Source organism: Aulonocara sp. 'chitande type north' Nkhata Bay, linkage group LG13 (genome assembly GCF_057382095.1).
Source record: "Aulonocara sp. 'chitande type north' Nkhata Bay isolate Kocher_YH1m ecotype deep benthic linkage group LG13, A_spYH_male_GT1.1, whole genome shotgun sequence".
Taxonomy (NCBI): domain Eukaryota; kingdom Metazoa; phylum Chordata; class Actinopteri; order Cichliformes; family Cichlidae; genus Aulonocara; species Aulonocara sp. 'chitande type north' Nkhata Bay.
The window spans coordinates 15,053,030-15,124,944 of NC_141356.1; the positions used below are offsets into that span (position 1 = coordinate 15,053,030).

General features: G+C 38.8%; 4 protein-coding genes across 8 annotated transcripts in view; all 4 read right to left on the minus strand.

Moving 5' to 3' along the window:
- napba (N-ethylmaleimide-sensitive factor attachment protein, beta a) overlaps positions 1-6,742 on the minus strand; it is a 12,466-nt gene extending 5,724 nt beyond the window's left edge. Inside the window, exons 1-3 of the mRNA XM_086258835.1 lie at positions 6,499-6,742; positions 2,935-3,014; positions 2,241-2,357 (exon numbers count right to left, since the gene is read on the minus strand). Coding sequence (XP_086114961.1) covers positions 2,241-2,357; positions 2,935-3,014; positions 6,499-6,596 — 295 coding nt within the window. The 5' untranslated portion in view covers positions 6,597-6,742. The remainder of the gene's footprint in view (positions 1-2,240; positions 2,358-2,934; positions 3,015-6,498) is intronic.
- A 2,378-nt stretch (positions 6,743-9,120) lies between these two features.
- On the minus strand, positions 9,121-46,880 carry LOC147315867 (1-phosphatidylinositol 4,5-bisphosphate phosphodiesterase beta-1-like). The gene is made up of 32 exons (XM_086258836.1): positions 46,402-46,880; positions 42,046-42,123; positions 40,231-40,299; positions 35,975-36,115; positions 35,801-35,880; positions 35,441-35,494; positions 34,732-34,807; positions 34,181-34,281; positions 32,577-32,740; positions 30,694-30,840; positions 29,450-29,607; positions 28,290-28,372; positions 28,111-28,195; positions 27,828-27,993; positions 26,512-26,567; positions 24,597-24,693; positions 22,937-23,021; positions 22,569-22,693; positions 21,711-21,865; positions 21,435-21,602; positions 21,253-21,352; positions 20,421-20,525; positions 18,124-18,236; positions 17,891-18,041; positions 17,692-17,745; positions 17,045-17,222; positions 16,642-16,774; positions 16,291-16,367; positions 13,588-13,677; positions 13,368-13,425; positions 13,138-13,224; positions 9,121-12,651 (listed from the first exon to the last, which is right to left on the minus strand). Exons 1-32 carry the CDS (start codon positions 46,498-46,500, stop codon positions 12,499-12,501), a joined length of 3,486 nt encoding a protein of 1,161 aa, XP_086114962.1. The 5' UTR covers positions 46,501-46,880; the 3' UTR covers positions 9,121-12,498.
- A 12,357-nt stretch (positions 46,881-59,237) lies between these two features.
- Positions 59,238-68,203, minus strand: crls1 (cardiolipin synthase 1). Its single transcript, XM_086258842.1, has 7 exons — positions 67,604-68,203; positions 62,781-62,918; positions 62,253-62,382; positions 62,093-62,178; positions 61,387-61,455; positions 60,582-60,673; positions 59,238-59,738 (listed from the first exon to the last, which is right to left on the minus strand). Exons 1-7 carry the CDS (start codon positions 68,054-68,056, stop codon positions 59,642-59,644), a joined length of 1,065 nt encoding a protein of 354 aa, XP_086114968.1. The 5' UTR covers positions 68,057-68,203; the 3' UTR covers positions 59,238-59,641.
- A 247-nt stretch (positions 68,204-68,450) lies between these two features.
- Positions 68,451-71,915, minus strand: part of mcm8 (minichromosome maintenance 8 homologous recombination repair factor) — a 14,684-nt gene continuing 11,219 nt past the window's right edge. For all 5 annotated transcript variants that reach the window (XM_086258837.1, XM_086258841.1, XM_086258840.1 and 2 more), the window contains exons 16-21: positions 71,748-71,915; positions 71,455-71,668; positions 71,152-71,361; positions 70,937-71,013; positions 69,864-70,053; positions 68,451-69,246 (exon numbers count right to left, since the gene is read on the minus strand). The exon at positions 71,748-71,915 is cut by the window's right edge and continues 28 nt beyond it. In XM_086258837.1, coding sequence (XP_086114963.1) covers positions 69,154-69,246; positions 69,864-70,053; positions 70,937-71,013; positions 71,152-71,361; positions 71,455-71,668; positions 71,748-71,915 — 952 coding nt within the window. In that variant the 3' untranslated portion in view covers positions 68,451-69,153. The remainder of the gene's footprint in view (positions 69,247-69,863; positions 70,054-70,936; positions 71,014-71,151; positions 71,362-71,454; positions 71,669-71,747) is intronic.

Consider the following 71,915-nt stretch of genomic DNA (forward strand, 5'->3'; position numbering starts at 1 on the left):
ATAATCTCCAATTTCAGTTTCCTCCCTATGTGACTGTTAACCTGATAACCCGCTGTATTTTATTAAGCTCATCACCAGGAAGCAGGAAGTCTGTCACAACACAACCCAGATATTAATTTTCCTAGAGCAAACCAGGGACCCATTTTAATCTTCCAACAATCCCACCCCTGGGCCCAAACCTGTCGGAGAAATGCAGTGATGCAGAGGCTTCCCCTTTCACCGTGTAGCTTTACACTTTTTTGTAGTTGTTCTGAGGAAACTGAGGAAGTGTAAACACAGCACATTCATTTAGCACATCTGTGGAGTCAGCTTTAACCTCTTTAATATCTCAGTTAAAACTGTTGCAATTTGATAAAACTGTTACTGCATTTTGGGGGGAATGGGAAGCAGCAACCACCAGAAACAGGATTTTCCTGCTTTGAACATCTTACATAGAGGCAAAGAAATGAACCAGTGCTGTCAAATAGTAACTGTTTAACCAGTTTTTACATGTATTTTTCTTTACCTAAACACAGCAAACACTATTCTTTTGGTTAAATTGTCAAGAAATTTTATGCATCCTGCCTCATTGAGCTCCATTGTAGAGCCCTTTCAGCTACAGTGTTCAGAGGCTCCTGTTTTTCCTGTTTCTTTAAATTCTTTAAAATCTTCTTTTTACTACTTTAAAAAGTGTTGAATGAATGTTTTTATGGAGCCAGGCTGGTTTAAATGGACCCTGTGCTATGTTTAAACAGCAGAATTTGCTGCCCAATGTTCAGAGAAGCTTTAAACATGTAAACCCACAAACAAGTAAGAAAAAAAGGATAAAGAAGGACAGTAAACAGTTAGGGCAGCTCAGCTAATCCAATCTTAATCTAATTACCATTATGGCTTCCACTGATTATAAAAACAAGCATATCTTGTTGTAATGTCACTGCAATGTCTTTCCATTACAATGATGCACTTTCAACCTTCTCTAAAACTCCAAACTCACTCCTCTGACGGGATGTGGAAAGTTTTTTCTGCATGGGCCACAACAACAGAGCACCGGCATTCATATAATGCTTTTCTAATCTAATCAAATGTTGGTTTCCAGCACAAACGCTACGAAGACTGATTACCACATATTCTACAACCAGCTTAAGAAAATCAGCATAATGAACGTAGATTAAAGTTCTGACACACCCATATTCAGTCCCGTCTGCCTAAGCCTGCTTCTACTGGAACTTTCTTCCATCTAAAAGGGAGTTTTTCCTCCCCACTGTCACCAAGTGTTTGCTCATAGGGGGTCATGTGATTGTTAGGGTTTTCTCTGTATTACTGTAGGGCAGGGCTGCCCAATCCCAGTCCTCGAGAGCTACTATCCTGCAGCTTTTAGATGCATCCCTACTCCAACACAGCTGAATCAAATGGTTTGATTACCTCTTCAGCATGCCATCATGTTTGGCAAAGGCCTGATAACAAGCCATTCATTTGATTCGGGTGTGTGGGAACAAGGATGCATCTAAAAGCTGCAGGACGGTAGCTCTCGAGGACCGGGATTGGGCACCCCTACTGTAGGGTCTTTACCTCACAAACATAAAGCACCTTGAGGCACATTTGGATACTTCTCATTAAACATTTTACTTATGTTGCACTTTGTGAATAAAGGGTGAAGAAATCCAAGAAAATTGACAAATTTGGGTATAATTGTGGCTAGAGGGGGACAGTTTAGATGGTCAGTTTAATTCTAGTGCCTTTTCTGTTGCTCCTCCCTTCTCCACTTGTTAAAGCGACAGGTTTGAAGTACAGAAATCTGAATAAAGCCAGATCAGGAGGTAAATGATAAGAGTCCTTGAACAAAAAAAACAACAACACACTGATTTTATCTCCGGGCTGACATAAATGGATGGTTTTATCTCCTGAACGTCAACAGCACCTATTAAAATTGGATCTCACTCGGCTCATCTCAGAGGAGTGAGTTTGGTCTGATTAAAATCAAGGCAATTATCTGCGTATCAACCAAGCAGCTTCTAGCCAAACATCGGTGCACCACAATGTTGTTCTTACATAACAAAAGTCATGTTTTATGTCAGCAGACCTTTCCGACACAGCCCCAAACAGACCTGTGTCTCCTCTCAGCAACCAACCATCGTCCTGTTATTAGGCAAATGTGTAAATCTGTGGTGCAACACTTAAAGGAGACATAATGCACGGCCTAAATGTAAGTTTGTAGTGGTCACTCAGCCAGATGTGTGTGTCTGTGTGACAGAAGCACTCACCCTGTGGGTCGGCCTTCTTGTAGGCGTTTCCTGCATCGACGAAGCTGGTGGCAGAATCCAGTTTGTTCTGAAGCTGCATGTGGAGCCGAGCGGCCTGACAGAACGCGTTCCCAGCAGCTAAAAACACACACACACGCACACAAACCACACACACACACACACACACACACACACACACACACACACACACACACACACACACACACACACACACACACAGTGTCACATCTTGAATGAGAAAAACTTCATCCAGGTTTCATTTTTTTACTCCTGCTGCATTACACGACCATGCTCACGACTGACTGTGTGGACGGACACACATCAGGCTGCATCAAAACACACATCCAAACAGCTAAATTCTGCACAGCGTGAGCTATTATTGGCACATCTGGCATATGTAGAGCACAGGGTGGCTCCTGCAGACAAAATCTCACTGATCAGTCCATGTTTAAAGATCTCATTGCTGTATGTGGTAACATGATGTTTTCTACAGGCTGTTGAATCATTCATATGTTACTAAAATGCAGAGGGTAAAAGCATTCAGATACATGTGTGTGTCTGCATGTGGGTGTTTGTGTGGGAGTTTATCTTTTTTTTGTAAAGCATTTTTTTTTTACTGTCTAATGAATGTGACGCATGTACTTGTGTGTAGATAGTGTGTTTGTGTGTGTGTAGATAAGTGTGTGTCACCCACCACTCCAGTTCTTTGCCATCTTAAACATATTGGCTGCTCTGGCGTACATTTCGCAGGCGTCCTCCACCTTATGGTTCCCCCTAAAACACACAACAAGGATGCACATAAAAAGCAAAGTCAAACAAAATGTATAATTTCTTTTGTCTGTTTTCATCAACCTCATTTTTGAACCTGACATAAATGTTATTTTTTAATGTAAATTTACTTCAACACTACAAGTTATTACTACAGCTCTTCCAGTTTAAGGACATACGTGCTGAGAGGACAGAAACCCCTCCAGCTGACACACTCTCAAGTCTCAAATCAAATCCTTTTTCTCTTGCATATTGTATTGCTGTGCACACAGATACTTGCTGCACAACTCAAACTATATTTTTCGTTCCTGTTCGATAACCGTGCTCATCTGTGCATCATATTTCTTTCTGGTTTACTACATGAAGCCTGAACTAGATCACAAAGTATTTACGTCACACTCCACAGGACAGAGGACTGGTTTGCATCTAGAAAAAAAGGAGGACAATAAACCAAGCAACCATAAAAACGAGAGAGGCAGGCTGCTAATTTGCTGATTAGATATGGATAAAAGATGCGTATTTCTCTTGCAATGAGAAATGTAATCTGTTAAATGTGATTTAAATAAGGACCATTTCCTCAATTTTGCAAACATTTTTATCTTAAAAAACAACTCAATGATTTATTTTCTGTAAAAAAATGCAAAAACAAATGTGGAAAACAGTGTTAGGGAGCAAAAATGAAAGCGATATCGCACGGTGTTCTTTGCGTGCAAACCACAACAAACAGACAAAGTTAAAACCCAACAAGGATCCTTCTCAAGCTCAATGATAAATAAAAACTGTAGATTTTGTTCAGCATTTGACATTTCGTGGCTTTGCTACTTCCCTCAATATTTATACAAGAGTCTTGAAGAAAATCTTTCACAAAAGATTTCAAATAAAAGGCAAGTAGCTCTAAATCATGAAAAAAAAGAAGGGGCTTTGTTCAGCAACAACATCTGCACCTTTCTGTAGGAAAATAAATGCAGCTTTTAAATTATACATCAACACTAATTAGATGTATGATATGATATGGCATCACAAATCTACAACCTACCTCTGGTCACAAAACAGCCACAGCTTAACTCGTCTCATCTTTCAACGCAGGGGAGAAACTCATCAAATAATCATGGTATAGCTTATTGAGTGACCTAGCTCTCAATTTTAGCACACCAAATAAGTAGCTCTGTGTCAAGTCCTCAGTTTTTTGTCAGCAATGTAATTTTTGACATTTTGTCACTGTACAATACCAAAATGAATTTGAAATGAAGCAATCTGTATGTGTCTGAAGTGTTAGTGCATTAACTATCTAGAAATTGCTCAAATTTTTATATGGTTTCTTCATTTTAATGACTCAAAAACTATTAGGTTCAAAAAGGACTGATGGGTTTAACTGTTACTACATGACAAATCAAACTCAATCAGAGACACTATTCGAGAGGTACATGACACTCAAAGTATCCTGAAGCAGAAACTATGGGAAACTTTTTTAAAAGTAAAGATGGTGCCAGAAAAAAACACATTTTAAAACCTTATTTTGGGAGAGATGAGAAAACTTTGATCTCTGACATGCAGTTTTTAATGTCCTAGTGGTCAATAAAATGAAAGTTAATTAGGATAATGCTTCAAAATATTTGCCAGAAAAAGTGTTTTTATGCATTATCAGGATGATTTGCTTTTAGAAGAGCTTTGTCTCAGTTTATAGTCCAATGAGGTGTGGACACAACTGTTGTAGAGTTAGAAGGAAAATTATTAACACTGTGTCACAATCACTATCTATCTATCTATCTATCTATCTATCTATCTATCTATCTATCTATCTATCTATCTATCTATCTATCTATCTATCTATCTATCTATCCATTCTTTTATAAATATGCATATATAAACAAAGATTTAGGACCTATAATATAACTGTATTTTCTGATACTGTATGCCAGACTTGGTACTCTGGTATTAACCATAAAAGACTATATGGGATTTAGTGTCTGATCGTGGCTACTCCTCCTTATTCTTTCATGGTTATTTAATAATAACCAGTTCTGCTTTGTTGGACAGCCCACTTATTGTTCTGTGTGATCTATTTTATTGGCTTCTAGGTTCATATTACTTGCTTAATCTTATGTTTGATTTTAGTTAATTAGATGTTCCTTAAAAAATGGCTGATCATAAATCATAAAATCCTAAAACCCCATGTTATATCTCTAAATATGCAAGCTGTCAGTTGAATGGACCAAAAATTGAAATATTCAGAGTAGTCCATTAGTTGAAAAAACAAAAAAACCCAAACAAATAAAATTATTATCCGTCTCCGTTGTGTAGTAAGAAAGGTTTTCATTGATCCTGTTCAAAACAACTCAGATGATTTCTCTTTTAAGTTAGTTATATTAAGTTATATTAGCCAGCATTATTTTTCTTTTCTTATTTCTTAAATAACGATAAATTCCTAAAAATCACTTGAAAATACACTTTATGTATAACTTTATAAAACCGACATGACTCTAACAGATACTCAGGACATGCAGATTAATTGATTTTAGAATCTAAACCTTAAAGATAATTAGGGTAAATGCACATGTTCACAGTGTTTCCTTATACCAACCTCAAACATATCTGTTTGAGTTGAAGCTGGCTGCAATCATCTGACCCAAATTTATCAGATTCAGATAGTAAACAGTCAGATTTGGAGAGACTAATCTCAGAGGCCATCGGGTCAGTTTGAATTTGGAGAGGCCTGCTTTGCACAGAATACATGTTTTTCTATTTTTTTTTCTTTATTACACAAAGAGCCCTCAGTTAATAAGTTGCCTCAAGCAAACCGGCTGTTTGTTATCAATGGTTACATCATATCAAAAATGATGGCTAAACATCCGCCCCTCCCACACGCGTGAAATAAGCTAACTCACTCCCATTCCCACACACACACACACACACACACACACACACACACACACACACACACACACACACAGAGCAAATAAAAAACCAAAAAGAAAACCATCCCCCGCAAACACCGCATCACCACCGGCCTGCCTGCGCTGCTCTCCCCGCCTCCCTGCATCTTTGCCTCGGTCTCACGCTTCATCCAAACTCGCTCACCTCCAGCATCCTCAGCATCAGCACCATCCAGAGATGTGCCACATTTACATTTGCCAAGATGCACAATCTGCGGTGCCAGCCAGTGTTTCTGGCATGAAGCCGACTCCATGATTCGTTTATAAACGTTTAAAAAAGGACACAATGTCATAGTGAAAGTTAGGCGCACCCGGTGGGATTTATAAGGAATAAATTAAAGGGTGATGATAAAATACAAAAGCGTGCAATGCAGGCTCATGTGCCGCTCGCTTCTGAGCGTCAGGCGCGTTATTTGTATATCACAGGCTTAATATAGACATAATAAAGCGGCCTGTCCGTGGAGAAGATGGGCCCTGTGTGCAGAGAGCCCCCTCCCCTCCCCACCACCACCACGACGAGCTGGTAAACAGAGGCAGAGAATCAGAGCATCCTTTACCCGAACATCCCTCCGAGGAAGGATCCGGACGCTTTGACCTTCTTGTCGGCTTCAGCCATCAGCTGCATGGCCTCCTTCTCTTTCCCGGAGTTGTCCATGACGAGCTGGGTGTCTGCCGCTGGAGGAGGGACGGGAGGAAAACAGGCCGATGTTCCGCAGTGGATGGAGAAGAGGAGAGCTGAGCAGAGGAGAGGAGAGAGGAGAGAGAGAGACGTCTCTGCTGGTTGCTGAGAGGCTGCAGCTCTTCTTCGACGTCGAGAGTGGAGCGTTAGTTGTGAGTCAATGGCACCATCTGCTGGAAGGAAGCGGAAGTGCAACTAACTGGCGCAAGGTTGAAACTAAACTAAAAACTAAAAAGTTAGGAGAAGTGTGGGTTGACCCCTAGTAATCTAATGGTGCCCAACACCTTTGATGAGCATGAATAGCACCTGTTGAGCAATTAATTATTAGAGTTAATCAAGTAATTACTGAAGGTGTTTATCTGCCTCTAACCTGTTATTTCTTTATGCCAGCATTGTACTTTGTACTCCATACTGTTTTATTTGAAAACTTTACTCTTTATTTTGTGGACTTTAAAACATAAACCTTCTTATACTGCCACTTCATTGGAAAACTGCTCATCAATGCAAATATCTAATTATCCAGTAAATGGCAGAACCTTGGTGTATTTAGATTTGAAAGATTGTAAAGACAACCTGCCGGTGACCTTCAAAGTGAAAATCAGAATAGTGTTAGTTTAGAGACTGATGATTTGCTGGGATTTTCCTGCACAACTACCTCAGGTTTGTAGAGAGTGGTACAAAAAGACAAAATATCCAGCGAGCTTTGCGTGAAAAGGTCTTGTTCATGCCAGCGCAGATTAGCCAGACTGCTTGGAGCTGAAGGCAACAGTAACTCAAATAAACACAACTGAGTTATGTAGAACAGCACCACTCAGTGCACAACATGTTGGACCTTGAAGCAGAAGAATCAGCAGAAAACCACACGGTGTGCTACGTTCCTCAGCTAAGAATACAAACGGAGGATACAGTTACTGCTTATCAAAACTGGAAAAGACAAGATTGTAAAACTGATTCTGATGCAACATTCAGATAGTCACAATGTGGTATAAACAACATTATTCAGGCCGGCGGTAGTGTCATGGTGTGGGGATATTTTCTTGGCACTCGTTGGACACCTTAGTATCAATTTAGCATCATGTAAGCTTCGCAGCTGACTTGACTACTGTTGCTGACCATGTCCATCCTTTTGTGACCAGAGTACCCATCTTCTGATGGCTGCTTCCTACAGGGAAATGTGTCATATCATCTTATACTGTTTTCTTGAACGTGACAATGAGTTAACTGTGCTCAGATGGCCTCCACAGTTACCAGATTTCAATGATAGAGCACTTCTGGGATCTGGTAGAGCAGGAGTGTCTCATCATGAATGTGCAGCTGACAAATCTCCAGCAAGTATGTCATGCCATCCTGTTAACATGGACCAAAAATATCTGAAGTATGCTCGCAGAACCTTTTTTAATCTGCGACATGAAGAATTAAGGCAGTTCTTAAGGCAAAAAGGGGTCCAACACAGTATTAGCAAGATGTACACAATAAAATGGCCATATACTATACTTTATCACTACTGACAAAGCTTAATTAAGCTAAATAATAAATTCATATCGAGCTGTGAGATTAAAAAATTCAGCAATTATGATCCAATAATAAAATATGTTCACAAATGTTCCATTCTGCATATTGAGTATTTCAACTTAAATACTTTAAGGATGATTTTAGGATACAACTGTTGCTCGATTGCTACAGGGAGATTATGACTTTTACTTAAGACAGTAATGTAAAATAAAACAAGTTAAGGGCACCAGTTAAGAGACTATTGTAAATATTTGTGTTCGGTATAGCATTTCAAAAGTTGCAAATTTGGTTAACTGATAAATTTGGCGATAAATGTCTTATTACAGATCTCACAAAATTCAGTGCAACAACAAATATAAAGACACAAACAGCAACAACAACAAAAAAAAGATTTGAATTCTGGTCTGAGTTTAAATTTTATCATTACACCTGCGTTATTGTTCTTGCTCACTAGAGGGCAGCAAAGTCATGCAGAAAACATCTGTCAGAAAATCATCTTATACGGTTAAAAAACAACGCAAATGACATCAGGGCAAATGAAAACATACAAGAGGAAAGTTCTATTGACAAATATGTTGCGTATATTAAGGAAACATAATTAAAAATATTTTCGGAATATATGTTGTGTTTAATTAACAGTTCATGTACGGCTTGATTCAGTTCACTACATGTTTTGTTATTTAGGAAGCAGAAAGGTCATCATAGTCACATTAATCTCCTGTGACAGACTGCCGCTCAGCTCCTCCACTTTCCTCCCCCACACCTTCAGTACGGCGCCCGAAAGCTCACGTTATCCCGGCTGTGCACGCAATTACAGCAACAGCAAAGTTTTGTGAACAGGCACGATTCAGTGGGCTTGCCTTTGACGAGGCTGACAACAGCAATTACCTCCTCTCACACAGTGCCTGAACAGTGCATCTTCTCGCAACACTGTAAGTCTTCAACTGTAATGGTAGAAAAAACATTCCAAGAACACTTTGTTTTTTAGATCAAATATTTAATAGTCTGGTCTTAAAATAGCATTCAATTAACCCAAGAAACAATTCAACTGGTGGAGAAATCTAATACGATAAAGCATGCTCAGTATATGTGCTAAAGCATGAGGCATGTTCAACAACACATTTTTGCAGTAGAACCTCAGCCACTTTGCAAACATGAACATCCTTAATAGACAATTTAGTGAATGATGAGGCACTCTGATGTTAGTGTGAAAAGTTAATGACTGAGTCTCTATATTGCCATGAAGACTGCAAGTGTAAGCTACCTTTATGAGGTCAGGAACAGACAGTGACCCCAGATTGTTCAGCTCAATCATGTGTGGCTTAAATTTGAAGTAAAGGTTCACGGCAAAAAAAAAGTTGTTGAAAGCAGCTGAGGCCTTAGAGGAAAAAAAAACATCATGGAAAATGTTCCAACAAATATTGTTCTGGAAGATCACTATACAAAGAGGAACAAGCTCCAATCATTTTACATTTTTACAGCAAAGTAAAACTTTACAAATTATGCTGTTAAATATCAGGAAAATAGCAACCGATAAATCCATACGTCATCAGAATGAGGACTACGTTATGTACATCTTTCACATTAGAACAAATAAATCATGCAGTGGCAGCAGACTTTCACATTTAACAAAGACGCCTGGCCACCAAATCAGCTCTGCAGCAGCATCTGGGGCAAGTCGAGGGGGTGATTGCTGCAACTACAGTAGTCAGAAAAAATCCAAAATAGGCCGATAATAAAACCTTTGTACTTTATCTTTCAGTGCAAATCCTTCTCACTCGTATAAACATGTCTTCTACTAACAGTCTTTAAAAAAAAAAAAACAATGAAAAAACATATCAGTTTTACATTTCCTTCCAAAATCTCATGAATAAATACACAAAGCAGATAATGATACACACTTACTGGGAACTAGCATAATTTCTGCTAGAATAAAACACAGAGTTCTGCCATTAAAAAATCCTTAAAACAGTTGTGTCAAAATCCTTATTAATGTTCAGATAATGCAGTATATGGATGAGTGATACACACCCACACACATACAAAGAGCTGGATATTAACTTCTTGAAATATAACACATAACAATATGTTTATATAACAGAATCCTGAAACCACAAATATGAAATTAGATGTTTATGCAACTGCATGAGGCAAAGGTTTAGGATAAGAATTACTGACAGAGGACCTACTATGCTCATATTTTTGTTCTTGGGCAAAGCTAAAGTAGCTTTGCACAACTCACAGGTGAAAATAAGCCTTATTTATCTTATACTGGGCACTGTTGAAGCACTGTTGATTCATTCATCATCCTTTAAGACTTCTCTTGCTTTAAGCCTTCTGATTGTCTGGCCTTCCTAACCAAAGGATGGAAAAGCAGTTGGGACTTGCCTGAAACGGAGCGAAGAGTACAAAAAAATTATCTGAAGTCCCATTGTGACCCCTTGCACCTTTGGTCTGTGATTTCCCTACTCACTCCAAGCTTGTACAGAGAGAAAACATCAACCTCTGCTTCAAACTGACCTGAGTTTTGTGTGGATGGTCATTAATTGTAATGTGAGCAGGGTCTCTTTCCAGTTGAAGACTTCACCGTTTCCACTTGTAAAGGCATCTCTTCAGACGAGAAGTGGCAGTGAGAGAATGCTTGTCATTTTCTTTCAAACTACATATGGCTTTAAATTATAAATTCACCTCTCAGTGAGAGACTGTCAAGACTGAATATAATTGTAGCAACTTGAGTCAGTGGAAGGATATTTAAAGGAGAACATTCAGAACAGAACTGAAAATGCAGGACTTAAGCCACTAAAACAACCTTTGCATACTGCTTTAGACCAGTCACCAGATTTGTCTCCCTGCAACAATTATAGAAATGAAAATCAAATTGAAAGATCGCAGTTGTGACACATAAGAGGAGATCCAGCATCTGTCACAGAGGCACAAGTGCAAGAGGACAAAGAGGGACTTCCACTGGGAGATCTAAAAAAAAAAAAGCATCTCTATTAAAAATTGTCCAGATGTGCACCAGAAGATGACTTTTTAAGGGAGATCAGACAAACTTACAGCAGGTAAAGGTTTTTTATATTATGGAGTTATTGTCAGCTCCTTTAAAAAAAATCACACCTCATCTGTATGACAGTAAACAGGGGGAAAAAAATCCTATTTAAAATCAAAAAAAGAAACGGAATGCATTATTATCAGGATGTAGGCAGAAAAAGAAAACATTTGCCTCTCTTGCATTTCCACCACTGAGGTGTCCCTGACAAAATCACCAACATCCCAGCTGCAAAGCTGCTCGGAAGTCAGGCATGTAGCCTGTGGCTATATCAGTGATGCTAGCCAAAAAAAAAAGAAAGAAAAGAAAGCATTTATAATAACAGTGATAAATAAATGTATAAAAAAATACAGCATTAACTGTTGTCATGTATTAACCCCTTAAATTCTAATCTTTCTGTCTTTCTGAATAAAAGAGTTTCATCCAGATTTAGTGAGCAACAGCTTCCAACTGTGAGTTCAGCCAGCCTTGGAGTGGAGATACTTGGGAGAATTGTGAATTGCAAAATGTCTTTTTCTGTCCTTGAGAGATTTAACAAAACCCAGACATTAGTGGTTCTGTTTTAAAAACTCTCAGCTCAAACAAATGCTACAGTGCATTTTATTCTTGCCAGCACCAGACCAAGTGTGCTGATTGTGTTTGTAAAAGCATGGCGCCGAGTGCTCCAGGATGGAATTGTTCTAGCTTTGTAGTTTTTTAAATTTTTTGACATTGTTATAGCAGACTGGACAAGTAAAAAGGGCAAACAGCTGCTTAGAATTTGTTGAAACTCTGTTGAAAACTCTATATTTGTAAAGATTTCTCTCCAATAAGACAGAGCCTGATGTATGTTCAGTGATCTTCAAATGATCGATAGATCGATAGATCGATAGATAGATAGATAGATAGATAGATAGATAGATAGATAGATAGATAGATAGATAGATAGATAGATAGATAGATAGATAGATAGATAGATAGATAGATAGATAGATATGCAGTCATGCAGTACAAACTGTTGAGGTCTAAAATAACAGATGACAGAATAGAAGACTTAATGCAAGACTAAACGGGGTCTGATTAAACACTTGTATTAAACACACAAAGTTCATGCTAGAATGGAATAAAAAATAAATTGTTAAAGCATTCTTCCATTAAAAAGAAGTAACAGTCTATATAAACTTGATTATTTACTCTTTCGCGCCCTCTTCATCAATACTTCTTGTTATCTTTTATTCTCATGCTTTGCATTTCATTGATCTACTCCACGCTGCTTCCATTGATCCAATTGTTCTTGTTCCTCATTCCCCCTTGCTCCTTCATCCTTTTTTCCCCTCTTCAGTCCTCCTCTGAAAGAGCTTCGTGTGGGGTGGAAGGTCGTGACTTGCTGTGGCCTCGAACCTCCAACTTCCTGTCCTGCAGGAAGTCGTGAATCTCTCCAGGCAAACGCTGGAACTTCTCTTGAAACTCTGCCTCCACAGAGCCCTGCAGCTGGAAAACACCACACACATTCGCTTGCTCACTGAGGATAGATTGCTTTTAAAGATTTTTTGTGGCTAAGGTGGGATTACATAACGGCAGATGTAGCGAAATATAACCATGATGAGTCAGGTCCCAGTCAGAAACACCACACAAATTTGTTTAGTTATCTCCTACAGTTGAGACAGATGGGTTGTACATTCAGAAACGCAACCAGCTGTTGTCAGCCGTTTCTGCCAACACTCGAACAGCTCCAATATGGCTGCCAGAGGCCACATTGCATCCTTTAAATGCCCCACGTTGACGTCAGCGCTGCCTCTAAAGTGCGTGGGTGTGGGCAGACAGCAGCACCAGTTTGGAGCCTCGTGTACAAGAAATGTTCTTGCCAAGCAGTGCATTTGAGCATGAAGCTTGCAAAGTGGTCGGTGGCAGATTTCACTGACTTTGGCTAAAAATAAATGAACTTAATTGTGGACAGAAAGAGAAACTTGTATTTACCTTTGGCTTCTGGTCTTGTATCTCCTGCAGGAGATCATTGTGTTGCTCCACCAGCTGCTCGTGGCGCTTTGCCTGAGTCTCCTCAAGCTGAGGATAAACAAACAGACATACAGACAGAGTTGCACTAAATGGAGAGAGTGTTGCAGCCATAACATTTTCATAATTGTCTCTTTGGAATTCACTTTATGGAAAGGCCCATAAAAATTCCTTTAACCTCATCTGCTGCTCACCCTTTTAATGTTCTGGACGACTTCATTGACGTAGGACTTATTGATCTCAATCTTCTCCCTGGGAACATAGAGACAAATGGATTGACATTGATTGGATCTGAGATAAATATTTTTCTCTTCTAATGAGACTAGATCAGTGGATCAGTGCATGAAGCAGATGAGCAAGCTACAGCAGCTAGATAAATAGTGAAATGTGTGTGCATGTGCTTATAGATCATACTCCTCAGCCAGATGTTTCTCTTTGGTCTTTGCTTGGTTGATCTTCTCTGTTCTCCTTCGATCCATCTGCTTCTTCAGCTCTTTTTTCTCCCTATAGAAGCAGAAAGAAAGATTAGGGCAAATGCTTGGTGAAAATCATGGTATCAAGTTTTTAGAAGTGCACTGGGTAAAAGTCTGGCTCATAGTATCTTTTGAAGAACAGCTGAAATAAGATAGGGTACATATAAAGTATCACGTACTTTAAAAAGACATCTTTAGCAAGGCTAAAAATCCAGAGCCATCTTGGTAACTCTTCCTGGCAATTATTTGGGCCGGTATTTGAAGAATTGCCCAGATGATGCCCTCTAATCTGTCCCTTTCTATTGTTAACCTTATTTTAATTGTTACTACAATGTAAAAACTGAAAGCATAGAATTACCACTTGAATCTGATTCAAACTAAAAGCTTTTTTTAATTTATATTTTTTATATAACAGAAGCCATGGTTTTACCATCATGGCTTCTGTTGTGGAATTCACATCTAATTTTTGCTTCCAGTGGAGTTGCTCCCTCTGGGGCCAATAGAAAATGCGGAGGTCAAAACGAGCTTTCATGCCTCACACTGCAGGCTTACTTGTTGCTCCCAGAGTATTCAAAAGTAGAATGGGAGGGAGAGCCTTCATTTTCCCTCCTCAGTGGAACCAGCTTCTAATTTGGATTTGGGAGACAGACACTATCTCTACTTTTAAGATTAGGCTTAATCTTAACTAGATAAATACCTAAGATTAAGCCTTAGCTAATCTTAGGTAGGTTTTCTTTTTTGATAAAGCATATAGTTAGGGCTGGATCAGGAGACCCTGAATCCCCCCTTTGTAATGCTGCAATAGGTGTAGGCTGCTGAGGGATTCCTATGCTGTATTGTGTTTCTTCTTCAGTCACCTTTCTCACTCACTGTGTGTTAATTGACCTCTCTGCATTGAATCATACTTCTTATAAATCTCTGGCTCTCTTCCACAGCATGTCTTTATCCTGTCTTCCTTCTCTCACCCCAACCGGTCGCAGCAGATGGCCCCGCCCCTCCCTGAGCCTGGTTTCTTCCTGTTAAAAGGGAGTTTTTCCTTCCCACTTATAATCTAAAGTGCCTTGAGGCGACTGTTGTTGTAATTGGTGCTGTATAAATAAAACTGAATTGAACTGAATTATTAAATCACCTTCAATTAGCTCTAGGAGCCATTTAAGCATTTCAAGGTAACTGCCTATAATTTTAAGCTGTTAAATGCATGCTTTGTCTGTTTTTCCTTCCACCATTTAATATGATAATACTAGGAGAATCTCTACATTACTTTCAATATAAAAAATTAATAATATTGCAGATCATTAGTTTCATGTTCTACAATATAAATATTTCTCAAAATGCTGGCAGTAGATATATTATGTTGTCATAATTAGGTGTCAAAACAGTGATTATGATTTCATTTGAAAAAGAAAATATGCTTATGTGAAAATGTGCCTGATAAATAAATAAATGACATGTTTTATTTACTGGAATATGCAAATACATCCAAACAGGAACACTTCCAGAAATCAGTGTCTGTGAACACTGTGGATTTGCTGTGCCATCCACAAATGCAGGTTAAAGCTCTATCACACAACGGAGAATCCATATGTGAACATAATCCAGAAATGTTGCTGCCAAAACTCAAACTGGAAACCTGTTTGAGAACAATTTGATATTTTCTTTTGGAAAACATGGAAACTACATCCTTTGGACTAAAGAGGAGTGGAACCATCTGGCTTGTTATCAGCACTCATTTAGAAGTCTGGACTTGGCAGTTTGCACATCTGGAAGGGCACCATCAGTATCAATATACATTCCCATTCAGATGATGCTGTTTTTCAGGGAAAGCCTTGCTGATTTCAGCAAGATAATTCAAATGCAACTATTGTGACAGCCTGGCTTTGTACTGGAAGAATCCGAAGCTGAACTGCAGTCCAGACCTTGCTTTAAAAAATAAGAAAACAGACCATTGTTAAAAAAATGAGGGGATGCTACACAGTAGTAAACACACCCTGTTTTTTTTAGTTGTATTGCTAGGATCAAATTCAAAATTAACTCTTAGCCCCCTGAAAGCCTACTAGTAGTTATCCGTGCAGCTCTTTTCTGAGCCGAGTTGTTTGCATCAGAAGTAGGGAGGACGGTTTCTAGTGGTTGTCAAACCACATCTTTATTCGTATATACTGTTACGACCCGGCTCAAAAGCCGCAACATAAAAAAGGAGACGGATACCAGAGTGTAGGTAAAAAGAGGTTTATCTTAAAATGGACTATCAGGTTGGCTAAAATTGCTGGTGCCACCAAGGCAAAGACTAGTGAGCTCCCTGGGAAGCTTGCCTCAGGTATGCTTTTATCCACACCTGATTAGGTGTGGCCAATTAGCACCAGCTGAACACACTGAGCAGATTCGAGGCTGCAGAGGGACGTAACAATACCGACACATCCAAACTTGTCATTAAGTGTAAAGGGGAGGTTGTCAAATTTTGTCTTTATGGTATAAAGACCATAAAGAATGGCACCATGCCCTGCAAATATCCAACCTGCTGTTGCCTGAAGCAGCTCAGAGGGAATGCTCTGCAAGCTACTGCTGTTATGAAAATAACTCTAACACCATGTGGAATTCCTCTGAGCTTAAAGACCCGTGAGACTTCAGTCACAGATTTTTATCTCACTTGTCACAGATGTCTTTGAGCTTCTTTATCTGGGTGTTGTGACTCTCCTCAGCCAGACTGGTCAGCCGCTCTGTCAGCTGGAGGGAACAAAGACAATGTTTCACACAAATACATTTTACAGACATGCTCAAAACTGAAGGCGCTAACTTAACACAGAGCCTGTCAAACATCATTCTTATTGCTATACCTGGCGGGGAGAGACTTTCTGTCATGCCAATCATAGCGTGATACTTATTAGCAATTTGTCTTTTGGGGAAGATGTTATTATGAGTTTCCCTTGTCAATAATACTTCAATCAAAAGTGAAGAAACTATTTTTTTTGTTTTAAAAGTTCGTTTTGTTAGATTTTACCGTTTTAATGTGTTCTCTCTGCAGATATTTCTGACTATAGTACTGTTCCTGCCTCAGAGCCAGAAGCTGCTGATGCTGCTCTTCTCTCAGCTGCTGCAGACGGTCGTCCTTCTCACTGTCCGAGTTCGAACTCCTGACAAGGGCAAATCGAAGATTTTAAAATGAAACACTTTCCCCTCTCTTTCACAGTAAAATAACAGGTGTTATTTCAATATGATAAGAGAAAAAAATGTTATAATTAAAAAAACACAAACATAACGTGTCTGTGTGCGTCAGAGTTATTACAGCTTTAAAAAGTATAATTATTTTTCTCTTTTTTTTTCATTTTGACTTTGTAATTTTCAATTCAGTTTAGGTTTAGTTAGTTTTATTTCATTCACTATAATAACGTTGGTGTGCGTACCTGTTCTTGCTGCATTGTCTTGCTGTCTTCTTGTACTTATTGTTGAACTCTCGGAGGAGTTCTGACGTTTTCTTCTGGTGTCTCCTCACTAACTCCTTCAGCTCTTTAAACTGGCGTCTCTGCTCCTTCTGGTAAACTTTGGACTGCTGCAGATTCTCCAAAGTGCACACTGGGACATCTGTTACCATATGTGATCACAGATCATACAGTGTATTAGTTTGTGTTAAAACTCCGGAATCACCTTAAAGTACACCACACTTTATAAATAAAATGAATAAATAAATAAACAAAATAAAAAATGATGCCATTCATGTTAATGACTGTGATCATATACTTAGTAGGAATGTATTTCCTGAGATCATAAATCAATAAAGTTAATTTTCCCTGCTTCTATGAAAACAGACTTCTTCTGCAAGCATTTAGAAAAATCACAGGTTTAAGACATGCATGGATTGGCTTCACTTTTCAGACCTAGTCCTAGACTCACCTTTATATAAACATATATAATACACGATATATTTAAGATACACTCAGTGCTAATTTTGCTCTTAATTATTTTTTAAATTTGCTATCATTGAATCACACTTTCAGACCAATCCAGAGAATTAAAATAAGAAATCTTAATGTGTAATTATGTAAATACTGACCTATCAAAACACTTAAAACCAGGTCTTCAGTCTTGGCTGCTGGTTTGGCTGCATCTAAAATGTAGAAAAGAGAAAATCCATACCAAAAAAGTAAATTTAGTATTTGTACATATTACCATTAGAATATCTGCAGTTCACTTTTATCAGTCATTTAATATTTGTATTAGTGTGTGCATCTTCACTTGCAGTTGCTAACTACCTGTCGTGGCTGCCTGTTGATTGGCTGCAGAAGCTTTGGGTGTGGTGGCAATGGGGGTGTGGCCCGGTGGGCCAGAGACCGGGCTAAGCCCGTTTTCTAGTGGAGCTGATTTCAGATCAGTCTTACGCTCTGCACAGCTTTCAGTCTCCTCCTGAAAATCAATACCAAGACCTTTTACAGCCAAACTTTTAGCTCACGAGACAAAGAATGAATAGAATCGAAGCAGGTCTGACCTCAGTCTGCGTGTCCTCCTCGCCATCCTCCAGAGTCAGGGCTGCCAGCTGTTTAGATCTTTGCTCCAGAAGGTTGACATAGCGAATAGGGTTCGATAGAGCCTCGATTACATCTAGAAGAAATATGAACAAACACATACAGAGCTGATGGCATTGCATTGAGGACTATGTGGACATCATGAATATGGTTATGTGTATGTGACCATATCAGTTTGACTAACATGTAGCAATTATTTAAAACAGGAAGAAGTCATAGTTTTTGTGTACACATATGAAGATAAAAATTGAAATGCTAAAACCAAAATCAAGACCAAAATCAAGACCAAAATAAATAAATACATTTTCCACTGAATGCACCAGAAATATTAAAAATACACGCAAACATTTTTAATTTTAATTGGAGGGACATCGGTTGACTGGTTACAGTGGCGTAAGGCAGGCATCCTTTATGTATCAGATTTATTTGACTGTGGGACTAAATGTTTTTTAAGCTTTGATAAAATTGTGGAATTATATAAGTTGCAGCGTAATCAATTCTGGAGATATGTCCAAATACATAGTTCATTATCGAAGTGGCTGGGAACCCCTTTGAGTTGTCCTGTGGACAGCCCTGTGGAAGTCCTGCTCTCAAGATCATCCTTGGGTAAAGGCATCACCGCAAAGATTTATCACTTATTGCAAGAACGGTCAGCTGACCCTCTCCTTAAAATTAAGGGCTACTTGGCCCAGGACATGGCATTGGACATATCTTCAGTTGAATGGGATTCATGTTTTCAAAATGTTAATACTATGTATAAAGAAACAGGCAGTAGATTTATTCAACTTAAGATAATCCATAAGTGGCATCGAACACTGCAACAATTGTATAAATGGAACGTGGTCTCTATGGACAAATGTTGGAGATGTGATGGTCAAAATGCTTTGATTTTACATATCTTATGGAGCTGTTCGGCACTTTGGGATTGGTAGGAAAACATAATGGAGGTAATTTTCAGTGTTTTGAAAAGGAGATTTGGTATCTCACCAAAACTGTCCATACTTGGTATAACCACACAACTTTCTGATGGAGATTTTTCCAGTTATACAAAAAGATGGATGATTCTGGCTCTTACTACGGCCAAATGGGTCCTGCTAAGACATTGGCGGAAAAAGAACCCCCCCCTCCCTATGAAGAGTGGCAAAATGGCAATGGCTAAGTTGGCATCTTACAAAAAAGTGACTTATGGCTTATTAGACAAATTGCATCAATATGATTGTATTTGGTCCCCTTTACAAAATGGTTTTCTGTAACTTGAAGAACAGAGGAGTAATGACAGAGTGGTGGTGTGGGGATTGGTGTGTTTTTTGGGGTTATTTTTTTGTTTGTTTTGTTTTGTTTTTTAAATTATTTATTTATGTATTTATCTTTAAGTTCTGTTATTGAAGTTTAAATGAAATAAAAAAAAATTGTTTATGATAAAAAAATACACGCAAACATGAATTAATTTATAAAAATATTTAACTTTGTATTAATTCCCCTATTTATTTACATCCTTATGTAATTTTCATTTTTTTCACCATTTCTATTTAATAATTTTAGCAATTTACATGGATTTATGTTGATTTTTTGTTACTGTATTTCTTTCCATTTGCCGAATTATGCAAATTATGAGTAAGTGGATGAAGAGCATATGTAATGGGGTCCTTTCTTTCTTTACTGTATCAGAAGAATAGCAGTACTAATGTTTATTTATGTGATTTGTATTTATGTGATGTGATTTGTGATTTTGTCAGTTTTGGTCATTCATTAAACAAACAAACAAACAAAGGCGCCCCACTGCACTCTGGACTTTAAATGCATAAACAATGTTCTGAAAGCTCTTCAGCTGATGATCAAATAAAATATTTTAGCCGTTTAAGACACTTGTGCTCAATCATGTGGGTGAGACATTAAAATGATAAAACCTTTATTCTATTGAGCCAATGAATATGTTCAAGAGATTTACTGCAAGGAGTGGGTTTCTGCTAATGGATGAGCCAAATAGACGCAAAAACAGGAGCCCACTTCGGCCATGATTGGTCACAATATGTCCTGTAGGTGGCACTACAGAGCTTGGGATCCTACATGTGTTGAAAAACTGTCACAACAGTGGATACCTTTCGCTGTAAGCCACCTTGCATAAATAAAGACACTGCCCTTTCCCCCATGTTCTTTTATGTGATGCTTGGTTTTGTTATGAAAACAAAAAACATGAAATAAATCAGTCAGTGTAGATATTTGGTTCTGTGATGCCATTAAACAGTCCAGAAGTTTGTACCAGCAAATGTATCTGGGACATAGTCTTTGACTTCAATGTAGACGAACACAGCTGGCAGAATCAGAGACTGGTTTTTCTCATTCCTCAAGCCGATGTAACGATAACCTGCAGAGTAACAGATGCAACAGTCATCTGGTTCATGTAGACAGATAAATATTTAATGCAATGCACAAAACCCCGGCAATAAAGTTAGTTGGCAGTAAGAAATGCTAAGTGTTTTCAGACCAAGCATGAGTGAAGTCAAACTACACAGAAAAAAACTTATTTAGTTCACATTGTTTGTGCCTCTGCAACCTGATCACACGACATAAAGTCTGAACATAAAAGTCAGGATGCTTCCCGGGAGGTAAGGTAAGTAGAAAAATCAAGAGCCCCAAAATATGGTCAATGACACAAATATCAACGTGTGTATAGTCTCCACAAGCATGAAAAGCCAAAGAAATATTTATGTATGAATCTTTCATGATAGGTGCCATAAAACATCTACACATATAAAAAATGCTGATTTTTATTCTCTGTGACTTTTTATTTTATTATTTTATCATCAGTTCATTTCCTGGGAGTTTGGACAGTTATTGTCTGCTAAGTTTTATGACATATTGCTGTCTTTGTACAAGGAAAACACAATAAACTCCATAAGAAACATGGAGAAGAAAAACTGCAATACAAACTAGTGAACCCATAGAAACTCAAGCACACTCAAAGAAATCTCTAAGAGGTGTAGTTAGTAATAGCAGTCAGCACTAAAGATACAAAAAGGTCAGTATCTGATAGATAAATACTTTAACATTTAACACCAGGGTGAGAATCAAAGGTTGAAATGAATGAATACCTGGCCTAATGGCAGACACCGGAATAATTCGATGACCAATAAACTTCCCTCCTTCTTCAAAGGCAGCAATTCTTAGTGAGGCCAGGGTAGGAAGAATCACCTGTGAAAAGATTTGTCACAGTCACACTGTTAATAGGCTAATTAGTATGCACAGGTAAGACATCCGACTCCCTGTAACGCACCTTTTTGAACACAATCGGCTCTTCGTCCCACACTGGATTGATGGCATTGTTGTTCTGAGACGTTTTGGTCTTCAGAGCTTTCCGCCGAGTGTCTGCAGGGAGTCCGAACATCTCCACCTCCACATACACCCCCACTCTCCGCTCAGTCAGGAACTGGCCTGAAATAACCTGAAACACAGAGGATTCACTTGCATTTGTTTAAACACATACAGGAAGATACTACAAGAGTTATACCAATAGAGACTGTTTAAAAAAAAAAAAGCACTGTGAATATACCTTCACAGAGAGGGTGTTAGCTACAATGCCATCTACTGTGTTTTCCGTAAAAGGGTCAAAGTGTTTGTCCGGGCGCCTCATGAACTCAGGCTTCAACCTGTAGCCGCTCCGACCGTTGTACTCAAACATAAAGAGATTCAGCTGCATGGACAAATCTGCAACAGAAAATTGAAGTTTAGCATCACAAAGGCTTAAAGCACCAGTTTGAGTTTGAGCTGTACAGCTGCACTCTGGTTGTTGCACAAAAGAGCAGCAAAGTGGAATGTGTTATTTTGGGGAATCAGTGGCTTCTGAAGTACATTTTCAGCTGATCTGACTCTAAACAAGGGTAAGTGGTTAACAAATGAGTACATGCAAAGCCTAGATAGCCTTGGAAAGACTATCTCCCTTAATTTAAAATGCACTTAAAAGGGGGGGAAATCTTGAATGCTTTCTTTTACCGAGGCAAAAGCATTATAAGGCAGAGACATGGCACTCAAAAGAAACCTAAATGGGAGAATTCTGCAATTCCAAAAATGGCATTCCCTTTAAAATGTCAATAAGGATATTTCTTCATGACAGTCAACGGTGGCACATAAAAGTCGCAATCTTCCAGTTGAGGTCCAGAACAGTTTCAACTGTGTCAAATGTTTTTCTTGGTTTAATGTGGATTAGCACAGCAATTGTTCAAGATCTCTGTAGGGATGAGTCAGAGATGAACTGTTATGTTCGTGGCTCCATTAATTCAGATTAGTCTTTTAACCTGGAATTGGCCAATGGGCTTTCCATGATAGGATACTTGCTTGTGGGAGGACTTTTATTAAAGGTCCTTGAAGGCACCTTTTACAAAAAAAAAAAGAAAAAGAAAAAATAGTTTACCAATAGTTTGGTAGTTTAGAGCCACCAGTTGACATCCTGCGTTCCAGAAGAGTTGAGGCATAAAATTTGATGAATCCACTCTGGTTCCTTTTGGGTAGATTCGACTCAGCTGAGATTTATTATATCTGGTTAACAGAAGGTTAAGAACCATTATTTCATTAGTGCTAACATATAGATTCATGTAAAATGTATTGTACTGAAACTGCTGGTATAGAAACTGATGAAATGAAAACTTAATCAGAACTTACTGAGTTACAAAGATTTCTGAAGGTTAACAGAAAAAAAGCAAGCAAAAGTGAGAAGTCAATGAAAAATAAAGTGATGGTGCCTTGGTGTGATGTAACTGTGGTAACTGTTGCCAAGGATACTCTACAAACTCCACTGGTGACTTTGTGAGATGCTCCAACGCTTTGGTCTCCACAAAAGACGACATGTGGTAACAGCGGGCTGCCTCTACACAAACACACACAAAAATGAGAACACACGCATTTCTGAGCAATTAGTTTGGTTTCAAACTTCCTGCATCTACAGAAAGTTAACAAATTGAAGGAATTGGATGAACCCATTGGTCTCTATGTGGGGTGGCTCAGTTATTTTGTGGGGGCCACTTTACTGACACGTTTTTGCTCTTTTAGAGGGACATGTCAGTGTAAGTGTCTGAGTAATTACCTTTATCCTACAATTAAAGGTGCCTCTTCCAAGAGGACAAAGTGTTCACTGAATGGTTTGATGAGAATTAATATGATGTAAATCCTGTGCTATGATCTTCACAGTCACCAGATCTTAACCAAACTGATAAATTATGGGAGGACTGAGGTGTTAAGTGTTCAACATGACTGTGTATAGATGCGATTGCAGAGCTTTGCAGATATGAGCTGCAGGTCTGTAGCAACCACAGGGCAGTGTCAAAATATGTGGTACAACCATAAAAATTGCCTACTTTTGCTTATGACTGGCTGGCTATAGTTCACTGAGAGAAAGAAGTCTTGTTTGATTTTTTAAAAAGTTTTTATATTATATTATGGCAATGTTTTTCTCCCTTTGAGGGACTGTTTTCAACAGATTCATCCATGTGTTTTATTACTGGCATCAAGCTACGCACTGGTAGCTCAGTTTTATTCACACAGCAGTTACATTTTATATTGTAAAGAAAAACATCAGTATCTACAAGAAAAGCCTACAATTAGATGGTCCCCTGTGAGCAAGCACCTGGCAACAGTGGGGGGGGGAAAAGTCCTTTTTAACAGGAAGAAACCTGTGGCAGAACCCAGCTCAGGGAGGCGAGAAAAGAGAATAGATAAAATAGAAAGAATGAAAAGAGGAGACAGACAAAGAGAAGAGAAGGAAGAATTCCCACAATCACTCTCTCTGCACAGCCACAGACCCACACGCATAAACAACAACATGGGACAGTGAATCCTGATTTACACAACTCTCTCCACCACCATCGCCTAAACACCAAATGAAGATCTATCTTCTGGGAATTATGTTGTTCCATTCTTCCAGTAGAGTTTCAGAGACTTGAAAGATTCATCCCAACCCTGAAATTTTCTAGACATGTCTTTTGAACGTAAAAACACAGATCTACAACCCAGTTGGATCAGATATTTAGGGGTTTTCAATTTACTAGCTCCCTATGCCAAACTCACAACATGAGCATAGTGCAGGTAACTATGGGCTGGGATCATGTGACCTGCCTATTGAAAGCTCTACTTAGGTTGAATTCCAGCAGTCAAAACACATTTGGCCCTGAATAGCTCCTGCTGTGTGTAAAACATTGACCTGATCCCCTCTTCACACATTATCATCTATTAAAACTGATTAAGTCACTTTGTGTTGAGTTATCCTTTCATTTGTCACCTGACTTTACTTTAGATAACAATTTTAATAAAAAAAAAATCTCTCTTAGTTAATTTCACACCCTATTTCGTGAACACAGTGAAGGCCAAACTTATGCATTATATCATTTATATTGAGTTACAGTGGATATCACTACAAAATAACATATCTATAGTGAGCTTTTCTTACTCTTGGAGGCTTCGAAGGAGTTGAACTTGGTAGGCTGGACGTAGTTAACCAGAGTTGACATTTCCTCTGTTGCCACTGCTTCCCGCTCAGCTGAGCCCTGCAATAAACGACAGAAGGAATAAAGTATAAGCGTCACACATCCAAAGCATAGTTTCAATGAGATGAGACACATCTTTTTCCATAACATCTGGAGGGAACAGCAGCTGTCATTTGAAGCAGACATTTTCATTGTTTGCAGTCCTGCATTTCTCTGCACAGCACTTAGTAACAAAAAGAATGGCAGCAGCAACAGAATCTGACAGCAAACACTAATACCAACACAACAATAAAAATATACAGCAAAATGAAATCCATCGACTTTTTAAACACAAATACACAAACACTTGTGCACACACTCTATGTCCGACCTGCTTTTCATTTCATTTTTTGTTTATTATCCTGCTACTTTTTGTTGTGCTTATTTATTTTTTTCAACCTTTCACTTTCGTCGGTGTAATGAATTCTGTCTTTCTGTCTCAACACCTAACACACTTGTCTGGTCTGTTTGATATCTCTTGCCACATTATGTCTCTTCTACTTTTATTCATTTACAGTCAGCATCATCTGAAACTTAAAGGGGAACTCTGACATCAAATGCATATCAAAGACTGTTTACAGCTCCTGGGGAGTGCTTTAAAACAAAGTGAAAAACACGCACGTTATATAAAACCTCTGGTGGCTCTAAACAGAGTTGCATAAAATCTGATAAATGGCCTTAGGTGATTTCACTCAAGACAGCGAGTTTAAAAGTTAGAAAGAAGGGAGCTTACCAGACCTTTGAAGCCAGCTGATCACTTTTGCTCAAGGCTACATTAGCTTTTGATACATGCAGTGCAATAAATTCCCCAGTAGCAAAGATAGAGGTAGAACAAAGTATATTTAGATGCATATATTTAGATATATGTTATAATCTATAACATATATAGAGGTGTCAAAGCTCCTCATTAATGGTACTAAAGGGTACATTAGGCGTACTAAAACAATATCAAACAGGTGATTTTGTATTTTCTTTTGCAGTGAGGTGCTGTGTGTGCACAGCACGATCTCATCTTCTATAAAAATTAATAATTACTGCAACAAAACTTTTTTGTGATGCCAAAGCTTGGAAGAAAGCACAATTAAAAAGGCTTTTAAATACATATTTAATGCCGTTAAATGGTTTATTTTACTGGAAAGCAGGATGTTTTCCTAAATCTATTTCCTCTGTGCTGTACTTTGTTATAATTTAATGCAGATACACAGAAAGAATAAAGGCTGAGAGAGCAGCACTAAGAACTCATCACAGAGTGGGCATTAACAGCAACAGATATGAATCTGTCTGGGATGAAAGTGGGTTGCAAAAGGGCTTGCAGATATGCAGAAATTGTCGACAGGCTGAAGCAACTTCAGTTGCACTATGATATCGCAATACAATGGCTGGTCAATTGCAGTGATTTTGTGGGAACAACATTAGTATGATGCTCTAGCAAAACCAACATCCTGGTTTCAGACACACTGTATAACCCCCAGTCAGATAAAATGATAGTAAAGTAATGCTACATAAGTGCAGTCACCTTATTAACAAAAACTGTGAAAACAGAGGAAAATGCACGAATGGTACAGATACGGAATAAACCACAAGAACCACTGGAGAGACAACAGAAAAAATAAAGCACAAGCAACAGCAAAAAAAAAAGAAAAAAAAAAAAAAAAAAGCAAGTGTTCACAACAACCCACAACAACAACAATATTCAGGGTTCAGAACAAGATTAACAATGACAATGGCTTAAAGAATAAACAGCAAAACCATGAAAATAAACAGCACTTGTAAACATTAACGAATGGCGACAGCAGTGAGGGTGACCCTCTGTCAGCTCTGTTCGATGTCACCACTGACCTTTTTACCATCATCATCTTCATCATCATCATCTTCCTCACTCTCAGCTTCCATCTCTGTTAAAATTAAACAAGTCTTCATCATCTCTTCATCTCTTTGTCTTTTTTTTTTTCAGATATAAACGGCCAGAATAACACAGTTATTCAGCTGACACAAGAACAGGATTTGCATTCTGCTTTTCAAGCAGAATGCAAATAAAATACCCTCACATAAATACTTCAGTTTAATGAGATGTGTCCTAAAGCTGGTGAAAAGAGCTAGAGACTGTATTCACTGGAGGAAACTTAGCCTGTGAACTGCTAATCAGGTGAGATTGATATAATCATCCAGGAATTATCCATTAACATGACTGTTTGGTAACAATTTAGCATATGCCTGAGAGCAAGGACAACAGATTTTCTCCTGAGCTGTACAATAAAATCTGTGCACAAATAAACTAATAATAGATAATCATGCACAGCATCTGAGAAACACATGACAATGGCAAATTTGTGCACCAAAGAGCAGAATATAAATCAAGCAGATAGTGGAAGGAGTTTAAACAGCCCTGTGCTTTAACTTCTCTGGTGCTGATTATTCAGCCCACTCAGGCAGTCGTTGTCTAAAGGGTCACGGCCACTGTATGAGCATGGACTTCAGTAAAGATGCTGGTCTGATCTTCATTCACGGTTGTGCTCTCAATTACTGTCCTGTTTTCAGAATCTGCATGTCAAACATGTCAATAAGGCTCCCTCATTTCCCTCTGCTCTGCTATTTAATTGCTGAAAAGAGCTTCAGACCTCATCTGGGATGTCCTGCTCATTAAGCATCCCTGATGAGGTGGAGTAGATAATACTTTGGGCCAAAGGATTTTACAAAAAGTCATGATGGAAATTGTGGTTTAAAGAAATGTGCTGTCCTCTGATAGTGACCTTTCAGAAAACTAAACACTACAAAATGATTTGGGGCAGTAATCACATTATTTTTCCTGGGTCTTTAAAACAAATTTCTCAGGGACAGTGCTGAAGCTCCAGCCACTGCGCCTTTTCCCAATGATGCTGATTACCCGATGACTCATGTTTGTGAGGACATACGCCTGCTGAATGTGAAAACACTTTGAAAGACACACAGTGAAAGCGTTTTTTGGACATCTGATGCCCTTAAGTTACAGCCAAAATATGCCTGTGTTTTTAACATTTCTCCAGCCCCGTGCAGCTGTTGAAACCACAGAAGAATTTACTGTCTGTCGTATTTTTTTATACAAAGGCTGTCGCAGTTGAATACATTTCACTTGGATTTCTGGGCTGAAAAAAAGTCCTTTTGTCTTTGTGTCTTACCTCCTGTGTTGTTGCTAGGAGACACTGGTTCATTGCTCTGATTGGCAGGTTGGTCCGTCAGTCTCTTTGTGTCTGTGTTATTGGAAGGTTTGTGGGATTTCTTGTTCTTGATGAGAATTTTGCCCATCAGCTCCTGAGGACTGGGCAGAGGGACACCTGGCTCCAGCTGCAAATACACACAATAGAAGAGAAAAAAAAGACAGAAAAGAGAGAAATTAATTTAAACTGCAGTCTGATCACAAAATAGACACTTTGAACACTTTCACGTGTCAGTATTTCTTACAGGGTATTTGTCCAGAGGGTCAATCAGAAGAGCTTCTCCAAAAATGGATCGACAGTATTCAGCCATTTTAGCCTGCTGCTTCAACCTGATAGATGGGTAAATGGAAAATTACAGATATAAACAAAAAGACCTTATGATTCAATCAGGATATTAAAAAACATAAATAATGAGATTCTCACGAGTCCACGTGGTTTTCAAAAGACAGGATCACAGGGAAGGGTGAGGTCTTGAAGGCGCATTCTGCAATAGCTTCAATCACCTCCTAGAAAATGAAAGACAAAAACACATTGCAAAGTGGCTTGCAGATATTCAGAAACTCAAGGCAGGTTTTTTAGGGAAGACCTTACATATTTAAGTAAGATAGTGTGATGAATCTATTACAACAGCATGGCTTCGTAGTAGAAGAGCCCTGTTAAACTGGCCATCCCACAGTCCAGACCGTGAACGGCTGAAATCATTTGGCACATCATGAAACAAAAATTACAGAGTCAGGACTGTTGAACATCTAGAATCCTATGTGAGACAAAAGTCCAGCAACGGTCTGGACGTGCAGATTACCACTTTATTGAGACATGATTCTGCCTCTTCTTACAATAGTACATTTTGTCAGTTTCATTTGACAAGTTTTCTATGTAGTATTGTGAATAAAATATGGGGTGTCTGCAATGCTATAGTTATTGTGAATTCTTAGGGCCATGATAATCATGCACACCAATAGTACAACAATCCCTCAGAGAAAATGAATGTTTTTAGCCTGCTTTTAAAAGTTAATGGTTGACACATTTGATGTATTCTAGCAAACAGGACCATTCAAAACAAACACAAGTTGGCCTCTTTAACAAGCAGAAGATCTAAGCCAGATGACTAAGAGGTTGCAATTAGCTCTTAAACAGTCCAGAATCATTGCAGATGGCTTGGCATTTTCATTCAGCCACAAAAACAATGTGAGCAATCAAATTCAGAAGGTTTAATCCAAATCTATTTATATTTATATTTCAACAGCACCGAGACAATTATTGTACACGTTACAACATTATACACAAAAAACCCCAATAACTGCCCTATGAGCAAATGCTTGGCGAGAGTGTGGAGAAAAAAAAATCCTTTAAACAGGAAGATGTCCAGCAGAAACTGCTTGAGGGAGGGGCAGCCATCTGCTATGACCGCTTTGGGTGACTGGGAAGCAAAGAGAGAAAAGAAGAGCATATAGACCAAACAACCAAGAGGATTAAGACGAACCTTCTGGAGAGAAAACACAACATTGTACCAAACATTTGCTTAAATGGCTTCCTAAATGTGCACTCTTAACTTGCATGATTTAATTCCCACTTAGACACACCTTAAAGGAGATTTCTGAAGTCATGGTGAATCCATGAGTGATGACAGGTTCCTCCTCAGCAGTCCGTCCTTTCCACACATCCAATTCCACACAGCGGCACCCGGCCAACAGAACTTGCCTGTACATTTCTACTGAGGAGCTCCCGGCCAGCTGGCCCGCTGAAACACAAGGACAAGAACAAATGATGCAAAACAAGGCTATAGATTTAAATACAAAGCTACTTCCTGGAAGTAAGTCTGTGTAGGCTCTCAGTCACTGAGGTCATGGTAGACTTGAGGACTTGAAAAGAAGGAAATTACTTCTTTTTGCTTTGTTAGAATGTTTCATCTCTCATCCAAGAGTCTTCTTTGGTTCTAAAACAACTCATGAAGAGTCCCAGGTATTTAAAACATAGCAGGATTGCCCCTTAGGATGTGATCCCGAAGGTTGTTCGTCCATTTATCGTATGAATAGTCACATAAGCCAAGATGTGAAAGAATGCATGGATTATTAGTGTCACACCTTGTCTCCTTGTGTAATAGATAACCAGTTCCGTCAAATATTTTTTCTAACTGTTGGACAAGCAGGGAGTTTGCATGCTTATAGAAGCAGAAGAAGCAGGAGACACTTGAATCCCACCAGGCCACGATTCCAAGCTCTCTTTTTAGGCCATCTCGTTTTAGACTCAGGTGCAACAGGCCTCAGGTCTGTGCATAATTTTGATGAAACTGAAAAATGTTATGTGCGTGTTAAGTCGTTTTGTGTCCCATATCCTTTATGTCTTCATTAATGCTCAGCCTATTTGGAAAAATCTGGATGAGATCTGCATTTGGCTCATTTACATGCCATTAAAGTGCTTTTGTTGCTGCAAATGCATACTTTTTGTTTAGCAGAGGTATTTTTCTGGGATGTTGTTTAGCTCAGTGTCACTCTGAAAAACTATAATGGCTCTCTTAGTAGAGCTGTGTGTTCCCCCGATACACTGCTTTGTTGGCAGAATTAAACTGTCAACTTGAAGAAGACTTTGGACGTATTTGAGTCGCAACTAATAAAAAAGTTTGGTAATTCACCTTTTCTCCTGTTTGCATCAGTTGTTAATTGAACAGACAAATATTTTATTTTCTTCACGCTCACACATTTAAATCAACTCATTTGTTCTCTCCCAAGAAGTTGCCAATGCCTATCAAAGAGAATGTATTTGGATCAGACCGGTGATGGAAAGTAATGGATTTATTGCTGAGCTTTTAGGACTTGTGCATGCGTACCTGTCAGGTAGGTATTATGCGATGAGTTGATGAAATAGTGAGATATTGGGAAGCTCATGTCTTCAGACTGATCCAGCTTTTCTGGTGGAATGACTCCATTCTCATCACTAGACAGATAACTGGAGAACGCCTGGAGGGAGATCTTGCCTAAAAATATTGTTCACACAAACACAAAAGACAAAAAGTGAGAACCCTATTCCAACAAAAATCAGTTCAGGACAATAAAAACTGGTCACTTTGACTCTTACTTCATTTAGGCGTGATCAAGACAATCTAATGAAGTTGCGAAAGTGAATTTGAAAGTGCCGTAGAGTTTGGTGGCACACAGGCTGGTATTTCAGAAGCTGCTACTCTTTTTTCCCACACAACCATCTCTAGTATTTACAGACAGAAAAGGAGAAAATAGCCAGTGAGCGTCAGCCCTCTATGAAAAAAAAATGCTTTGTACATGCCAGAGGTCAAAGGAGAATGACCAGACTGCTTTGAGCTGAAAGGAAAACAGCAGAACTCAAATAACAGCTCGATACAACTACGGTACATCTCTGAATGCACAACATGTTGAACCTTGAAGCACATTGGCTACTGCAACAGAAAACCACACCACATCAAAAAAACAGGAAAGGATGCTACAGTTCATACAGGCTCACCAAAAGTGGACAACAGAATATTGGAAAAACTTTGCCAGGTCTGGGAAGTCTCAATTTCTACTGTAATATTCCGATGATTGGGTTTGGAAAAAAAAAACATTAAAAGATGGAATCATCCTGCTTTGTATCAACAGCTGCTGTCGGTGGTGTAATTGCGTGTGGGATATTTTCTTGGCACACTTTAATCCCGTTACTACTAAGTTATCAACATTTAAATGCCAGACGAGTTTTGTTGCTGAACATGTCCATCCCTTTATGACCACAATGTGTCCATCTTCTGATAGCTCACAAAGCTCTAATCATCTCAAACTGGTTTCGCCAACAAGACAATGAGTTTACTGTAATCAAGTGGCCTCACATCTGACCTCCCTTGCTGCCTTTTTATTGAGAGACAGTTCACACAAAAAACATCAGAACAAAGCCACGCCCACATGGTTCTAAGACAAGGCATTGTATGTATATGTGTGAACTTCTGTAAGAATGTGTGTGTGTGTGTGTGTGTGTGTGTGTGTGTGCTAAATGTTAGCGTCATAGCATCATTGTCATACTCATTAAACCCCTTTAGTGACTTGTCACCATCCTAGAATAAAGCTTCAGGTTTTTCCTTTTTAATTTCTCAACCCTCCTCTATAATGAATTTTTAATTTCTGATAAGGAAATATAATATAATACGAACATAATCATTTTATTTCTTAGATAGCAGCACTGTTATCTTATGGGTGAAAAACAATCTGTAGTTTATGTTTGATGCAAAGTAGACACCTAAATTTCTTCTAGTAGGATCTACACAAATTACAGAGTAAGTATATAGGTGGGTTAGAAAGGTATTTTTGGATCAACTTGTGTGGGTTTTTATTTTTAACCTCCTAAGACCCGGACTCTTCCATAGCATGCATTTTTAATTTCTCTTTGATATTTGAGCATATTGGGGCCCGATGAATGTAAAAAGAAAGAATTACCAGATTTTTTTTTTACCTTATTTTCGTTTTTATGAAAAATAAGAGCCACATATGAGGATATTTGTTTAAAATTTTGATAGAACAGTAGCAGTATAATGTCCTCGTAAGTGGATATCAGGCTCTTGTAGAGCAAAATTGAGTATTTTGGTCTAAATAACCCAAAATGTGATGTCCACATATGTGGACGCCAGGTCCTAGGAGGTTAAAGTAAAAAAAAAAAACAACAACAAACAAACACATAAAACCTCCAGCAAAATCTGCTTGTCTAAGTGTGTACCTTGCTTTAGTTGTGTCTGGTCATGTTGATACCTCTCCATCGCAGTGTGCGTCTGTGCAGGACGAAGAGGTGGGTAGAGGATTTCATTGAGCCTTGGGTCTCTCTGCTTATTGTTGATGAACTCTGTCATCTGATCGACTGACAGCATCCTATCATTGGCTCCTCTGCAGAGCAGAGAAGAGTCAGGTTGAAAGTCAGAGCATTAGAGGATAAACCTTCTCAGAAATTTGTATGCTGTTTGGGTATTTTTGTGGAACCACTGCTGGAGTGCTGCTTAACCTCATACTCTTGAAAAACAGTTTTTAAAATGGGAAGAGTGCTATTGTATTGGTTTTATCAATTGATTAAATCAATTAAGTTAAATCAATTTGCAAGGGTTTAGAACGTTTGTAGAAACTGGAATACGTCAACATGTTTTTATGTGTGATGAGAAACCACTAGAACAAATGTACAAGTGGTATGCTGCATAAATCTGCCAGTTTTCACATTGTACAGATTTATCTACTGCTTTCCAATGCTAGAAAAAAAAAACAGATACAGAGAATTACTACTACAAGTACAAGTGTAGTACAAGTACTACAAAAATTATAGCTAAACATTTAAATTATTTTATTATTATCATCCTTTATTGATTCCAGTTTCTTCGATGCAGAAATGCCCTGTGATAATATTTGAGAACAACTAGATGATACGCTTCTTTTTTTTAAAATATCAAGTTGTCATTCTAAGTGTGAAGATACGATGTGAAATTTCAGATTGGGCCCATCTCACAGTGGTTCAGGTCTCAGTCACACAGACCTAGAGACCTGTTGGCACTTATCTAGCAACCACCAGTCATGCGGGAAAAGTGTGTATTCTGTGACTAGTAAGCGAGTGGTTGCTGGAGGTTCCTGACAGTCTCGTGCATAACAAACTGGTAGTAAAGAGGTATATGATGAAGCACTGAAAAGCTCCTTGTGATTGCTGTGGTCATTACTAGGCTACAAGTAGTTTGCATAGATGTTTGCAGTTTCACTGTAGCTCAGAGAGAAAAAGGTAGAATGTCTATTTTGCAGAATAGACATTTATTTTCCTAGTGATCAGTGGTCGCCAGGGGGTTGTTGACTGGTCTTAATGAGGTCTTAATCATCATATATTTCCAACTGCATATCAACTTGAAATAAAAAGAAATTGTGACGTATTGTCTTGTTGTTCAAGTAATTAATACAAATAGATTTAGATTTAGACACCTTTCTGGTTCTAGGGACACAATTACATTAAAAAAAACTCCAGGATCAGGATTTAGATCGGCTTCAGAAAGCTAATTACTTCTAACAAACTGGTCCAGTTGCATAACATCGTTGGAAGAGGGGATAGATTAGTTTTAAGAATATGATTACTGCTGCAAAGCTAAAGATCAACCAGTTTGTTCAATCCCTGTCTGTCTGTACAAGTGGGACAGGCGATGAATCACGATTTTTCTGATATCAAAAAAATTGGCCTGAAGCAAATAACAACTTTTCATTTTGTAGAGTAGCTTCTTCATCTTTAATACATCTTTTAGCAGAGTAGAGGTCAGTAGCTGCAGCAAGAGCTCCAGCTCAAGTTATTTTTTGTTTACTTACTGCAGTTTGAAGATGTTCCCAAGCTCAGGACGAGGGCACAGACTATCCAAGAAGTTCCGGTAAACTTCAAGTGTTAAGTCTTCCAGTTTGATGCTGTCACCCTGTCAAATACAAAGAACATGGGCATTAATTATTGATAATGCCAACTGCAAAATATAGTTCAAAACCCTTTTTAAAATGCAACTTTTCCTCCAACATGTCTTCTTCAAAAACAATCTTTCTGTGCTCACAGGAATATTCAATGTGTGATTCATGTAAAATCAACACCACTTTGTTTTGAATTGGAAGTGGCTGCTTGAAAACTTGATGACCCAGATATCTGAGCTTATTTCACCCATCCATGCACTATGAGTCATTCTGGACAAAACCAACAGACAAAAGCTTCAACAGAAAACAGAAAACTGAGAAGAAAGAATAAAGAGAAAAAGAGAGAAAAAAACTAAATACTTTGTGAGTCTAATATGTAGTTATCCATGAAAAGAGAACAGCTTTTCATGTGTGTCTTTCATTCCCTGCCACCTATAATAATCCAAACTAACTGAAGTATTTACCCGTCCATAGGGCAGTTTGCAGCTCTCCAGGGCATTCTCGACTCTTTTTCTGTCCGATGAAAACAGCCGAACAATACTGAAACAGACAGTGGTGCAACAATATTATGATCATTCCACCAACCCAAAACTCATTTTTTTACTTTCCGTAAGAACCTCTACATATTCTTCTCTCCAACTAATGGGCCGACATTTACGGTGCTAATCCTCCATAACGGTTCTTGAAATGCAACTATTCCCCGTGTACGCAATTTCACTTTGGCAAATCTCACCCTCTTCACTTGAGCCCAAAGCTTCGACTGTGCAAACTGTCAAACCGTGCGGGCTTTCTTAAAACTCTACTCCCTCGGCTTCTTAGATATCAGCTGACCTTAATTCGGCTCTCAGTTTGCTTCTAAAATACAGCTTCCTGTCATAACTGTATTATCCATCTCATGCTCTGGCAGTGGTTGATTACCAGGTCAGTGCTGAATTAAGCACCTTCATGAATCCTGTCCCTGTTTTTGCTTCCCCAAGTGCACATGGAATTAAGTTTATTTTTGGAAGCAAGGGACAGGAAAGAGCAAAGTTACAGTTTGTGCGTGTCTCTGAAGATTTCTTCAGGCTAATTCCTCACGTTCCCAACCATATACTGTAACATGTGCCTCAAAGCAAATGCTTGGGTAAAACCACTGAGTGAGGCTTGGGGACCTAATAATCATCAGGAACTCACTTCTTGACAGGAATTCTCCCCTCTGCATTCGGCTGAAGAGTTAACTTGATGTACCTGAAGCAGAAAAATTAGAGGGTGTCAGTTTCAAAGGGTGAAGTAGCAAAAGTGGTCGGGCAAATGGGTCAATGGTGTGTGTGAATGAAGCATTTTGTAAAACCATTAAGATTAAAAGATGTGCAGAAAATAGGTTTCAAAAAGGTGTCAGGAAGCAGCAGGGATGATTAAGTTTATCACAAAAGACTCAGTATTTTTTTTATTAACCTCCAAACTCCACAAATCCACATCTGTGCTTCCCTTTAAGCCATATACTGTTTAATAAAACAAACAAGTGCGTGCAGTGATGAATGTGTGCGTACTCACGCTTTCAGCAGACTCTGGTCTCGGTTGAGATTGTGGCTCAGCAGGTTGGAAGACAGAGAAAACAGTTCCTCACACCACACCTACAAAAAAACGAAACACAAAAACAGTCACACACTGCATCATCATTATCATCACAATTAGTCATGGTCACGGTCGCTTTAATGAGCTCAGCACCTTGGCTTCGTCCTCCTGCGAAGCGATGAAGTTAAGCTGGTTGACGTTTACAAGGTCTGAAGCCGTAACCACGGTAACCATGCGGTTCTCCAGCCTACCAACCAGGTTTCCCACATCGAGCAGCTCCCGCAGCTTAGCCTCCTATTGGATGACACAGAGTGAAAGCTGTCAGTGGAATCAGAGCCACGAGGGAGGCATGCACTGTAGAGAGGAGACGGATGAAAGTGAAGGGACCTGGAGGGATGCGGGGACGGCTGAGACCATTTGAGGCAGTTTATTTGCATCTATTTTTACCCAGTGTGACATGTTGTTTGCAACATACAGTGTGTTATATGTGTAAAGAGAGTGCAGGCTGAACTTGATAGTAAATCAGGCGATCAAACAGAGAAAGATGTTTTTGTGGAAAGTAAGGAAATAAAAATTATTTAATGTTTGTCACCTTCCTCAAGAGGGGCTCCACATTTTCTCCAGTTTTTCTGACTGAAGAGGGTCTCATCATCGCTCATGCAAGTCTTGAGTTTCCACTTATTTTTTTATTTTCTAGTAAAATGGGAAATAGGCACAGCGACTCATTGAAACTTGTGCAAATATACAGGGAGTGCAGAATTATTAGGCAAATGAGTATTTTGTCCACATCATCCTCTTCATGCATGTTGTCTTACTCCAAGCTTTATAGGCTCGAAAGCCTACTACCAATTAAGCATATTAGGTGATGTGCATCTCTGTAATGAGAAGAGGTGTGGTCTAATGACATCAACACCCTATATCAGGTGTGCATAATTATTAGGCAACGTCCTTTCCTTTGGCAAAACGGGTCAAAAGAAGGACTTGACAGGCTCAGAAAAGTCAAAAATAGTGAGATATCTTGCAGAGGGATGCAGCAGTCTCAAAATTGCAAAGCTTCTGAAGTGTGATCATCGAACAATCAAGCGTTTCATTCAAAATAGTCAACAGGGTCGCAAGAAGCGTGTGGAAAAACCAAGGCGCAAAATAACTGCCCATGAACTGAGAAAAGTCGAGCGTGCAGCTGCCAAGATGCCACTTGCCACCAGTTTGGCCATATTTCAGAGCTGCAACATCACTGGAGTGCCCAAAAGCACAAGGTGTGCAATACTCAGAGACATGGCCAAGGTAAGAAAGGCTGAAAGACGACCACCACTGAACAAGACACACAAGCTGAAACGTCAAGACTGGGCCAAGAAATATCTCAAGACTGGTTTTTCTAAGGTTTTATGGACTGATGAAATGAGAGTGAGTCTTGATGGGCCAGATGGATGGGCCCGTGGCTGGATTGGTAAAGGGCAGAGAGCTCCAGTCCGACTCAGACGCCAGCAAGGTGGAGGTGGAGTACTGGTTTGGGCTGGTATCATCAAAGATGAGCTTGTGGGGCCTTTTCGGGTTGAGGATGGAGTCAAGCTCAACTCCCAGTCCTACTGCCAGTTTCTGGAAGACACCTTCTTCAAGCAGTGGTACAGGAAGAAGTCTGCATCCTTCAAGAAAAACATGATTTTCATGCAGGACAATGCTCCATCACACGCGTCCAAGTACTCCACAGCGTGGCTGGCAAGAAAGGGTATAAGAGAAGAAAAACTAATGACATGGCCTCCTTGTTCACCTGATCTGAACCCCATTGAGAACCTGTGGTCCATCATCAAATGTGAGATTTACAAGGAGGGAAAACAGTACACCTCTCTGAACAGTGTCTGGGAGGCTGTGGTTGCTGCTGCACGCAATGTTGATGGTGAACAGATCAAAACACTGACAGAATCCATGGATGGCAGACTTTTGAGTGTCCTTGCAAAGAAAGGTGGCTATATTGGTCGCTGATTTGTTTTTGTTTTGTTTTTGAATGTCAGAAATGTATATTTGTGAATGTGGAGATGTTATATTGGTGTCACTGGTAAAAATAAATAATTGAAATGGGTATATATTTGTTTTTTGTTGCCTAATAATTATGCACAGTAATAGTCACCTGCACACACAGATATCCCCCTAAAATAGCTAAAACTAAAAACAAACTAAAAACTACTTCCAAAAACATTCAGCTTTGATATTAATGAGTTTTTTGGGTTCATTGAGAACATGGTTGTTGTTCAATAATAAAATTATTCCTGAAAAATACAACTTGCCTAATAATTCTGCACTCTCTGTATATGGAAATACAGTATATAAGGGAAAATCAGAGTCTGTACAATTCTAACAAGGCTGAAAGCCAACACTGGGTATACACAGCAACCTCTATTCTTCAGCGCAGCCTGAATTCTCCTAGGCAAGCTTTCAAGTAGTCTTCAGGAATAGTTCTCCGGGCTTCTTGAGGGAGATTCCTCTTGTTCCAGTCAAGATGATACACGGTGTTTCAATAATGTTGAGGTGCGGGCTCTGGAGAGGCCATTCCTACTATATGCCATCTTACTGATAGTGTTATGTTGTATGTTTTTCTGTCTAAGACTGAAAGTGTGTTTGTGAACACTGCTGCCAGATGCTTTTTAGATGCTACTGTCTGGTTTGTGACTGAAATGCAGTCCCAGGACATGATGGATTCTCCACTGGTTCCATGATCCTCTTGGGGAAACTCCCATAGGGCTTAAAATCTGGGACTCTCCACCAGTTACTCTTAGAACTGAAGAAGCTTCTCTGATGAGAGGTGAAACATCTTCAAGGAAACTTAAAGAAGTCCAGACACTTTTCTTTCCAAGCTCCTTAGACTACCATGACCTGGGTGACTGAGAACCTTCACAGACATTTCAAATTTGGTTTGTGTAATTTGGCACATCTCAGACTTTTCTCCTGGTTCCTTTCTTTGGTTTTTTCTTGACAGCCACCCTTCAATTAATACTATTTCTATGAGACTTTGGGGAACCAATCAACTGTCAGGTGTCAAGTCTTCTACATTTTTATTTTAATTTCTTAAGGACAATACTTTCAGATACTGTTTATCTGTTGTAAATAGTTTTTTGACCTGACGTTTTTTCTTTTGCCCTCCATTTGTTCACTTTCCTCAAATATTTTACGGATACACTATGTACACCAGTCAATAGCTGGAGAATTATTGCTCAAGACCATTTTAAAAAGTACTAAAAAGTCTGGTGCCTTGGAAGCAAAATGTAAGAAATGAGAGGCCAGTTTGGGAGATCAGTATAGTCTTGCATTCTGTTAGTACCATGGTCTGGTGGGTTAAACGTTATGCTTAAATAGTGCTGCCGCATGTGTAGATTTCAGGAAAGTTGAGTTTACATGTCTACCAGTGATTTAAAGCACATCATTCACATTTCCTTAAAGAAGTTTGTTGCCTGATGGCAAAGAGGTCCTGGGTTCAAATCCATCAACCAGACTGGTGCTTTTCTGTGTGCCTGTGTGGGTTCTCTCTGGGTATTCTGGCACCCCACTACATGCATTTTAGGTTAACTGAATCAACATTGCTTGTAGGCTTCAAAGTAATTGTGAATGGTTGTCTGTCTCTTAGCCCTGATGGCAGGTGATCTGCCCAGTGTGTGTATGCCACGAGGTGATGGCACACCAGCCATGTCTCCTTTTGCGTACTTATTGAGGAAAGATGTGAAATCACTGATTTTTAAAAAAAGGTTTTCCAGGGGTTCGGTTTGTTAAATGTTTTTGCGTTTTCCTTTTGTTGCTTCGGTTTAATGTTCAATCTTGTGATTATTCCGTTAAATTCCCTCCTCACATGGTGGCACATCATTTTCAGGATGACAAAGTAAAAGCAGGGGTAGAGGAGGACCAGAGGGAGGAGATTATTAGAGACTTATGAGGCAGTCACAGTAACAATCAAGGATTAAAATCATTAAGAAACCCAGTCAGGCAAATATTATGGCTGCCCTCGAACAAAATACATCAGATGCTTTGCTATTTATGAAAGCAAAGCACAAGTCTTCTATTGAAGTAGGAAGCAAAGCAATAAATATAACATAAACGATAGTAGGTAACAGAAATAAAATCTAAAGTACTTCATGGTAGTACAGAAAGAAAAAAGAGGCAATAAAAAACATCAACTTATTATTAAAGCACGAATGCCGTAATGTCAGCTACAAAAAGTAATGCAAACGTTAAGTCAAATATTAAAAATTTCATGAATAAAACATCACATTCTGCTGCATAAGAGGAGCAACTGTTAGGTGAGAGGTCACTGGCTACAGAGATGCAGTAGGAGGATTGAAAATTGCAATGCAGGAAGGACACAGCATACATTTCACACGTGCAGAGTCAAGTAGAGGTGAATATAAGCAGAGAGATGACAGTACCTTGGGTGTTTTCGTGCTTCTGCCTGTTCTGACATCTTTTACCAGGGTCAGGTCCAACAGCTCTGTGTCCTAATGAAAACACACCCACACATAGAGCACACACACACTCACGCAGTCAGCTGTTATCTGGGAGCTAAAGGCCTCCTGCTGTTTCCTGTTAAGGATTTAAGCCGACCTGGAAAGAAAGTGTGCATGTATGTATGTGTGTGCAATGGTATGCTGTCTTATATGCTTGCTTTTTTCATACCTTTTAAAGGTATCCACCCAGCCTTTGACTATACATTGTATCTCTACAGTTCTTGTGTATGAATACATAACCTTAACATTGGCAAGCCTCTTGATTAACAAAGCTAAAAAAAATAAAATAAATTTCAACATTCTTGGAATTGTGTGTAAAAAAATAAAAACAGCTAATTCCTGAATAGCACACAGTTTGTGCTTCTCATGTATTTTCATACTTTCAGGTGACAAAGCTAACCCCTGGGTTTTTGAACGTCTGGGTGGCCACTTATGATCGCAAGGCGATTGCACAAGTCACCTGATGGGAAGCAATCTGTCTCCAAATAATCACGGTCCAACTCAGACTGACTCACTCTCAAACAGGTTGGGGAGGCTTTGCAAGTAATTGATGTCTAATTTATGAACACTGACAGTTTGCCAATGTGTTGCAACCAATCTGAATCAGTCTGTGCTGCTGAGTGCAACTTGTCTGCTGTTCATGTCTTTGCAGCAGCTGACTCGACTCAGCTGGTTGACAAACTAGCTGTATTTTGGTTATATCCTGAAATAAAAGCTGGAATGCTGAGTGTTTATGCCATTCTGCAGTTAAATCACCATCTTGCAGCAACTACCTCATTATTTGTGGAGGCCTTTATTAATATTTGTTTCAAATCTATGTGGTTCTGATTTGACTGACTTTGAATGTAAGTATTTACTGTACTTTTCTGTTTAATGCAAATTTCTCTGTATGTAGATGGCAACAGAGTTGCTATTTTCACTGCTTTATCACAATAAATCATCATATTATCACAAAAAGTTTGCATGTAATTACCAACCTGTTGCTATTTAACTGTAAGCTAACTCAGACTGATATCTGACCAAGTCAGTGTAACTATCATTTGAAGACAGGAACTGGCTGTGAGTGGTCACAAACTTCAAAGCAACCATTTCAAAGGTAAGAAAACTGTAAAATCATTACACATGGTGGGAATCATTTTGGCTCTGCTATGATCTCCAACTGCAGCATTTAGTATATCTTTTTCTCTGCATTCCAAAAACATAACTGGTTATTGTTAGCACAGTGAACCTGAATGTTGTAAATATGTATGCAGTTTCTGTAGTAGATAAAGGTCACAGACAAGATTATGTGGAAGCAAGATATTTAGCATCTTATAGCAAAACATAACATAGCATAGCAAAAACAGATCAGACTAACAGCTAGACTGTATTGGTTATATTTTTGTGTATAAAAAAATAATAAAATTGCTTCACAGGTGCACAAAAAATGATTCAGACAACATTTAATCAAACTTAAAATGGAAAATTAATTTAAAAAACCAATCTTCATTAGCAAATTAATTTAGTCAAATGTGCATAAAATAAGAAGGTAATGAAACATTTAATGATTCATCTTTGATTCAGAATCTAGTCTGAAAAAAGTTCCAGTTTTAATGACTGAAATACTGAATATTGATGAGTCACCAAATCAATTAATGTCACTTTTTGAGGTTTCAAGCTTAATTTGTTCCTCATCGTTTAATATCTACAGCCAGTCTAAGAGAATTATATCTAAGACAGCTGATTTTTGTGCTTAACCTTGTTTTGGTCGGTCCAGTAGAGGTAAAATCCATGTGGATCCACATGCAGAGTCACTGGAGTGACAGTGGACAAATCCTAGGGAGACAGGTGGAGAGAATGAAAATAACCGTAAAACATCATAAAAACTCAAGCGAAAAATCATTTACGTAGCTAATGCACTCATAAAAATGTTCTACTTTCTACTTGGTAGGGCGAGAAAATTATGTAAGAATACACTTGTCTGTGGTGGCATGAAGTGATAGTGATTCATACTGTAAGTGTCCAGAATCTTATTTTACTACTCACTACAGCGTGACCTCTTTTAACCAGGGAACACTAAGCGATTTCATTTTCATGTTACAGAAGTTCTTTTCAGCTGTCATAACACTAACTATCTATCCATATTAACCCACCATGATAGTTCCTAATTGGCTCTAGGTGGATTCAGACAGAGCAGCTCTTCTGATGTTTTGCTGTTTGAAAAGTCATAGCATTTTATACACAGCAGGTGTCTCAGAGGACCGGTTTCTGTGGCTAATTACTGGTTAAAAATAAAAGCACCTTGAAGCCTGGTGTAAATATCTGGTATTGAATGGACAAAAATAATACTTACTAAGTATTTTTTATATGGGGTTAAGCAGTTTGAATCCCCCAAATTATTTGATAAACTGATGTTTTGAAGCTTGCAGCCAAATTGAATATGCTTCAAGGGAGTGCAAAGATTTGTGACTATGTAAAGCTTTGAATCTATACAGTTTAGTAAAAGTTTAATCAGAGTGGTTTCAGTTGCTTTTCTGCAAAACAGAGATAGGGTTGGAGTGACTTTATTACAGGTACTGATGGAATCTTTTAACAGTTTCAGTTGCCATGAATCAAACAAAAAGGTTCAAAAGATTTAATGTGACAGATCAAAAATAAGTTAATAATCAAAAATAAAGCAACTTAAGCTGTACAAAATCAATAATAACAGCAAAAAAGTCTAAATATCGAACAACACAAACATGCCAGTGACGCCAGAAGAAGACAGCATAGCATCAAAAATTAAAGCTGAAATTTGTCATTTTTGCAAAGTTGGTGAAGCAAACTTAAGACTTCTTTATAAAGTTGATTAACCTGCAGCTTTTGTAACCGGGGAGCTGTGACTTATAGTTATAGTTACAACAAGACAATTCAACCAAAAGGTTTTAGACATCATATCATATTGACAGTATATGTTAAATTGAATCCAATATTTTTGCTGGTTCAGTAATAGGAGATTCAATGAAATAATGAAGGCTACTAAAGGATTATTGTATAATAAAATAATAATAATATTGTTAAGTTGACTAATGCTGTTAAAGATTATAGTTGTAACATTGGTTGCTTTCGACCTCTCGAGTTATAAATATCAACATGTCAGAAATGAGAGAGATGGGAAACTTTGCTGCTTAAATAAATATACCACCAAACTGCATGTCATTAATGTATGATCTGAGCAGAGTGAAGCATGATACCATGCAGCTCAACTCATCTGCTTAAACTAGCTCACCGGCTTTGCTTCTTCCTATTCCATACCAGCACGGATTGGACTGATTTCTCTCCACTTTCAAATCTTTTGTTCTCATTGTCCTAGAACACTGAATCTTCCTAAAAGGGCACACACAAACAAAGACTATGGCATGCCAGTGCCTTCTCATCCCGGGGCTTGTAATGCTACATTTTACTGGATGCCTCCATGCTATGCGTAATGTGTCCTTTGTTGTTGGTACCTTGACACGGACTTGAAAACAATCTTGTCTGAGGCACAGGAATAAGATGTTCCAATACAATTTAATGTTACATCTAATTAATATAGTGCTGTCCACCTTCTTATAAGCTAAACCTTAATTGATTTGATGCTCAAACCCAACAGCTGTATTATCTGTGTGCAGAACAAGAGCAGGGAGGTGTGAAACAGTGACAGTTTCCCACTTCCAGCATGAATCTTTTGCATCTTTCACAGCTGCACACAGTAGTGAAGGCTTTAGCCTAACAAGGTTCTGGACTCAGTTACTGTGAATTGATATCAGTTTTGTACTTCTACAAAACTGCTCAAACTGTTTTGTTAATATGTAAAAATTATTAACAGGAACAGAGATCTATTTAGGTATTAGTTAAATGAAAACCATAAAAAATGCCTGGCACATAGGTTAATTGGGCTGCTGCTTTATACTATACACTGCCAGAAAACCAGTACATGGTTAGGGTTAGGAAAAGAGTATAGGTAAAACACACCCACTTGAAAAAAGTAGCTCATACTATTGACATGTGGGCTAACTTGCGTATAATCGACCCATACACCCGCATGAAATGATGCCCCAGGGACAACTGGAAAGGTTAATGTAGTTTGGCAGCTTGTAGCCATGACAGGCAAAATATCCGTTAGCAAAGTAAAAGGGTATAGGCTACTGAAATAAACTAATCCCCTCTTTGAGGAAAGCAGCTGAAATCAATACCAACAGAAGCTAAGGGCACTGATGACCAATTCAGATTCCTTTATTGTCATTCAGTCAATACATCACAAGTGCATTGCTGAACAAACTTACAAGCACAGAAAAATCACAATAAAACAGAACCAGGTTTAAAAAATCTGTCTATTAACCACTGAATAATGGACAAAAAAAATTAAATAATATGAAAAGGTATGAAATATATTTTAGGGATACAAATGCAAAAAAGAGCCTGGAATATCCACTAGTGGCCAAAAGTCCACCACAAGGAAGGAATACCACCTAATAAACCAACTATTATCACCTATCACAGTAACTAAATACAGTAACTGAACAACACTAAATTAGTCACTGAATTCTAAAATTTCCCATATTTCTTCAGAATCTTTAGAAAAGAACATATGTTCTCCTCATACGTAAAAAGCTGTGAATTGTGAGTGAGAATAATGGAATTTATTGATTTAAGATTTAAGCTGGACTATTCCAGATGTCACAGGGAGAAAAGAAAGGTATCCTCGTCAGTTCTATCATTATAACTTGTCTTTAGTCCCAGCTCAGAATGTTGCACCTTAATTTAATGGTGCAAAATTATATACAGGGGTACACAATAATTTAAATAATTAATTGTTTGCATGCATGGAAAATGACTAGCATTAAAACTCTTACTAAGGCTCTTACTAAGACGGTTTGTCTGTCACACATCAGCATCTGCTTTTCATGTGGCACAATTGCTAACCTCGGCAACACTATATTTCTATGGTACTTCTTTTTCTCTTTGTTTTCCTGATCGTACACAAACTGTTTCATAATGCTAGTCAATAAAATCTGGCAAAGCTATACCTCTTACCTGCTGTGCTATAATTAATATAGCTATTCAAAAGGGCATATATTTAACCCTTGGAGGGACTTTTTACTCCATCCCTATTTCTCAGAAGGCACAGGAACCAGCTTGAGCTCAGTCCTCTAAACATTAGATGTCCATACTTATAAAGTTCTTCACATTCTTTTGCAGGATTTTTGTTTTCTTGAAAGTGTTAACACAGCCTACATTTGGAAGAAGAAAAACCAGAAGAAGAAGAAGCTCAGAAGCTGGTTAACTAGCTCCCTGGTTGTCACCTGTTGCCATAGCAACTGATTCTATTTTTCATAAAGCCCGGCTCTACATGTTTGAGAGATTCAAATATCAAAACACACACACACACGCACGCACGCACGCACGCACGCACGCACACACGCACACACACACACACACACACACACACAAGTTTAAGCTATTGTGAATGGATTCAGCTCTGCATTGGATTAGTTCTTAAGTACTTCTCCATAAGTATGATCCATGACATTATAAAGCTCAAGGCAGTGATAATAAACACACACACACACACACCTGATCTGTTTAGGTGCTGGTAACCATGTCAGTTACCATGGCAACCGGACAGCATTTTTTTTTCCTCCTCATTGTCAGCGCTCTGTACTTCAGCATACCAACACACACACATGCACACAGAGGAACACACACAGCTCTGCAAATACCTTGTGTTTGACTGTGCTCATGAAGGGCACAGGAGTAAGTATGTGTGGGCTTTATACACACACAGTACATGAATACTGGTGGATAGAAGACTGATCAGAAACACATTTCAGACACACACCTACATACACACACACACTATCTGCCTCACTGGTAAGATCCACAGGTACTTACTGCCAAAGCTCAATCAGCAAATGAATAGTAAACACATCTGACAACATGGCACATTTCCTCCTCTTCCTCCTCAATTTCTCACGCTCCACATTAATTCAGCTAGTTTCAATTCTTTGACCGTTTCCTCAGCCTCCTTATTTTTTTCAAGTAGTAGAATTAAATAAAACTATTTGCTTGTGCTTGAGGAAAATCAGTCCTTACCTCATCCCATTTAATGAAGTTGCTTCCGTTCCTCAGCGTGTGAGAGACGGAAGGAGGTTGGAGTTTCAACGCGTGGACCCCCGGCTGAGCACTCGCCATGGCTTCACACACACATTAACCCTCACTTTCTCTCTCTCACACACATGCACGGACTAGAGATGCTCAGATGCAGGAATGCTGCATGTCAGTCATGTCCGAGCTGAGAACTCCTCAGAAGTCAGGCATAGATGCTCAGCTGCAGCAGCATCCTCTCCTCTTCTGAAGAAGAGTCTTGTATTTTGTATTTTGTCTTTGCTTTATCTTTGTTCACTCTTAATTTTTTTTATTTGAGCCCTTCTTCTCTTTCTCCTTTCTTTCTGCTCTGTGCCTCTGTTCTCACACCTCTTTTTTCTTATTCTTCCCTCCTCTCTTCTTTCTCCCTCCCTCTTCTTGTCTCCCCCTCTCTCTGTTGGTGCTGCATCTCACAGAGAGACAGACTGAAACAGATGCCTTCGTGGGAGACAGGATATGTGTGTGTGTGTATGTGTGTGTGCATGCACTGCCTCCACAATTTGACTCATCGGCGACATGCGCACAACGGCAGCTTCCCACAGATGGGGGAGGGGTAAGAGAGGGAGAGCCGGAGCGACAGGGAGAGCGAGGGAGATAGAAAGAAAGAAAGAGAGTGGGAGAGATGGAGAGAAATGAGGAGAGAAGAAGAGGAAGGAGGGAGAAAGAAGAGGAGAGAGAGAATAAAGAGCTAGAGGGAGAAAAGAAAAAGAGAGTGGGCGTTTTAGTGGAGGGTGAATCAAACCAAACCAGGATTATAGTCAAATGAGGCCAGTTTTGAATACACACTATATTAACAGCTATATTATGTGCTTCCTATACCAAAGGCATTAAATCTATTATAACAGCCTCTGCTCGTATGGGTAGGTTCGTCATCATGCTGTGAAGCTACGGTGCAGGGATTTGAACATCAGTCAGGTTTGGTGCTGATACTGTGTCATGAGGCTTTTACTTAGACTTTTTACTTAGGTTTGGTTGAAGATTTGGCGACGTGCTGGTAACGAGTCAGCTTGTTTACAGCCAGCTTTAAATTTTTGGTTTCTTTTGTTAGTTTGATTACTCAACTGCTTAAATTTTATTCAGGCTTACACAACAGAAAAGAGTAGGAGTAGGATCAGCCCTCCCGAGCTATGATCCCCCCCCCCTCCCCCCAAGCGCCACCCCACCAAAGACATTGAAGTACAGTACTGTTCATCTTACAGTCCACATTGGATGAGAGCACAGATCAGTACCAATGGGAATGTAACTGAGTACATTTACTTCAGTGCTTGTACTAGTATTGTGCTTAATATACTTATTGCACTTGCTACTAATTGCACATACTTATTAGTATTGCTGTAGTTACTTGGGTATTTTTCAGATTCATTGGATCATTTTAGATAAAGCTATAGTGCTATACATAGCTAATTAAAAACATCAACAGCTGTAACATTAAATATATACACACATCAATAAACTGCTAATTTTAATCCAATAATATCATAAATAGGATTCTGAGTGAACTATTAGCTACTTAAGTAGAATTATAATTTGTACATAACTGAAAAAGTAAAAAGTCTAAATACTTTTTTCCACTTTGCTTTAACAAATCTAATAAAAACAGGGTTGCAGATGAGCTTTATAATTTTAGTGTGTACACCAGTTTTCTACACATACACCCACCCCCTCTGCATTCTGGGTTCAAGCATATCACCCCATTTAAAAATTGCATATCTTTTAAATGTAGTCTTCGGTATAAACAAACATTTCCAATGTGATTTATAGAATTTTAAAAATTACATTTTACACATTTAATACATTTAATACAAGCCAGCTTTGTGCTCAGGGGAACGGTGAAGGTAAAAGCAGAAACAGAAATCCCCAAGCTGTTGTCACGAAGCTGGGAAAAGCTATATTATATCACTGTGTGCTGTAGAATTTAGGTTTTCCTTAACAGAGACCATAGGATTGTGGCCAAAACAGTTAAGCAGCAAAAGTATCTAGAATGTAGGAGTTTCCACAGACACAAAATACACAGCATTACTTTCTTTGTATTTTTATGGCTGTGATTTTTATGTTTACAAACACAGCTAATTATAACAGAGGAAGAAAGAGAGTGGGCGAGATGGTGAATGTTGAATAACTGAATATTGGATGATATGAAGGAAAAAACAGAACAATTGAAGACAAACAAGCACAAATCACCGACAATGCGTTCCTTCCTCTAAATGCAAAATCTGAAATTGGCAGGTTTGATGCAGTCAAAAAATAATTACCAAAGTGTTAGTGGGAGTGTAATCATTCAGTGGAACAAGAAGCCTATAAGGACATTTAAGGACATAACCTTGTGAATGTCTGCAATATCTGCTCCTGCGTGCTGTGTTTAACAATAAGCGGTAGATCTAAATCCAGTTCTGTTTTCTGAAAAGCAATCTCAATAAAACATGTCACTAAGTGCTTACAGAGAGGGACACAAAAGAGATACATAAATACAATAAAATGCTCATAAAAATGCATCTCCGGTGATTTCACTGGGAAAGCGGTGGCACAAAAAGGTGAGCTCACACATTTATGTGTCTTTGGAGGGATGAAAAAAATAATTATTCACACAGTGTGCTATTGGAACCATTTTACAATAAGTAGCTGCGTACAGTGCTTACTCTGAGGATTGATTTCCCATTTCAGTAAGAAACAAACAAAAATAATAAAAAGGAGAAGAATGTTATCCCTGATGCTCTATAACTTACAATTCTTATTTTAGGCAGAGCGATTTGGCTGTCGTTTTTATTGCAGAATTAATAAATAAATTAACTTCCACCATATTAATATGGATCCAAGAATCTCCCAGATGGAAACTGGGTAAATAAAACCAAAACTAAACAACACAGTACGTATGGTTAAATATCATGTATCTAAATAAGTTTTTGATGAATTGATCACATAGACTGTATGTAAAAGATGGCTATGGCTTTATTAGTTTTGAAATGTGAATCAGTCATATGTAACTACAAAACAGCTATAGAGCAACAAAACTAAAAGCATTCAGAATAGTTTGTGTGTTGTATCTGTAAACTGTATATAAAAGAGTTAAGGCTTTGGCTTTGCTTTTCTCTTCTCCAAGGAAAGAGAAAAGTGACCCCAATAAAGTGACTTAAACCTGCATTATTTGTAATTGCCAGCAGGGGGCAACAACTCTGGTGGCAAGAAGGAGACTGAATGTATGCGAGTCTGTGGGAAAATGACTCTATTTCTCCCTTACTTTATAACCTTGATAAACACTTCTTAATGGGTTTATAATCTCAGTCCCTAGCTTCAGGTATTTTTCAGATCATTTTAAGGTATTTTAAGGTATTTTTCAGATCAAATAGAGAAAAGAAAGGAGTATAAAATAAGGTGGACCTTCTGATCTGAGTAAATCACTTCCACTTAAACGTTTTTTGTGCCCTAGATTGTCAGTCAGATCTACCCCTCACTTGCAATAGCCATGTTCAAAGCAACAAGATGCTGACGACATCATATTTTAATGACATTCATATTTTGAGATTGTTGTAGTATTTTCAAGTGTCATTAATGACGTGGATTTAAGATAGCAAGACAGGGAACACTGCCCACCCATTGCTGTTTACCTTAACACATGTACCTCCTATGCACACTTATATATGAAAATATTTATTTCCATATGCCATTACATAAGTCACAAAAACACAGAGCTTGTTGCAATGCAGCAGTGTGACCCCATAACCTCCACAGGGTCTTACACACTCATGATATGCACTATTTCAGGGCCCACTTTACCAGCTATGCAGCCTCCTACACACTCACACTTCAGTGCATGAAAAGACACGTGCAGAGACTCATGTTGCCATGATACTGTGTGATACTGTTCGTCAGCACCAGAGCCAAAATTATCTGTAAATATACAAAATTAACATTTTGTTGACAAGCTTGGCTGAAAAAACAAAAACATGACTGTATTGAAACGATGAGCTACATAAATTTAACATGAATTTAACTTTTACCAAAAATGCCATTTAGTCTTGTTTAGTGAAAAGAAAAGATGTGAGAGAACACATCTGAAGTCTGTGCTCGCTCATCAAATATCTAAGCAAGGCATTTTTGAACACACAGACACCGAGCTCTAAGAGCCGACAGATTTTTAGATGAAATCAAAACCAACACTGATGAAAATGAGGATTAAAGAGGCATTGTGTAACTATATTTGAGCCAGCAGCAGAAATGTCTGAAATGGTTAAAGCATCTATCTTTGTGGCTTTACCTACGAAATTTAACCTCAAAGTTAAAGTTTGTTAAAATCTTCCTTCGAGATTCAGAATAACCAAATAATCTAAATGCGTTGACATTAAAAGGCAGAAAATTATATCAACATGACAAGAATTCTATATACTGATTGAAGTTAATTTACAGTGGAGACTGACCAGGACAATCATGCAGAGAATTGCAGCCTAAGAAGAGAGTTATGCACATCTGCATATATTAAGGCAACTTTTCACACTTGAGCACAGCAGATGATATAGATAGATAAATATGGCCAATTGCTCATCAAATAACCTTTTCACTTATGTCCCAGGGACAATGTTTTTAACAAGTATTAGCTGATGAGAGTGTCTATGTTTGTCAAGATGCCATAAATGATTATTTTGACTCTCCAGTTTCCTCTCTGAACCTTTTTGTGGAAACTAGCTCTGATGTCTGCAATAATATATGCTTGTTGTTTAAAATAAAAGACACACTTACAAATAATGTGGATGTATCTGTATATTTTAGCAGCTTTGCAGTAAAATCTTCTGGCTTCTTGAGCTCTGAGATGTGACAAAAAACAGCAGGAAAAGAAATTGAAATAAGTCAAAAGTGCAAAAGAGCAGGTAGGTTTTGCACTATGGTGAGATGACACAGAGCAACTGAGAAACTCCCACAGCCAGGTTCTGAGTTTTTGTCACGGATGGCTTCAGTTCAGAATCTTCCTGTTAAATTTTCATATAGCGAGTGCAGCGAACACAGACTGTAATCGGTAGCTAAGTGCTGCCTTTTAGTAGCATTTCTGGGGGTGCAGAGTTCTCCAGTGAATTTCTTTTCTGCATTTATAATTCAAGCAACATGAAACACGTTGCAAGTCTTTGAGGATTAGATAAAAAAAAAAAAACACATAAAAAAACTAAGACCCATTTAAATTATAAAATTATGATCAACTGAAGTTTTTGGCAGTTTTAAAAATGTCTGTTAAAAACAGACTTGTCTGTTAAAACAGGTTTTTATTAGAATTTACAATGACAGGCAGGAACATCAAACCCACTCTCTGATATTGTTTAGTTCCCTCTTATGGCTACAAAACACTCGTTCCCGAATGGCTTCTACAACACCCCTGATGATGTCTTGTCACAATAAGATCTTGGCAGCAATGTATTCCTTCTTTATTAGATTCTTGATTAGATTCAGATATGGGAAACGAGGTGTCCAAAATCAAGCTGAAATCTTTGTTTTGTCTCTCAAACCGTTCTTGAACCATTTCTGGAGGGTGGCAGGGTGTATTTTCCTGTTGAAAATTGGCCCTTTCAATCAGGGAATACCGTTGCCAGGCTTAAGTAGGGGGTTATGTTTGAAACTAACACCTACTTCAATGCTTCTCAGCAAAACATTGCTCTGAGCTTCACGCCACCTCCACAGGCTTGCCTTGTTCTCACAGTGTATCCTGCTGCCACGTCTTCCCAGGTAATTGCACATGTTGCTGCCAACATAAAAGAAAAGGAGATACATTAAACCAGGTCCCCCCAGTTCATCTTCTGCCAAACCATGTGCCTACTGTAGACCCCTTCAGGGATGAACAGGCATCAGCAGGAGCAAAGCCCTTCTAGAAGAAAATCAGAATGAATGTGGGCAGTTTTCTGATATACCCTATACACCAAAGTGGGCTATAAAAATATTCCATACACCATTATATTACAGTACCAGCACCTGCCTGAACCACTGATAGGATGGATCCATGCTTTGATGTTATTTAAGTCAAATTCTGACACTTTCGAATGTTGCAATAGAATTTTTCCCCTAACATTTTTCCAGTCTTTGTGAATACTAGTCTCAGTGTCAGTCCTTCAGTTCAAGGTTCAACGTATTGTGCATTCAGACATGTTCTGCACACCTGTAGCAAGTGGTTATTTGAGTTTCTGTTGCCTATCAGGCTGAAGCAGTCTGGCCATTCTCCTCTGTCCTCTGACATCAACAAAGTCTTTTCACCCAAAAAGCTGCCACTCACTGGATATTTTCTTTAGATTAGTAGTTTCTAAATGCTCTAGCACAAAAAATCACACCATGTTCAAAATCACTTAATTTCCCATTCTGTTGCTCTGAATTTCAGCAGGTCATCTTCACCACATCCACATAATTTATTTAGCTGCTGCAATGTGAATGGCTGATATCTAATTAGTTAACAAGCAGTTAACAAAGTAGCCAGTGAGTCTGTTGTTCCCATTTTAGCCACAGACTGGCTCTTGATTTTCCCATAGATTTCTATTCTAGATTCTTTACTTTTCATATCTCCACCTTATATAGTATATCTACAATGGCTACAGCTCCAGAAAGCTGCAGTTCAAATTTGTTGTGACACTTTTATCTTAAGCAACATCAAGAGTTTCAGTAATATGTGCTGCAGAAGCGCTTCAGTGAGTCATGCCCCCCCCCTTCATTGGATCACTTCTGCATACCAGGAACACCTGATAAGACTTGACATTCTGAAGATGTCCAAGCCACTAAAATAGACAACACAGCTGCTCACAGCCTTACTTTTGCCCATTTTTCTTAATCCCAACACATCAAATCTGAAGCAAATTGCTGTGCTAAATGCAGTCCATCATGCCATAAGATAACCTTAAGATAAGATAAGATAAGATAACCTTTATTAGTCCCACACGTGGGAAATTTGTTAGGTGCTATTTGTAACAAGATAATCAATGTTACTCATGCCACCTGTCAATGGTTATAATGTCGTGGCTGATCGGCGTATTACACTCAGTCACCCACTCGTGCAAAATGTGTCCTGCCTCAGTGTCCAGATAGAAGGAAACATTGCTTACAGAATACAAAGCCATTTCAAAACAGAGACTGCTCAGAGTTTCTGGTAATGGGACTCCTTGTTATGCACCAGAATCCCTCTGCAGAAACAAAAGTAGCAAACAGATAATAATGATGCAAACACTTTTTTGTTGTTGTCTGGATTTCTAATACTGAGTCACATTTTACTGTATCTGGCTCACAGGTTATTAAAAAATTATTAAGTATACATAAAAACCTTTGTTAAAATAACATTTTAGAGTAATACTTTTAAATTAAATTTTCCACTATGAAGGACAATTACAGTGCTACGGTATTGAAATTCTTTCCTTTTGAATCCTAAATGCTACAGTTTGTATACTATGCTGTCTTACTAAATGTGTTCTTTGCCCTTGCCCAGATCTTTTATAACCAAATGATGGCCAAAAACTACAGAAAAAAGGCAGCGATTATGAATTTAAGAACATTTCTTTCCTTCAAGAAATTGCTTGTACTTTGCTGCGCACCGCATTATCAACAGGAATCTCAAATCATAAACGCTGTACAAAAACACACAACTTAAGACACTCCTACTGCCCACACACTGGCACTCACACAGACACAAGTGCACATGTGCACACACATCAACAGACAGATGCATTAACACACACACATTTGCACACACCCCAATCTTCACCAGCAGATCTCCGTGCTGGGAGCTTATATAAGGGAGAGTGGGAGGCTGAGAGCTATTTCAGGACCAGAAAAGATGTAAGTGTGCAGGAGCATGTGTGTTTGTGTGTGTGCGGAGCTATAGTACCCATATGGATTTGTGTTGGTACGGCTTTGTGAGTGTAGGCCTGGTGTAAGCACTATAAGGACTCTGATTCAGTGGGTTTCATAAGCAGTCAAGTTTGAAGTGAAGTTTGGCTCAGAACCTCTGACAGCTCAAAGTCTCTGTGCCTACGACGTGTCCAGTCACACCACGGAGCTTCATGAACACACACACTTGAAAGGCAGCACTCCCACGGAGCTGTGCAACTGGAAAATGCCTGTTTACTTGTCGTAGCCACAGACAAATCAAGTGCACCCGGATGTTGTGGCAGCCACATCCTTGCCTTCGCAGCTCTGATAAGAGCCTTTTGAAAACCTTTTAATTGCAGTCTTCTCCCTGAAAATCCTCTCTAAATTGCCTCAAGTCTCTAAAAAGGATTATAAAAGAGTCTGTTCACAACTTTGTACTTAAGAAAGAGTGCCAGCAAAACTGACTGCAACATGTTCTGTGGATTATACAGAATAACGGGAAACACATTGCTGCCGTCTTGTAACTGTAATTATTTATGGCCGTGAGCGCCACAAATTAAATGCAGTTCAACTGAACCTGATCCAGTGAAACGATATGACTACCGTGAGAAAATATGTTCATGCTGGCAGAGTGGTTACGGGGACGGACTGTGATGTCAGCAGTTCAGTCCACCACATTGCTCCAGACTGAAATGTCTTGTCAGATTTTGCATGGACTCGCATGAAATTTCACACAAGCACAGAAACAGGCTCAGGAATGGCAACAACCATGGTGTCAGACTCTTCAGAGGATGCTGTTGATAACCTACACAGCAAAGGCCAGATAGTACACACAGGTGGTGGCTTGTGTCAAAAAACACTGAAGTGGAATAGCAGTGACCAGGGAGGAGTGGTGTCAAATACAATCTTCTACTTAATTACTGTTAGCCATTTGAAAGGAGACTTATTCAATTCAGAGTACATCTTCATACCACATGTCCTTGGATTTTATTAGAGCTGCTTTAATAAAACAAGGCTATTTAGTTCCTCTCCCTGGAACACCCTGCCCTCTGTTTATGCCCCCAAGTTTTTCCTTGCATGGTGTAAATTATTTTAATTCTTTAAAAAAAATCAATTACAGGATTAAAGTTGAATTTTACTTTAATAAAAGTAAAGTGCTTTCTCTTTGACAGTCCTATTCACTCAGCTAGTTTCATCCCTGTCCTACAGTTTGAAAAGCAGTGCTTTAAGCCTACTAGTTTCTAATTGGCTTCACCTTAAAAACAAAATGACCAGATAGGCAATGGTTGGGGCTTCTATGCTCACAACCACAGATGTGTGACCAATATGTAGCTATTAGGGATATTTTCTCTCGCTAATATCATATATCAATAGTTGAAAAAATACTAGAAAATCAGCATCTAGCGGAGTCTGAATCCTATGTTTTTGACTCAGAGGACAAAAACTGACCTGATCATGTGAAACTTTAGCCATGTTTAATATGAGCATCCACCACTATAACATTACCTGACAGACAAATGTAAAAGCAAAGCAGGCAAAACAAGATTTCAAAGACATGTCTGTATAGGATATGTCTGTATAAGTTCTCAGTCATCCAGGTCATGGTAGTCTAAGGAGCTTGGAAAGAAAGCAACTGGATTTCTTTAAATTTCCTAAAGATGTTACATTTACACTGAAAAAAATAAAGGTCACTCTTTTGAGGATGCCAGTGTTCACATTTTGGATCGAGAGCACAGATGGTTTGAAAGAGCAGCAAAAGAGGGGCTGTGAATGACCGTCATTGAACAGAGGGTGGCTTATGACAGCAGCTGTCAGTCACCTACAGAGCAGTCCTGAGATCCCTTTGCAGGCACCTCAACCCCCACTCAACTCATGCAAAGTCTCACAGTGGTTTTACCCACAACCTCTAGTAGTAATGACTCATGCCTTTCTTCACAGCTTGGCTCATGGGATGGGATGATTAATAGTGGGTCACCGGCCCTCCTCCACTTGGGTTTAAATACCTAGACTCGGCACGATTTGGTTTATGTATGTATCCATCCATTTCACCAGTTTTGAAACTAATCTAATAAAATCATCAGGAAACAAGGAGTCTCTGTTGAGATGTTGTTGGGCAGAGCTAAAGCTTTCTTTAGCTCTGGAGGACAGAGGATACCTCTCACTTCTCACTTGATGCAGGGCTGACTGAAACAGTGAGCGGTAGCCGCAGGGCCGTGCTGACACAAGCATACAGATCCAAAGTTTGTCCTTGTTAGTGTGATTCAGCCTGTCTGTGGGTTTTGGAGAGCTGGGCTGTGAAGTGTGAAGGCACATTTGGCTTTTTTCGCCTCCATCACTAAATCATCTGTATGAGTGTTGGAGGGATTCTTTAACTGGTTTTTCCAGCAGGTTTTGAACCTGGCTTCACTAAGCATGGATAGTCCCAGGTGACAGTTTCTCAAATGTGTCCTGTTAAGTTTTGAAGAACAGGTTTGTTTTGGCATCAACTAAAAGATGAGCAGTAAGGAGAAAATGAGAGTGGCACCAGGTAGAAAATAAAGAAAATAACACACCATTCCTAACTAGCAATCACCGTCAGGTTCTGCTCTATTGTTTAGAAAACTGAGTAATCTGGTTAATCTAACATAATTTACATAATTTAACATATTTCTACTTTTAGCTGACCCTCTTTTCTCTTGAGTCTCACAGTGGAAAAGTCTGTCTGTTACACTAGAGCTCATAGCTGTAGTGCAACAAACTGTGCAGCAGTTTCTACTTTTGCTATAGAAAAAAATTGTTTATTTTTTGTCCTTCCATTTTTTAAATCCTTTCTGTGACTTTAAACAATTCCTGTTTAAAGTCACTAGTTAAGGAATATGACTTTAAACAGGAATTGTTAAATATATAACATATAAACACCTAAATTGTCAACTTATTTTTGAACCTTATCTTAAATCCTTTAATTATAAATGCTTATCTGTTCAAATAATCACATCACTGTACAGTTGATTGCTGAGGTCTTTAAATATTTATTGACTGCACATTAATGATACAAACAAGGCCTCTACTGACACTAATGTAAAATCACCGTCGGCGTTTCTTTGCCATTTCTCCATCTAGTGGCTGAGAAAGGCCTTACAGTGGCTTACTTAAACTATTCTCGTTCAAGGTGAATGAGTTCAGTAGCCAGACTAAAGTTTTGTTTATTAGTGGTGTCAGCCATTGTATATAAAGAAAAATAATCCCCACTGTGTGTTTTCTTTATATAATTTGGTTTGTGTTCTTGCAGAAGATGACCTCCTGATAGTTCTTAAATAATCTCATTATTTTCACTTTATTTAAAAACTTGTTTTTGCATAAAATGTAAATGGAAGATCCTTTACTCAAAGCCAGAAAATACAAATCCGTGAATTCTACTTTAATAAGTGAGAAAGTCATTTTCTGAGACAAGAGCACTGATTTCTTTGTAAGTGTGTCTAGACAAGAAGATTAATTGCAACAGACCAGGAGTCATTTAGACTCCAGTAACCATGAATGAATGAGATGGAAGAATTTGAAGGGATAAGAGATGGATTTCCAAAGGGAAGATCATATTTGAAAAAGAGAAAGAAAGAAAGACAGACAGACAAGCCTTGGGTAAAAGCACTAAATAATTGCTGGATGGAAGATTTTGCCTTTTAACCTGAGAAATGTTTTAAAGGCATCTCGGAGGTGCTGTTATACTGAGAATAAATCCTGAAGACAGTTTTCATCTTTAGCTCTTTGTAATCTAAATTCTGACTCACTTTACTGACAGAACCATCACCGTGTAAATAACAGCTGTCAATATCTGTCAGTCACGATGACACGCATCTCACTGAAGTCCATCACAGAGGGCTTGAAGGTGTGTTTTCCCCATCTTTAATCTCAAAGGCATAACTAATTAAAGCTTCTCCCAAACACTATATGAAAAGACTGTGGGGCACCAAACAACTTCCAAATTATACTGTACACATCCAATTAGTCTTATCAAATATAGACTTTGGGGGAAAAAAATATAAAGCAGCAGAACTTCTTTAAGCAGTGTTTTAATAAGCGTAGGTATCAATTTGTTCTCGGTGACGGATGTCTCATATTAAAATGGGATCGTTTAAATTTATTCACTGAAGATATAATGAGGAGACATCCTACTCAAGGCCATGAAAACAACTTGCAAAAGCCTGGCAGTCATCAGCACATGCTCGGCGAGGAAGCTGCATTACCCAAGTGGTGCAGAAAATTGCTGGGAAATAAATGGTGGAGATGAAAAGGTTATGCTTTCTCGTTTCCCCTCATCACACTAGTTTTCTTCTTGAGGGAAAAAAATGCACAGTGGAGTAAGATACGACCGCCTGAGGAGTTCATCCGCAATGGCTCGCGTTCTCCCCGGGCCTCTGCATAACCTCTGGCTTATCAGGCATATTGATCCCAAGACTGGAAGCACTTGAAAACAGCACTGCAGTTGTTGTGGTTTTTAATGATACACATACATAAAAGCAAAGGAAATGTGTGCAATCAGTCCCTATTATTTATTTTCTTGTCTACAATACATGAGGAAAATAATAAAATGGGATCCTCACCTTTCCCAAAGCTGAGGTGTTTTGTTCTCACAACAGCTGATAATTTGAAGGTTTGGATTAATAGCAGCAATTTAAAAGTTGATGCTTATTAATTATTCAAGTAATAATAGGATCATTGACTCCACATTCCTTAATAAGGATACTAATCTGCAGCTTGGCATTGGCCTTGACAAATTTAAGCTCAAAGCAGCACTAAATGAATCAGGACTGAGAATCTGCTGGGCCTGTGGAGCCCAGCTAGGATGTCATTTCACCGCGCACCCAAATTTTAATCCCCCGATTGTTGGTTTTAAATAGATCAGCTGTCACATGTGTCCCATAAGATTACCCCTCCCTGAGGAAAAAAAAAAATCCCCTGCATCCGAAAGATTCTCGTGGACAAACACGAAAGCAGATTTCCTTTTTAATCATAAATCACAGTTGTGTAAAAATGACAATCATGTGACAATAATTAGGTTCACATTGCAACCCCTTGATTGAAAACCTAAGAAAAAATAAACAGAAGCTCTTGTTTCGTGTTGTGGGTGGACGGTCTATATTTGCGTTTGCTGTTTTTATCCTGTCTCTGAATGCTGTCTGCAGGCTCCACTGCTGTTAGGCGTTTCTGTAGTGTTGCAGTAAACCATCTGCGGCCTCAGTTGGTTTCCATGTGTCATTTCCATGGTGACATGTGTATGGTTGTCACATCCACTTGGTCTTAGAGCTCCTGGCGATCGTCCATCCGTCTGTCCATCCTTTTACTGGGGCTCAGTGTCTCTGGGGCGACTGCTTTTGTTCTGCTTTCGGTGCGTTTATGACGGTGATCTGGTGTTCAACACCTGAACAGTCTTGCGGCCGTAGTGCCAGTAGCTATAACCTGATGCAGTTGTAGTCACTGCTGTAATATACCTGCAACATGATAAATGACATGTGCTGTAATACACACCAAACTTTGCACTTAAAAATTATTTGACCAAATACTTTCAAAGTTAGAAAAAAGATGAAGGAGAGGTAAATCATTTTTATATTAATATTAAAAGAATAATAGAATTTGTTATCTTATTGTGGTGAGGAATGAATTAATCTCCAGTTTGTTATAAACATTAAATGTGTTGAATTTGAAAGTGTGACTATGCTGCCCCCAGTGGTCTTATGAAGAAAGACACATTGGCTAAAGAAAGAGTATGATGAGCTTTAACTGTAATTTACCCTCATTCATTTCTTAACCTGTTGTTTAACTTAAAACTCGATTTAATTGGAAAAATTTATTATAACTGTATATACTATCTTTAGATATTCGATATAGTCTGTTTAATCAACCACAGCAAACAAAAGCATTTAAGATTTGTCTTACAACTCTAAAATCTAACTAAATAAAAGCCCATAGTTTCATATCAGTAATCCAAACTGTAAGGCTTGTAAATCAATTACGATGCTCAGTTCAACAGTCCACTGAAGTAGATTTGTAAAAATGTAGGTTACTATGGCACAACATGTTTGTCATTGGTCTGATTTCTACTCAAGCTCACTCTGAGGTGCGGACTGAAATGAGTCAGTACACTTAACCTGAACAACGTGCTGCAACAAACAGCATTTATGTGCTTGACTGAGATGAGACCATTTGCATCCATTGTACAATTTTTTTTTTTTTTTTGGTTGTACCACCAGACTGAAAGGAAAAGGACATTTTGGATATGAAAGCTAAGTGGATGAAACTGCGATTGCATAAATAATGTGGAGCGTGTGGTTTACCATAAGCACTGCAGCAGGATGCTGTCTGTATACTGGAAGACCGGAGCGGCCAAAGAAGCTGCAACCAGACAGAGCTGAATGGCCGTGTTAATCTATTGAAAAAGAACATGAATCATGAATAAAATAAAAGTCAGAAAAGAAAGATGAAGGCATGATAGAATTTTGCACATATTTGAAATGAAATTATGCTAGTATTTCAGACTGTTTAAAGGCTATTTGTGGATTCAAACATAGAATGAATCAGTGTCAGGTGTATTTAAGAGAAGTTACATATTTTACATAGGCTGCAGTAATAAACCATATAACTTGAGAATGTTGGCTGAAGTTATGAATATTAAACCCTGGATAAATAAACTGTGCAAAAGTGGGAAATACTGAAGCACAGGTCTTTTAAACAAAAATGAAACAATTTTTTAATTATCTGGGTGTTGATAGGGTGAGGACACAACAGGCACAAACTAGCTTTGTTCATATCCTCATCACATTGAATGTCTACCTCAAAAACATCCAATGTTTACAGAGTTTAACTGACATCCAATTTGACGCCAAGCATGAGGAAATGTGCCGATGCAAGATGCACAACAGGCTGTGTAAAGGTGCTGATGAGTAGCCTAAAGGCATTAATCATTTATTGTTTAGTAACTTTTGCTTATTGAGTGTAAAGATTAGTAAACTCTGTAAAACTACATCAGCGGTGCTCCTAACACGTGTAGAGGTAAAACTACATTACAAACACTTCATGGTGAAAGGTCTTCTACAGTTTTTCCAATCGGTAAAGAGCAGAGTGCATGGTTGTACATCTCACCTTGCTGATGAGTGTGGGCTTGAGCTGGGCAGTAGTATAGCAGGGGTTAAAAAACTTGGTGAGGGTCACCTGCAGAAATAAGAGGAGGAAACTGTAGATTCAGTATTACAGACACTCACAATGCAGTCCAGAATCACTGTGGCCCCAAAATAGTAAAGAGCAGTTAAGATTTACTTTAGCAATATTCATCATGTTTTTGGTAGAAGACAACATAAATTGTTATATAGATTTATTTATTCATGTTTTTCAACTTACAAATCAATACATATTTTCTATTCTTACATAATATCTGAGTAATCAAAGTAAACCTCTGTTTACTGCACTATAAACCTCTTAAAGTATGCTTAAAAAGAACAAAGAAACCAAAATAAATATATACAAAATAAAATATTATTGTTTGAACGTAAATATACTCAGCAAGCGCGCTGCCTTGACAGAGGGTTGCACTCTCGAAGTGCTTCCTTTCAATTAAAATGCATTATAAATACAGGGATGGATGGGTATAAATAATATAATTACTAAAATCAACTGTGCCATTTTTGGCAGTGAGGACTACATTGCAAGCACCCTCTGCTGCACCCACAGTTTAGCTGCAGCAAACTTCTGTACAGTGCACATGAAAATATCTTGAAATTTGAGTGTCTACATGGCATTTAAATAGAAGATCCTCAGTTAAAGTTTAGTTTTTTAGAATGATATGTCTCACCGGTGGAGGTACCGTCTTGTATCTGACCCAGAAGACAGCAGCTATCAAACCAATGTCTCTGAAAATCACTAGAGCTGTCAGTGGAGCTGAAACAGAAGTCCACAGTTAAAAATCTTATATCTTATATCCTTGTTTGAGACAAATACACTGAGTATTATACCTGGTATAAGTTCAGCATAGGTGAGACTGACATATAAAATACTGATGAGAATCTTGTCAGCCAGTGGGTCGAGAGCACTGCCCAGTGCCGACTTTTGAGTGGGCCACGTTCTGGCAATGTAACCATCCAACTGAGTAAGAGAGAATGAGACAGAAAAATGAATAAATAAAGATGTAAATTCATTGTGGTACAAGTTTCTAAGCTGAGCTAAGTAAGACAACTAAAAGGTTCGGGGCAGATCAGAATGCAGTGAGTCCCAATTTAAAAGCCTAATTAACTTTATTTGCATCTCATGCATCTTGATCTTGACTTGATACACAAATAGTAAATATTTCAACTACCACGTTTTTAAAAATATTTTTACAGGTGCATCATTGACATGTGTTAAATGTCCAAAACTGTTTGCAATCCTCAGAAGCTGAAAATGAGTTTACAAGATTTCCTTGTACAGGTATGCAACTCCAGACTGGAACCACACACCTGTGCAGGAAGTGCTTTAGTGTAAATGTCCGTTTATGTGTAGATTACCAGGTCAGTAGCTCCGGCCAGCGCAAACAGAGCCAAACTGAGGTGAAATTTCTGCTGGATGATCAGATGACCAAGGAATGGAGCCAGCAAAATCCGACACACACATAACAGGTTGGGGATTGTCCATGGATTCTCATACTGAAGAAAAAAAATAAGTAAATATTACGACAGAGTTTACAGCTAGAGCTATTAAGAAAAAAAAAATCATCACAGAACTTGCTTCAGATCAGTCAGCCTAAATCTTTTCTAGCAGCTGTTCTCAGTAATGTGTGCAATATATATCGATTCTGCATTGGCCTTATAAACAAATAAGATGACATTTACCAATGGCAGGAATTTATATTTTCTCTAATGACTCAAATCAATTTTATGTTGGCAAATGCAATAGTTAGCTTTAAAACAGTTTTTTAAATAATGATTTATTTGTTTCCCTTATGAGTAGAGGACCTACAACAGGATACAAGATGGTGACAGTTAAATAAAAATAAGAGACTCCATTTTTTATCAGGTCCAAGGAATATGAACGTGTACCAATGTGACTTATCACTACGATTCATCTAAAACAGTAGGGGAGAAAATAGTTGGTGATATTGTTGTTCTACAGTCACAGAACTTAAATTTTCCTAGAGGACAAAAAAACCCAATAGTGACCAAGTAAAGCTCGATTTAAGACTGCAGGAGATCTACTTCATAACTGAAAACTCCTTTTATCCCTACACCACAACCTTCCACACCATTCAAGTCACAGTGGTATTTAGTAATTAAAAGCTTATGTTAAGCTGGGTCATATGGCGGTTAACACTGCTGTGTCATAGGACGAAGGTTCTGGGTTTAAATCCAGTCTGCAGAGTTTATGTGTGGAGTTTGCATGTTGTTTGTCTGCATGGGATTTCTCCAGGTACTCTGGCTTCAAAAACGTTGTTCATTGGTGATTCTATAAACTGGCTCTAGGTGTGAGTATCAATGGTTAACATTCTTTTTGTGTTATCCCCGCAACAATCTTGTGACCATAAACCTCTATGACCGCTGACATGGGCTCCAGCCCACCGCAACAAGTGGAAGAAAATGGACTGATGGGTATTTTAAACATGCCATTTTTATGTACAGGAAAAACTATTTACTTGTGGACTTGTATTCATTAAACCTAATAAGGCTGTTTTACGAGGAAACGTACTGTAAAAAATCTTGACATTTAAACCTCTGGGTTCACAGAGTCCATTGGGCCAGTAAATGACCCAGGGTTTGGGATAGCTCACAAACACAAAAATCCAGTTTCTCTTTTCTGGAACAAAGCCCAGTGCTCCCTCTCAGAGGTGGGACCAAGTCATTGTTTTGCAAGTCTCAAGTAAGTCTCAAGTCTTTATCCTCAAGTCTCAAGTCAAGTCTCAAGTAATGTCAGGCAAGTCAGAGTCGAGTCTCAAGTCACTGGTGTAAAAGTCCGAGTCAAGTCTCAAGTCTGAAACTTTGAATTTCAAGTCCTTTCGAGTCTTTAAAAAAAAAAAAAAAAAAAAAAAAAAAGCATGTTGCAGTTATGCTAAATGTAAATATTAGACCATGTAATTTTAAAATCTGTGTTTTTCTCAACACATGACAAAATAGTGAACTTAGAAAATATACACAAATTGTAAAATTGCACCTCTTTAAAATGCAGCTCAATTAAACCTAGCTCCAAGAATAATTTTCACCGACGGTTCTGAGATAAGCTGCATGTTATTCTTGGATGCGGTTGTAGGACCAGCTTTAAAATCGCATGACAAAAATATCATACATATTAAAAAAAACTGCATCACCAACGTAGCCTGGACAACATTTGCTAGTTAGATGAAGTCAGCTATCTCATCTTAGCATATTTATATGCATATTTATTAGTGATGTGCGATACCACTGATTTCCATTCCGATCCGATACCAAGTAATATTCAGGGTGGTATCGACGATACTGATCCGATACCGATACTTTGTACAAAACGGATTTTATTTATTGTATCTCAAATTATAGCGTCATAATGATTACAGGACATCAGAATACCTTCTTCTTATCACTTAATAATGCAGAGTTCATCATATAGAAATAAAAAAACTAAAGTTGTGTGCTATTTGAACACCTTGCCTGCCTGGAGGACTAAAGGACTCCGTGAGAGACTCTCACCCTAGCAGCACCTGTCCCTCTCCTCCTCTTCAGTTCGCCTCAACATACGCTCGTCATATTTTGTGATATGATTTACTCTGAGGTGTTTGACAAGGTTAGTGATGTTGCCACAACCATACATGCCAACCCTCCCGATTTTTCCGGGAGAATCCCACCTTTCTCCAGATTTTCCACCCGGACAACAAAGTTGAAAAACCATATCGCAGAATTCATAGCGCGGCCCAGCCAATTCCAGTTTCCAACAATGACGGCAGCGACTTAGTTTTAATATCACTCTTATTTCTCTTTCTGGGTCGCAAAAAAACTTTTAACATATTTTCAGGTGAGAATGTAGCTGTGTAAACTTCAAATATCTGAGCCGACCGACACATCGTCTTCAAACCCCCGCGGTCTTTCACCACTCGGGTTAAACATGATGTACAAGTCACTTTGATAACTTAAAAATGTTCTTGTTTGGCTTTTTCAGTGTTTTATTTGTTCGTGAGTAAATCGGTTTGGCTGAGATTAAAGTTATTAGATTAGATCAAATTAAATTTAACTTTATTAATCCCTCGGGAGGGTTCCTCCGGGGTTTTCACACAGCTGAATAAACGTCAAACAGAAAACTGATTAAACAGAAGAGTTTACGTCAGTGTCCGGTTATATTTTAGACAGCAAGGAGCAGACGGCAGAGTTTCACTCCACCGAGGGAGCTCGTGACGTACTACCCGGCTTTCTTTAGACCGCGAAGGCCGGTCCTCAGGTGGAAGCAGCCTCTGAATTTGGACACCCCCGCTGTTTCCGGGCCGGCCAATAATAACGGTGACATTTAACGTATTTTATCCGATAAATAAACCCTGTAAAATATATTTATCCGCCCAAACAGCCCTTTTGAATGTCTCCCTAATTCTGAGGTCTCAAGGTTGGCAAGTATGGCCACAACACCTCACTTTTTTTGCCACATTTATTGCAAACCACGGCTCAGCTGTTTGTGGAGGTAAAATACATCCGCACAATTACGCTCAGCCATTGTTGTGAGTGCGCACGCCAAGGGGCTGCGAGACATTTATACAGCCGTATTTCGCACATGACTATGAAAGGCGGAAGAGGAAGTAGTTCCTTTGAATGTAGGCAATCCGAATGTTATAGTTTCTTTCCACTGTGTTCCTGTTAATGATAAACTACAAATTTACTCTAAATTACTAAAATATCGATATTTTAATGTGAGAATCGATTCTAGAACATAAATGATTGGTATCGGAGGAATCGATATTTCAGGATCGATCCGCACATCACTAATATTTATAATCATACGGTTCTTGGAGTGAGTGCATACACTCATGAAGTTTAGTAACTTCAGGTCACTGCAACAAGCCCAGGTACAGTTTACCGCCGGATGGGTGCAGGACCTTGAAATGCACCGTGTAGAACGAAAGACCATCGTACATATCATAAGTTTACCAGTCTCACAAATTGTCGTCATAAATACACATTCCTTAACCGTTTATTAATAGGACCTTTGAGCTCAACGGTAATTAATTAGTAGTGGAAATAATTTCTGGTAGCATCACAGAAATGTAGCAGTGACAATAATATTGTATGCTGTAATCGTACTGGGCAATTAGTGATACAAAACAACTGTTTTATCCTGTGAATAAAAGTATATGTTTTTGTCAATGTACCATAATAACAGAAGCGAAACGCAATATTGTGTCAGGACAATTCACTATTTATGCACAATAAATAAAGGAGCATAGCGCGACAATTTCTGTTCAGCGCCAGACTTGCTTGTAACCTATATCACCAATTATGTTAAGAAAAATGACGCATTAACTACAACAGCAGACTGACCTTTGTGTAAATGCTTGGAGCAGACTAACCTGTGAGCTGGAGTGTTCTGGGACGTTATATTTGGTCTTAGAATGGCTGCAATCCAGGACACCCGTCGCCTCTTTGTTACTTCGGAAACATGGCTGAACAATTTCTCTTCAACGACGTAATCCGATAACAACCGATCTCTTTACCCGTCGGCTTCCCGTGGCTGTCATGCGACCGGCTATTGCAGTTAATAATACAACAGCTTCTTGACATTTTTGTGTTTCTTTTTATCGCTGTATAACTGATTTTAATTGAAAGCCTAGTACCGCTTGCCACGAGTTCCCAGAATCCTTTGCGGTTCTACCCGTGAATGACGTCACATTTTCAATCTCTATATAATATGCGTGTTCAATTTTATATTTGGGGTAAAATATCAAGTCTTTTCAAGTAAACCGGTTCAAGTCCAATTCAAGTCCCAAGTCATTGGTGTAAAAGTCCAAGTCAAGTCACAAGTCTTAGAACATTTTTTCAAGTCAAGTCTAAAGTCATAAAATTAATGACTCGAGTCTGACTCGAGTCCAAGTCATGTGACTCGAGTCCACACCTCTGCTCCCTCTTCAGTGGAAAATTACCCACAAAGCTCTTCTAGTGTGACCAATGATTACACTATTGTAAATTCTACTTAAGCAACTGTGTGTTTCTTCATGTTTTGGTCATGTTATGGTCATTGTTCCTTTTAAAAGTATAAACCATTGCACCGTTTTGGCCAGCAACTGATGAACACACATGAGTTACACTTTATTAATTGTTGTACAACATGCATCTACGGTGCCTACCCCCTTCTGTGAAGTTCATACTCCTGTCACCTCTGTACTCACCAGCTCTTTGAACTTGAACAGTCCGTGTCCCGGTACCGTGCCGGCGTCACCCCTCTCCTCTCCGGTAGAACTGTCCGGCTTCTCGTCGGTCTTTCCACTGCACAGTCCTCGAGCGCTCGGGGACAGCAGAGAACGGAAACTGGCCGCATACCGCTCGTGACCTCCCTGGGTCATGGGTATAGGTCCTTGCACGTGCCATGGAGTCTGCTTTCCCTGCTGGAGGACCCCACTCCAACACGCGACACGGCTGTCTGTCCCTTTGAGTCTCGCGAGGTACGAGCCGCTCACCTGAGGTCGTTTCAACCTAGCGAACTCCGTGACAGGTGTGTATCTGAGCCGCCATGATACGGGCTCCAGTAGGCACACGGGCGCACTCCGCGCGGACACCAGACAACGAACGTTTGTGTTGCGGCACAGCGGTGCAGAAATCCCCCGAAAACACAGCGTCATCATCTTCACGAGACTTACGTTACCGACCTGCTGGCCTCGTGCCGTTTCCCCGCGAGTTCATCGTGAAGTTAAAGACCCTGATGGTCAGAGCCGACGGGTACCCTCATCGAGCCAGCAGGCTGCCATGTTGCCGTAAATCGATACGGTACATGATGTCGTAAAACTTACTTTCCTTCAGCGTTTTTAATTTAAAAAGAGAGTCGCTTATTTAAATAAGTGGTGTATCAAGAGATAGAAAAATCAGATAATAGTCGGAATTGTCGTTAATAAATTGTAACAATTTCTTAAATAATAAGTAAATATTTAGCGTATTAGTCTTTTGAATTACAAATTAAAAGCATTTTCACTACCTCCCTTTTTGTAAAAACAAAACAAAAAACAACAACAAACAAAAGGCTGATTGTTCCACATCATTTAATAAAGTGCACCGCAGAGAGACAGAACGTAACCATGAACGTATGTTTAAGACAAAAATGAAAAGCAAATACTATACATCCAACAGGACACCCAATACTGAAGTCAATCTTTCAGAAAAATAAGAAATTTTATAATACAAGGGCAGCTTATTATGACACTATTATGGGTTGACGGGGTTATATTCGTGCCTTCTCTAAAATATAACCACAGACAAGCTTACATAAACATCATATACATATTATGTTCATTCTTCTGAAGTATTCTTTAAGTATTTGTAGAAAAAAATGGTAAGTAATCAGTTTTCTTTCATATTCAGTTTAGACAAAGTTGTGTAACTTAAAGGCAAAATTTGCAACTTTGCTTAAACTAAGGGTTGCCTGGTTCTGAAAATCTATCTTTATCTGGATTATGAATGAAATGTTAAGACAATATATCAATCTCAAGTCTAACATTTCTCTGGTTAGTGGGATATTGTCTTTACAAGAAGCTGTGGTAGCGGTAAAGATCAAGTTTCAGTATTTCCTTTTTTTTTTTTCAGCCTTGTTTTTGTTGTTCGTGGTTTTTTCTATCTCTTCTAATGGTCAAACTGCAGTCTCCATTTCTTTTGCTTTTTACAGAACATGGTCCAATGATCGACCTTTTGATAAAGTCTGCAGGTTTGAGCCTGTGAAAGCTGTAAGAAGTTAGATTGTTTGCAGTTGGTACAGCTTGGGCCCTTTCTTCAGCAGAAAACCTTGTTCATTCAGGGAACTCAAAAGGCCTTCGAAATCCATCACCTAGAAAGAATTAATGATTGACTTAATATAATTAAGAATTATACATTTAATGCAATTGAGCATATCGTTTTCATTCATGTTTAAGTATGAAATCACTAAGGTTTGTGGTGAGGAGGGGGAAGCCAACCTGTGTATAGTTACAAAAGGCAAAATATAAAGGTTTTGGAAAATCTTCTCTATATTAGGTACAAAGCTTTGTGTAAAAATCAAAAGTATTGTACACAATATCTGACCGATTTCAGTCAGTAAGGCACCATTAAAGATGTGCTGTGTTTGATAAAACATTTAGAGTTGGAGTTTTATTTCATTTTGGGATAATCAAGAGTTCTAACCCTTGCTGATGTGGTCTACATATTGGCTAAAGCAGTGTCTGTATATCTTTAAATCTTCCACATGCTTTTCTAATGTTTGTTTTTGCATTTTTATTCACAAAGAGCTTAAACAAGTCGATACCTTTTTCCTATTTTCCTTTAATAAAGTTTTTGTATCATGATGACATCCAAAGTAATTGCTCACAAATGGTGAGAGAACACTATTAATGTTTGTGTCTTTGCTTTATACTGTAAATCAGACACAGTATTTTTATTATTTATTATTTTATATTTCAGTGCTTTCACCTTAACGTTCACTCTGTCGGCAATGGATCGAAGCGTCTGTACGTCGAACTGCTTCTGACCGGTCCTCTGAGCGTGCTGGTGCAGTGCATTGACCAGTCGTTTTGCAGCACTGCGCTGACTCATACCAGACCCGAGCTGAGAGCGCTCAAAGTCCAGATTGCCGAGACCATCTGAATACGTGTTGGCCAGACTGAAAAACAAGACCCACAAAACGAAGGAGAGAGAAATTTACATGCAGGTGTGAGCAATTCAGACGTATTAATATTGTGAATATTATTTAACAAAAATATTAACACTTATCATCTTAGAGTTGGCTTTGGCCTATCATACTGTGCACATTATTACTAGTATGTATTTTCTGTGATATTAAAGTGTTGTATACCGTATCCCTGCAATAGCAACACCATGTATTTATGTTCCTCAGTGAAACAAGTCCAAGCATGTCTGACTGTAAGAGCTGTTTCAGTCTTCTATTACAATTTAGTTCCTAGAAAGGGAGCTACTTCAACAACCTCCAACAAAGCACAGTACTTTGCAAAATATGCAAGAAAACTGGTGGAAACAACAAATGTGTTTGAGGCAAAAACACCATTGAGAACAACCAGACTGCAAAGGAGGAGGAGCAGCTGGCGATGTGGAACTCAAGAGCAAACAGATGACTCAACTGAGCATTGCTAGCTCCGCTCCACATGACACTATTATGGATGGAGAGGGTTACATTAGTCCAATATTGTCCATATGACAATAAGCAAATGGTGGATGCAAATTACTGATGCAGTAACATGGTGGAAAGGCTTGGCTTTAATCAGCTAGTTAACAAGCACAAACCACGACATAAGAGGTACAAGTGTTGAGCAATGATTTTTATTTTTACTTTTATGCTTAGAGCCCTCACAACTATTGCGCTATAATGGTGTTGCTCCTGGCACCTTGGAGCAATTGATCAATACTTCAAATGAGGTAATGTGTCATCAAAGGCAGCAGCTAACTGAAAGGACAGAAAATGCATTTCATTTTCCTACATTTATAAATGCTATTGCCTACAAGCTGTGAGCATCGATTGTTCGGCTTACCTGTGTTTCATGATCTCAACAACATCCTCAGCATCACTCTTAGTGGCTGTTTCTCTCAGCTCCAACTTGACTCTTGCCTACACAAAAACAGCTACCATGAGACACCAGCAGGAAACTGATCCCTTCTGTTCCCCAAAACTGTATTTTTACTTTGTGTATTCATCCATCACATTTTGCCAGGTGTGTTGAGAGAATGCACCGCTATCCAAACCTACCTCAGTTAGTCTAATTAATGACTCCAGCTGTCGTGTGGTGATTGGTGTGGCATCAGTAGGGTTTGCCTGAGCTCTCAGTGACAGGTAGAACTCCTGAAGGATTTGTGCTGCTTCAGGAGAGAGTTTGGGACGGACATACTGACGAGCGTAGCTGATGTACTTTCTTAAAAGGCACGTTGGAATGGGGTCTATACTTTCACCTGCAGGGATCTAGAAAAATATACACTTAATGCCTGAAAACAATTGCTTTTTTGTGATATCATTGTGATCCGTGTGCGCTGAGAGCAGACAGCGCATCTTTACCTGCAAACGTTCGGACAGTGGCATGTCAGAGTGCTCTAATAGGATTGAGGTCTGTAATTCAGTGTTATTTCTGGTAACTGTGGCACTGCTGGTTCTGCCTCTCCCGGACCTATTCGCCATGACATGCTCCGACAGCTGGCGGTCATGTGACTCGTCTGGGATGTCCAGGAGCAGGAAAACAACATCAAAACGAGAGAGGAGAGCTGATCCCATTCTATACAGAAAAAGAGTACACAAATGTAAATACAAGTCACATACTATACAATCTGCTGTATCCTCCATCTTTAACTTACTTCAGATTTTCAGAGACTGTTTTGCCTCTGTTGTAATGTCCTCCAACTGGGTTTGCAGCAGCCACAACTGAGGTTCTAGCAGGCAGAGAGGAAACTATACCAGCCTTCGCCAGACTCACAGATTGTTGCTCCATTGCTTCTAGCAGAGCCTGCTGCTGGTTGCCCATC

Coding starts and splice junctions, on each gene's coding strand:
- crls1 (XM_086258842.1), bottom strand. CDS start 68,056: ATGATGACGCTGTGTTTTCGGGGGATTTCTGCACCGCTGTGCCGCAAC. Junction 62,383..62,780: donor TGGCCGGAGCTACTGACCTG/GTAATCTACACA, acceptor TCTCTTACTCAG/TTGGATGGTTACATTGCCAG. Junction 62,179..62,252: donor CTATGCTGAACTTATACCAG/GTATAATACTCA, acceptor CTTCTGTTTCAG/CTCCACTGACAGCTCTAGTG.
- LOC147315867 (XM_086258836.1), bottom strand. CDS start 46,500: ATGGCGAGTGCTCAGCCGGGGGTCCACGCGTTGAAACTCCAACCTCCT. Junction 36,116..40,230: donor GAAGCACGAAAACACCCAAG/GTACTGTCATCT, acceptor GTCATCCAATAG/GAGGCTAAGCTGCGGGAGCT. Junction 34,808..35,440: donor GGGAGAATTCCTGTCAAGAA/GTGAGTTCCTGA, acceptor TGTCTGTTTCAG/TATTGTTCGGCTGTTTTCAT.